Source organism: Pinus tabuliformis, chromosome 7, assembly GCF_031772625.1.
Source record: "Pinus tabuliformis cultivar Carrire ecotype Pingquan chromosome 7, CPIR1, whole genome shotgun sequence".
NCBI classification, from domain to species: domain Eukaryota; kingdom Viridiplantae; phylum Streptophyta; class Pinopsida; order Pinales; family Pinaceae; genus Pinus; species Pinus tabuliformis.
Window position 1 is genome coordinate 433,112,434 of NC_142293.1, and position 72,089 is coordinate 433,184,522.

Genomic DNA, 72,089 nt, shown 5'->3' on the forward strand with positions numbered 1-72,089 from the left:
TTGTGAAGCATGCGCAGGATTTGTTTCGTGATCATTTCATGAAACCCCCACAATTTCCCGAAGGCTCAATCACATGAGTAAAGCACAGAACAGATCAATTACAATCATAGGAAATATTCAGTTATTGATTGTGGCTCCGATACCAAATGTAAAAGTCTTAACTTACAGCCCAAAGATCATCAATACCGAATATTTCACAAACAGAACTTTATATGAGATGACATACCTTGATCAACAGCGAAAGATGTAATGGCTGCCATCTACTTTGATCTGACTCCTAACTGTTCCTCTTCTTCAGAATTCGGTTTCTCTCCTCTTGCCCTCACTTTCTTTATGTGCTTCTTGATGGAGAAGAATGCAACTCTTGTGTGTGGGAGAGAGAGGACCCAATCCTTTATATATTATTTAACTCTAATCTAGTACGTCCATCATATACCAATTCAACGCTTTAATGCTTTAATGCATGCTTTAATGCTTTAATGCTTTTAACGCTTTAATGCTTCAATTATAGAATGATTTATTTATGACTTAATTAATCGGGTCACATTAAGATTTAGAAACTGCAGATTTCTAACATTCTCCCACTTGACCCGACTATTCATAATATTAAGCGTTGAACATCATACTATGATAAATTGCTGAGAGTTATGGCGGTTGTGCACTATTAATTCAGTGCATTCCCTTCCATATACTACAATACCAGCAATCCATCAATTCATATTCATAATTTATATAAAACAGCATAATGGTCCACATAATGTCTTATATCATAATGATTAAACATAATATCTTTATAAGACTCTTTCTTGTTTAAAATTACATAAAATACGTATTACTACATTAAAACAAGAAACACATGATTGTATATCAGAAACACATAAAAGAGCTCAGAATGTCACACATCAATTATCATTAATACAACCAATACCCATTATTTGAACATGTTCCTTAAATTGTCTTGGTTGTAACCCTTTCGTCAAAGGGTCTGTAATCATAAGTTCTGTCTTGATGTGCATGATTGACATTCTTTGTTTCTGAACCTCATCTTTCACAACAAGATGCTTCAGTTCCATATGTTTGGCACCTTTAGAGTACTTGTCGTTCTTTGAGAAAAATACTGCTGCAGAGTTATCACAATAAATTTTCAGCGGCTTGCTAATGGTGTCGACAACCGCAAGTCCTGAAATAAAGTTCTACAACCATAATGCATGAATTGTGGCTTCAAACAAATTCTGCCTCCATAGTGGATGAAGCAACGATAGTCTGTTTCGCACTTTTCCATGATATGGCACCTTGAGCAAACATAAACAGGTAACCAAAAGTCGATTTTCTAGTATCGATGCATCCAGCAAAATCTGAATCGCTATATCCAATCACTTCCGATTCATTGGATGAGCATGTAATCTTTCATTGAGAGAAATTCTTTAGTCTCATGCAATATGCTTAAATTATTTGCAGCAAGCAAGACGTCATCAACATAAAGGACCAGATAAATAAACTTGCTCCCACTGATCTTTCGGTATATACAGTGATCAACCGTATTTTCCTTAAAACCAAAAGATGTAATAATGGTATTGAACTTAATATACCACTGTCGGGATTCTTATTTAAGCCCATACATTGACTTCTTAAGTTTACACACCAATTGTTCTTTACTTTCTACAGAAAAACCCTCAGGTTGATCCATATAAACATCCTCATCAAGATCTCCATTCAGAAAAGTTGTTTTCACATCCATTTGATGCAACTCCAAATCATAATGAGCTACTAATGTCATTATTATTCTTAGTGAGTCCTTTTTTGAAACAGGAGAAAATGTCTCCTTGTAATCAAGACCATCTTTTTCAGTGTAACCCTTAGCAACAAGTCTAGCTTTATACCGTTTGATATTACCACTAGAGTCATGTTTGGTTTTAAAAACCCATTTGCATCTGACTCTTCTACAGCCATGTGGTAACTCAACGAGATCCCAAACTTCATTCCGTTGCATGGATTTTAGTTCTTCTTTCATGGCATTAATCCATTCCTTTGACTCTTTAATTTCTACAGCATGTGAAAACGAAACTGGATCCTTATTGATTCCAATATCATAATCTGATTCTTGCATATGAACCACATAATCATTAGAAATATCTGACCTACGATTTCTTTGAGGTCTTCTTAATGCTACTTGTTGTGGTTCATGCATATCAGCATTATGTAAGTCATTTACTTCAGGAAGTACTTCTTCATTTATATGTTGTTCATTATCATCATGCTGTTATACAACAGCTGGAACAACATTTGGAGTATTAGTAGATGGAGGAACTATTCTAGGTAATGTAACATTTACCCTTGTTTCCTTTATTTCTACTATTTCTCTTCTAGTACTCCCACTGACTTCACCATTCTCAATGAATCTTGCATTACCAGTTTCTAATTGCCTCTCAACTTCATTTACAAACGTCTCAAGGACATTCACAAATATCAGTGTGTATTAGTCCAAGAAGCTGGCTGCTTCTAGTGGCTCCTTTCTTACTATGTTATTATGTTTGGTTTGTTTACCTTTAATACAATCCACACATAATTCTAGATCACTAAAGTCCAAATTTGACAAAATTTCATTACTTACTAATCTCATCATTCTTTCTTTGGATATATGACCTAGTCGTTTATCCCACAAGAAAGCAGAATTTTCATTCAACATGCTACGTTTTCATCCAACATTATTTACTACATTCAACAAGGAATTCGCATAAGTGTCATTCAGTTTCAATTTATATAAACCATCAATTAGAATACCAGAGCCAACATTATCAGCATTCTTATATAAATCGAAACAACCAGATCCAATCATACATCTAAAACCAGAAATATCCAATTTACTTGCGGAAATAAGGTTTCTAGATAATGAAGGTACATAAAGGGTACTCTATAAGTTTAATACATATCCACTTTCTAGAATTAGACGATAAGTCTCTTTTTACAGATACGACATTGAACACTCTTTAGTTCCTTCTTTTCCTCATCCTGCCCATTCTTAGCAGGTGCCTTTTCCTTCTTGAAATGACTTGATTTTCCTTTCTTTTCTTTACCAGCTTTATTACTCACAAAACTTACTAAGTGATTCACTTGATTTTTCAAACGTCCTTCTTCCTGAACAAGTCTACTGGCCAATTCATTAACATTCCACTTATCCTTTATAGTGTTATAGTTAATCTGAAAAGGTCCATATTCAGAAGGTAGCGAGTTCAGGATGAACTGGACAAGAAAGGAATCCTCTACTGTAAGTCCCAGGGAGTTTAACCTTGCTGCAAGATTAGTCATCTCTATAATGTGCTCTTGCATAGTTCGCGACCCATCAAACTTCATGGTCGTGAGTTCTGCCATAAGAGTGCCAGCGAGTGACTTATCAGCTGAACGAAAACGCTCTTCCACAGACTGCATATATTCCTTAACACTTTCTGTTTGTGGAATTGTTGACTTGATGTTGTTAGCAACCGTCATCTTAATAAACATAAGGCTCAATCTATTACTGCGTTCCCATGCTTTATGGTGTGATTTTTCTGCCTCAGTACTATCTTTTGTAAGAGCAGCAGGTTTATCCTCAAGGAGTGCCAAGTCAAGATCCTAAGCACCTAAATGGAAATTGACTTGTTCACTCCATTCAGAAAAATTAACACCAGTGAACAATGTAACAGATGAAGCATGTGTATTCATGGTAACTCCTGCAAATTAAAATTGAAATCACTATAAGCTCATAACTAACGCGATTCAGATGTAGGCATAATAGTATAATATAGCACTCCTTTGGGTAGATACTATCTTATACTTAACATAATTAAATACCAAACATAAGTAGGTAATAAATATATTCAATTAAATAGAACTGACATCTTTGGATGATCAATATTTATTTAATCAAAATATCTATTAAACCTCATCATGTCAACTAGTTATAGAACAAGACTTTCCTTTGGGTAAGTTCTCAGGTTCTATCATTAGTGACGCCAGTTCTTAATTGGTATTGAAACCATGCATGCACAGACAATTAAAGAATGCACACTTTCAAATATTTGTCCCTGCTACGCGTCACATTATTTTTCCCTTCATTAATTTGTAAACACTGCAGAACTATAATGCAAGCATACACTTTCGTGTAAAGTCAACGTTTCATCATCAAAACTCTTCAAATATTTAATCCTTCATGATCAAAATAAATGTGTCAATAATTTCAATCTGGATTGAAGGGAAGACGCCCATATGAATAGTAACAAGGAATTCAAACCAAATATCTCTGTCCATAGTTACGTGGTCTCCGAGGATCATACATTTTATTTTCATTTTACTACGGACCCCTTTAAGTGTTTTCACATTATTGTTCACGCATGCATGTAAATGAGACAAGCAATTGTTCGGGAATAGGGATGTGGTCTTTAAATGCAATATTACAGCATAATACTCATTTGAACATGAATGTAAATTCCGAACAAGCAACGAAGAGTATGCATGTCCTACGTGCAAATAAAAGTCTCCAGCTAATAATTCAAATGCGTCCATAGGAGTCAAGGGAGGAAGATATCCTTTGAAATGGTATTAACAAGCTCCTACGAATACCACGATGATGGGAAGAGTACCATGACATGAACACATATCTAGTTAAACAATGTAAACAACAGATAATGCCTAGACCACAAGCGCCAAAGCCCTTTGGAAGCTCCGTTCAGAATGCGAAAGGGCAAAAAGAAATTTGTCTTTAGGGTAGAGACTATGATTGATATTGACTGTCTCTACGAAGGTCTGGATTTTCACATGAACAGTTCATTCAAACAACAGATTGGATTTCCAATTTGATTGGGCGTCATATCACACTTTTAAATTTATAGGATAAAATAAATAAATCACCCTGTAATGTGTGTTTAACAAGCTAATCTAGGTTCGAGATCCAATTACTGAGAAACGTAGTCGTGTTATGATCCATGCTTCAAAACATTGATTTCGCACAACAACGTTATGTCTAATGATTCCACGGATCAAAACTCATCCCTGATGCATGCTTCAGATACTGGAATGAAGTCCGACTCAAATTGCCCCAAGTACACAAAACTCAGGAAGCAATGATCACTTAAAATACCCATTATTCCCAGAACTCTGTTAGTGACGCCAAATGGGAATGTCGTAGATGAGAAATATGAGCTCTTGATTAAAAGATTAATCTCGATCAGTAGAAAACAATCCAACAAAGCATGATTATATAGCCAGCAAGAGGTATTTAATCTTGAAACCAAAGTATAAGCAAAGGGCAATCACTCTTAACCCACGATGGGGGTTGTGAAGCATGCGCAGGATTTGTTTCGTGATCATTTCATGAAACCCCCACAATTTCCCGAAGGCTCAATCACATGAGTAAAGCACAGAACAGATCAATTACAATCATAGGAAATATTCAGTTATTGATTGTGGCTCTGATACCAAATGTAAAGGTCTTAACTTACAGCCCAAAGATCATCAATACTGAATATTTCACAAACGGAACTTTATATGAGATGACATACCTTGATCAACAGCGGAAGATGTAATGGCTGCCATCTACTTTGATCTAACTCCTGACTATTCCTCTTCTTCAGAATTCGGTTTCTCTCCTCTTGCCCTCACTTTCTTTATGTGCTTCTTGATGGAGAAGAATGCAACTCTTGTGTGTGGGAGAGAGAGGACCTAATCCTTTATATATTATTTAACTCTAATCTGGTACGTCCATCATATACCAATTCAACGCTTTAATGCTTTAATGCATGCTTTAATGCTTTAATGCTTTTAACGCTTTAATGCTTCAATTATAGAATGATTTATTTATGACTTAATTAATCGGGTCACATTAAGATTTAGAAACTGCAGATTTCTAACATTCTCCCACTTGACCCGACTATTCATAATATTAAGCGTTGAACATCATACTATGATAACTTGCTGAGAGTTATGGCGGTTGTGCACTATTAATTCAGTGCATTCCCTTCCATATACTACAATACCAGCAATCCATCAATTCATATTCATAATTTATATAAAACAGCATAATGGTCCACATAATGTCTTATATCATAATGATTAAACATAATATCTTTATAAGACTCTTTCTTGTTTAAAATTACATAAAATACGTACTACTTCATTAAAACAAGAGACACATAATTTTATATCAGAAACAGATAAAAGAGCTCAGAATGTCACACATCAATTATTATTAATACAACCAAGACCCATTCTTTGAACATGTTCCTTAAATTGTCTTGGTTGTAACCCTTTCGTCAAAGGGTCTGCAATCATAAGTTCTGTCCTGATGTGCATGATTGACACTCTTTGTTTCTGAACCTCATATTTCACAACAAGATACTTCAGATCTATGTGTTTGGCACCTTTAGAGTACTTGTCGTTCTTTGAGAAAAATACTGCTGCAGAGTTATCACAATAAATTTTCAGCAGCTTGCTAATGGTGTCGACAACCGCAAGTCCTGAAATAAAGTTCCGCAACCATAACGCATGAATTGTGGCTTCAAAATATGCCACAAATTCTGCCTCCATAGTGGATGAAGCAACGATAGTCTGTTTCGCACTTTTCCATGATATGGCACCTTGAGCAAACATAAACAGGTAACCAAAAGTCGATTTCCTAGTATCGATGCATCCAGCAAAATCTGAATCGCTATATCCAATCACCTCTGATTCATTGGATCTTCTATACATGAGCATGTAATCTTTCATGCCTTGTAAGTACCTCAAAACTTTCTTTGCAGCTTGCCAATGTTCCCTTCCTGGATTACTTTGATACCTCCCTAACATACCGACCGCAAAGCTGATATCCGGTCTAGTACAGGTTTGAGCATACATCAGGCTACCAACAACAGATGCATATGGAATTGATCCATTTCCTTTCGTTCAACATCATTCTTAGGACATTGCATGACACTGAATTTATCACCATTCTGTATAGGAACTATCCCAGGTGAACACTTACTCATTCCAAATCTCTCTAGAATCCTTTCGACATATCCTTTCTGAGACAATCCCAATATTCCTTGTGATCGATCACGGAATATTTCTATTCCAATCACATAGGATGCCTCTCCCATGTCTTTCATTTCAAAGTTCGTTGAGAGAAATTCCTTAGTCTCACGCAATATACTTAAATTATTTGCAGCAAGCAAGATGTCATCAACATAAAGGAACAGAAAAATAAACTTGCTCCCACTGATCTTTAGGTATATACAGTGATCAACCGTATTTTCCTTAAAACCAAAAGATGTAATAATGGTATTGAACTTAATATACCATTGTCGGGATTCTTGTTTAAGCCCATATATTGATTTCTTAAGTTTACACACCAATTGTTCTTTACCTTCTACAGAAAAACCCTCAGGTTGATCCATATAAACATCCTCGTCAAGATCTCCATTCAGAAAGGCAGTTTTCACATCCATTTGATGCAACTCCAAATCATAATGAGCTACTAATGCCATTATTATTCTTAGTGAGTCCTTTTTCGAAACAAGAGAAAATGTCTCCTTGTAATCAACACCATCTTTCTGAGTGTAACCCTTAGCAACAAGTCTAGCTTTATACTGTTCGATATTACCACTAGAGTCGTGTTTGGTTTTAAAAACCCATTTACATCCGACTCTTTTACAGCCATGTGGTAACTCAACGAGATCCCAAACTTCATTCTGTTGCATGGATTTCATTTCTTCTTTCATGGCATTAATCCATTCCTTTGACTATTTACTTTCTACAGCATGTGAAAACAAAACTGGATCCTTATTGATTCCAATATCATAATCTGATTCTTGCATATAAACCACATAATCATTAGAAATAGCTGACCTACGATTTCTTTGAGGTCTTCTTAATGCTACTTGTTGTGGTTCATGCATATCAGTATTATGTAAGTCATTTCCTTCAGGAAGTACTTCTTCATTTATATGTTGTTCATTATCATCATGCTGTTCTACAACAGCTGGAACAACATTTGGAGTAATAGTAGATGGAGGAACTATTCTAGGCAATGTAACATTTACCCTTGTTTCCTTTATTTCTACTATTTCTCTTCTAGTACTCCCACTGACTTCACCATTCTCAATGAATCTTGCATTACCATCTTCTACAATTCTTGGACTATGATTAGGACAGTAAAACACATATCCTTTAGATTTCTCAGGGTAACCTAAAAAATACCCACTGATCGTTCGAGAATCTAATTTCTTTTCAGGTGGATTATAAATTCTCGCTTCCGCTGGACAACCCCAAACATGCAGGTGTCTTAAGCTAGGTTTCCTGTTAGTCCATAACTCAAAAGGAGTCTTTTGAACAGCTTTACTAGGAACCCTATTCAACAAATAATTAGCGGTTTTGAGAGCATACGACCACAAATTCTTAGGTAGTGTAGAATCTGACATCATACTCCTAATCATATCTATTAACGTCCTATTGCGCCTTTCTGCTACACCATTTTGCTGTGGTGTACCTGGCATTGTCTATTGCGCACATATGCCATGACTTTTGAGGAATTTTGCAAATGGACCTGGACACTGGCCTGACTCATCATATTTACCATAATATTCACCACCTCTATTAGACCTTATGATTTTCACCTTTTTATCTAATTGCCTCTCAACTTCCTTTACAAATGTCTCAAGGACTTTCACAGATTGAGATTTTTCATGAAGCAAATAGACATAACCATAACGGGAAAAATCGTCAATGAAAGTGATGAAATACTTTTCTCCATTAAAGGCTAGAGTGTCCATAGGTCCGCAAATATCAGTGTGTATTATTTCAAGAAGCTGGCTGCTTCTAGTGGCTCCTTTCTTATTATGTTTGGTTTGTTTGCCTTTAATACAATCCACACATAATTCTAGATCACTAAAGTCCAAATTTGACACAATTTCATTACTTACTAATCTCATCATTCTTTCTTTGGATATATGACCTAGTCGTTTATTCCACAAGAAAGCAGAATTTGCATTCAACCTGCTACGTTTACATCCAACATTATTTACTACATTCAACAAGGAATTCGCATAAGTGTCATTCAGTTTCAATTTATATAAACCATCAATTAGAATACCAGAACCAACATTATCAGTATTCTTATATAAATCAAAACAACCAGATCCAATCATACATCTAAAACCAGAAATATCCAATTTACTTGCGGAAATAAGGTTTCTAGATAATGAAGGTACATAAAGGGTACTCTATAAGTCTAATACATATCCACTTTCTAGAATTAGACGATAAGTCCCAATGCCTTCAATTGAAGATTTCATTCTGTTTCCCATAAAAAGAAAATGATATTCATTTGGATTTATGGTTCGGATCGTAAGAAATCCCTGCATATTGTTGGAAACATGAGTTGTAGCACCAGTATCAAGCCACCATGTATTAATAGGAACTTCAACTAAATTTGATTCAAAACATACGAAAGATAGACAACCTGCAAATCAAAAATGAAATAACTATAAGCTCATAACTAACGCGATTCAGATGTAGACATAATAGTATAATATAGCACTCCTTTGGGTAGATACTATCTTATACTTAACATAATTAAATACCAAAACATAAGTAGGTAATAAATATATTCAATTAAATAGAACTGACATCTTTGGATGATCAATATTTATTTAATCAAAATATCTATCAAACCTCATCATGTCAACTAGTTATAGAACAAGACTTTCCTTTGGGTAAGTTCTCAGGTTCTATCATTAGTGACGCCAGTTTTTAATTGGTATTATTATAACTAGCAATTTCTATCAATAAACATTATGTCACTTATGCACTAAATGATTATTCTGATTTTGACCACTTTGGTGATTAACAAAATCATAAATCTCATGTGCATAAATAATTTATAACACATACCTTATGCAAAACAATCAGTCATAGAGCAATTACTTTTATGCCCAAATTTCAGACAATTATTTTGCACCAGTAAACTTTACCAAAACAGTAAATGATGCACGAAAAGACCCAATTGAAACCCCTTTATTTCATACTTCAAATATTCAGATCATGCATTTCTAAACACCCAATATTGGCGGCCTCAATCTGGTCCCATGTGACCAAGCTCCCAAACACCGAATCCGCAATGCCGCGTACTCAATAAAATCTTAAGGCCCAATCGTCTACCGCATGTAATGTTTTCAATAAAACCTCCAGATCCAATGGCCCATCGGGAAACCCCATCGCGTCTTACTATTTATTGGCCAGCAAAGTACAGGTTTCTTTCATTATAGCGAGCCAAGAAATATATACACATTACATATATAATAAACCTTAAGTTGGTGGGAGTTCAGCATCACACATTTAATGAGAGGAACAGCTAACGCAAGTGGAGATGTGAATGTTTATGGAATTGGGTATCCGTGAAGCAGACGAAAATTTTAATTTCTTGGTCGGTTTTTTAGTTGGATTTCAGAGGTCAAAGGATTGAATCCATTGGCTTTGCAGTTGTTTTATGAAATGCAAAGAGCAGGCGTCAAACCAAATCAGTTCACCTTGACCAGCGTGAAAATCTTGCTTTAATACATCTCCGCGCCATCAATTATACTTACTACTTGCAAATACTTGAAAATTAATGCATAAATATGACATCACGTGCATAATGGGAGAAACAAGTTTGTACATCACTTCAGAAACTCGAAAAAGAGTACACAGTTCAGTCAATGGAATTCGGATCCGCCTGAGAGGTAAAGTGAAGGACGACCCTGTTCTCATTTCAAATGGCCATACCTACGAGAGGGAAGCGATCTCGCACGAGTTTGCCAAAGGCGGATTGAAGGATCCCATTACAGGCGAAGGCCTAAAGGATGGCGTTTTGACACCGGCAGCGCAATTACATGGCTCGGATTTTGAAGGCAAGAATTGAGCTTGAAAATCGAAACGATGCTGAGCGAGTAAGGGCGCTTACGGATTTGATTAACATCATGAGTAAAGCTCAATTGCAATCATAGGAAATATTCAGTTATTGATTGGCTCCGATACCAAATGTAAAATATAACTACTAACAGCCCAAAGATCATCAACACCAAATATTTCACATTCAGAACTTAATATGTTGTTTAAGATGACATACCTTGACTAACAGCGGAAGATGTAATGGCTGCCATCTTCTGTCTTTTGTCTTCTGTCTTCTTCTCAGAATTCGGTTTCTCTCCTCTTGCCCTCACTTCCTTATGTGTTTCTTGATGGAGAAGAATACAACTCTTGTGTGGGAGAGAGAGGACCCAATCCTTTATATATTTAACTTTAAGTCTGGTACGTCCATCATATACCAATTCAACGCTTTAATGCTTTAATGCTTTTAATTATAGAATGACTTAATTAGTTGGGTCACATTAAGATTTAGAAACTTCCATTTAATTTCTAACATTCTCCCACTTGACCCGACTATTCATAATATTAAGTGTTGAACATCATACCATGATAAATTGCTGAGAGTTATGGAGGTTGTGCACTATTAATTCAATGCATTCCCTTCCATATACTACAATACCAGCAATCCATCAATTCATACTCATAATTTATATAAAACAGCATAATGGTCCACATAATGTCTTATTTGGTATCGGAGCCACAATCAATAACTGAATATTTCCTATAATTGCAATTGATCTGTTCTGTGCTTTACTCATGTGATTGAGCCTTCGGGAAATTGTGGGGGTTTCATGAAATGATCACGAAACAAATCCACCGCAAGCAAATTCTGCATAACGTCTGGTTTTGTCCTCCATTAATCGAAGTCTTAAGCCAACAGGAATTAATTGGAATCCGTCCTCCCCTTCTCGTGTCGTATATTCGCCTTAAATTTCAGCCGGTATGGGGTACGTTTAAATTTTTTGGCTGAACATATACTCAAAACATTTGTCATATATTTGGATGCAGTCCCTTGATAAACCCCAATCTGACTTAGGAATATCTCCTCAATTGGATAAGAGGTTGACTCCTATTGTGGGATCTCAACATCACGCCATGCATGCAGTGGACGGGCATAAATTTTCCTTACCACGCATGATCCACATCTAGCTTTTGTGAGTTGTGCACAGTAAGATCACTAGCGTGATATTATGATTGCTTTCCATAGTTTTGAGATTGGGATTTGAGTTTCCGGAGGGGTGAGGCACTGTTTCTTTTGAGTTCCAGTTGTAAAACAACTATATCATTGCCCTCATTAACTACACCTGGATTTCTGTTAATCAAGATTCGTGATCCGACCGTCGGATACAGAGTCATCATGAATTCTCTTTTGTTTAAACGTTGTGGCGCTTGTATAGTTATGATTATGACATTGCTGCCTGCAATGGGTTATAGTAGCTGTGAATATCCAGCCGTTTTTAACTTTGGGGACTCCACCTCTGATACGGGCACAATACATTACATTTTCCCTTACAATATGCTCGCGGAGAATCCTCTTTATGGCCGAACTTTGTTTGGAAGACCTGTAATTTGGGTATTAGTTTCCAAGGGTCACATTTGCTGGTTGGAAATATGGACCCTAATTACTTATATTCAATATAATTTGGATTGAAGTTTAGAAGGGTATTTTCGTGCATCATTTACTGTTTTGGCTTTGCACGATTAAAGTTTACTGGTACAAAATAATTGTTTGAAATTTGGGCATAAAAGTAATTGCTCTATGACTGATTGTTTTGCATAAGGTATGTGTTATAAATTTTTTATGCACATGAGATTTATGATTTTGTTAATCACCAAAGAGGTCAAAATCAGAATGTTGTTTTGCATAAGGTATGTGTTACAAATTATTTATGCACATGAGATTTATGATTTTGTTAATCACCAAAGTGGTCAAAATCAGAATAATCATTTAGTGCATAAGTGACATAATGATTATTGATAGAAATTGCCAGTTATAATAATACCAATTAGGAACTGGCATCACTAATGATAGAACCTGAGAACCTACCCAAAGGAAAGTCTTGTTCTATAACTAGTTGACATGATGAGGTTTGATAGATATTTTGATTAAATAAATATTGATCATCCAAAGATGTCAATTCTATTTAATTGAATATATTTAATACCTACTTATGTTTTGGTATTTAATTATGTTAAGTATAAGATAGTATCTACCCAAAGGAGTGCTATATTATACTATTATGTCTACATCTGAATCGCGTTAGTTATGAGCTTACAGTTATTTCATTTTTTTTTTTTTTAATTTGCAGGAGTTCCCATGAATACGCATGCTTCATCTGTTACATTGTTCACTGGTGTTAATTTTTCTGAATGGAGAGAACAAGTCAATTTCCATTTAGGTGTTCAGGATCTTGACTTGGCACTCCTTGAGGATAAACCTGCTGCTCTTACAAAAGATAGTACTGAGGCAGAAAAATCACACCATAAAGCATGGGAACGCAGTAACAGATTGAGCCTTATGTTTATTAAGATGATTGTTGCTAACAACATCAAGTCAACAATTCCACAAACAGAAAGTGCTAAGGAATATATGCAGTATGTGGAAGAGCGTTTTCGTTCAGCTGATAAGTCACTCGCTGGTACTCTTATGGCAGAACTCACGACCATGAAGTTTAATGGGTCGCGAACTATGCAAGAGCACATTATAGAGATGACTAATCTTGCAGCAAGGTTAAACTCCCTGGGACTTACAGTAGAGGATTCTTTTCTTGTCCAGTTCATCCTGAACTCGCTACCTTCTGAATATGGACCTTTTCAGATTAACTATAACACTATAAAGGATAAGTGGAATGTTAATGAATTGGCCAGTAGACTTGTTCAGGAAGAAGGACGTTTGAAAAATCAATTGAATCACTCAGTAAGTTTTGTGAGTAATAAAGCTGGTAAAGAAAAGAAAGGAAAATCAAGTCATTTCAAGAAGAAAAAGGCACCTGCTAAGAATGGGCAGGATAAGGAAAAGAAGGAACTAAAGGATGTTCAATGTCATTTCTGTAAAAAGAAAGGACATTATCAAAGTGACTGTCCGAAAAGGAAAGCTTGGTTCGAAAAGAAAGGTAATTATCTATCTTTCGTATGTTTTGAATCAAATTTAGTTGAAGTTCCCATTAATACATGGTGGCTTGATACTGGTGCTACAACTCATGTTTCCAATAATATGCAGGGATTTCTTATGATCCGAACCATAAATCCAAATGAAGATCGTTTTCTCTTTATGGGAAACGGAATGAAATCTTCAATTGAAGGCATTGGGACTTATCGTCTAATTCTAGAAAGTGGATATGTATTAGACTTATACAGTACCCTTTATGTACCTTCATTATCTAGAAACCTTATTTCCGTAAGTAAATTGGATATTTCTGGTTTTAGATGTATGATTGGATCTGGTTGTTTTGATTTATATAAGAATACTGATAATGTTGGTTCTGGTATTCTAATTGATGGTTTATATAAATTGAAACTGAATGACACTTATGCGAATTCCTTGTTGAATGTAGTAAATAATGTTGGATGTAAACGTAGCAGGTTGAATGAAAATTCTGCTTTCTTGTGGCATAAAAGACTAGGTCATATATCCAAAGAAAGAATGATGAGATTAGTAAGTAATGAAATTTTGTCAAATTTGGACTTTAGTGATCTAGAATTATGTGTGGATTGTATTAAAGGTAAACAAACCAAACATAATAAGAAAGAAGCCACTAGAAGCAGCCAGCTTCTTGAAATAATACACACTGATATTTGCGGACCTATGGACACTCCAGCCTTTAATGGAGAAAAGTATTTCATCACTTTCATTGACGATTTTTCCCGTTATGGTTATGTTTATTTGCTTCATGAAAAATCTCAATTTGTGAATGTCCTTGAGACGTTTGTAAAGGAAGTTGAGAGGCAATTAGATAAAAAGGTGAAAATCATAAGGTCTGATAGAGGTGGTGAATATTATGGTAAATATAATGAGTCAGGCCAGTGTCCAGGTCCATTTGCAAAATTCCTCGAAAGTCATGGCATATGTGCGCAATACACAATGCCAGGTACACCACATCAAAATGGTGTAGCAGAAAGGCACAATAGGACGTTAATAGATATGATAAAGAGTATGATGTCAGATTCTACACTACCTAAGAATTTGTGGTCGTATTCTCTCAAAACCGCTAATTATTTGTTGAATAGGGTTCCTAGTAAAGCTGTTCAAAAGACTCCTTTTGAGTTATGGACTAACACGAAACCTAGCTTAAGACACCTGCATGTTTGGGGTTGTCCAGCGGAAGCGAGAATTTATAATCCACATGAAAAGAAATTAGATTCTCGAACGATCAGTGGGTATTTTTTAGGATACCCTGAGAAATCTAAAGGGTACGTGTTTTACTGTCCTAATCATAGTCCAAGAATTGTAGAAACTGGTAATGCAAGATTCATTGAGAATGGTGAAGTCAGTGGGAGTACTCGAAGAGAAATAGTAGAAATAAAGGAAACAAGGGTAAATGTTACATTGCCTAGAATAGTTCCTCCATCTACTATTACTCCAAATGTTGTTCCAGCTGTTGTAGAACAGCATGATGATAATGAACAACATATAAATGAAGAAGTACTTCCTGAAGGAAATGACTTACATAATGCTGATATACATGAACCACAACAAGAAGCATTAAGAAGACCTCAAAGAAATCGTAGGTCAGCTATTTCTGATGATTATGTGGTTTATATGCAAGAATCAGATTATGATATTGGAATCAATAAGGATCCAGTTTCGTTTTCACATGCTGTAGAAAGTAAAGAGTCAAAGGAATGGATTAATGCCATGAAAGAAGAAATGAAATCCATGCAACATAATGAAGTTTGGGATCTCGTTGAATTACCACATGGTTGTAAAAGAGTCGGATGCAAATGGGTTTTTAAAACCAAACACGACTCTAGTGGTAATATCGAACGATATAAAGCTAGACTTGTTGCTAAGGGTTACACTCAGAAAGATGGTGTTGATTACAAGGAGACATTTTCTCCTGTTTCGAAAAAGGACTCACTAAGAATAATAATGGCATTAGTAGCTCATTATGATTTGGAGTTGCATCAAATGGATGTGAAAACAACCTTTCTGAATGGAGATCTTGATGAGGATGTTTATATGGATCAACCTGAGGGTTTTTCTGTAGAAGGTAAAGAACAATTGGTGTGTAAACTTAAGAAGTCAATATATGGGCTTAAACAAGCATCCCGGCAATGGTATATTAAGTTCAATACCATTATTACATCTTTTGGTTTTAAGGAAAATACGGTTGATCACTGTATATACCTAAAGATCAGTGGGAGCAAGTTTATTTTTCTGGTCCTTTATGTTGATGACATCTTGCTTGCTGCAAATAATTTAAGTATATTGCATGAGACTAAGGAATTTCTCTCAACGAACTTTGAAATGAAAGATATGGGAGAGGCATCCTATGTGATTGGAATAGAAATATTCCGTGATCGATCACAAGGAATATTGGGATTGTCTCAGAAAGGATATGTCGAAAGGGTTCTAGAGAGATTTGGAATGAGTAAGTGTTCACCTGGAATAGTTCTTGTACAGAAAGGTGATAAATTCAATCTCATGCAATGTCCTAAGAATGATGTTGAACGAAAGGAAATGGAATCAATTCCATATGCATCTGTTGTTGGTAGCCTAATCTATGCTCAAACCTGTACTAGACCGGATATCAGCTTTGCGGTCGGTATGTTAGGGAGGTATCAAAGTAATCGAGGAAGGGAACATTGGAAAGCTGAAAAGAAAGTTTTGAGGTACTTACAAGGCACGAAAGATTACATGCTCATGTATAGAAGATCCAATGAATCAGAGGTGATTGGATATAGTGATTCAGATTTTGCTGGATGCATCGATACTAGAAAATCGACTTTTGGTTACCTGTTTATGTTTGCTCAAGGTGCCATATCATGGAAAAGTGCGAAACAGACTATCGTTGCTTCATCTACTATGGAGGCAGAATTTGTGGCATGTTTTGAAGCCACAATTCATGCATTATGGTTGCGGAACTTTATTTCAGGACTTGCGGTTCTCGACACCATTAGCAAGCCGCTGAAAATCTATTGTGATAACTCTACAGCAGTTTTTTTCTCAAAGAACGACAAGTACTCTAAAGGTGCCAAACACATAGATCTGAAGTATCTTGTTGTGAAAGATGAGGTTCAGAAACAAAGAGTGTCAATCATGCACATCAGGACAGAACTTATGATTGCAGACCCTTTGACGAAAGGGTTACAACCAAGACAATTTAAGGAACATGTTCAAAGAATGGGTCTTGGTTGTATTAATAATAATTGATGTGTGACATTCTGAGCTCTTTTATGTGTTTCTGATATACAATTATGTGTCTCTTGTTTTAATGAAGTAGTACGTATTTGATGTAATTTTAAACAAGAAAGAGTCTTATAAAGATATTATGTTTAATCATTATGATATAAGACATTATGTGGACCATTATGCTGTTTTATATAAATTATGAGTATGAATTGATGGATTGCTGGTATTGTAGTATATGTAAGGGAATGCATTGAATTAATAGTGCACAACCGCCATAACTCTCAGCAATTTATCATAGTATGATGTTCAACACTTAATATTATGAATAATCGGGTCAAGTGGGAGAATGTTAGAAATCTGCAGTTTCTAAATCTTAATGTGACCCGGTTAAAGGCATTAAAGCATTAAAGCACTAAAGCAGTTTCTAATCTAAAGCATTAGATCTTAAGCGTTGAATTGGTATATGATGGACATACCAGATTAGAGTTAAATAATATATAAAGAATTGGGTCCTCTCTCTCCCACACAAGAGTTGCATTCTTCTCCATCAAGAAGCACATAAAGGAAGTGAGGGCAAGAGGAGAGAAACCGAATTCTGAGAAGAAGACAGAAGACAGAAGCCAGAAGATGGCAGCCATTACATCTTCCGCTGTTAGTCAAGGTATGTCATCTTAAACAACATATTAAGTTCTGAATGTGAAATATTTGGTATTGATAATCTTTGGGCTGTTAGTAGTTATATTTTACATTTGGTATCAGAGCAATCCAGGAAGGGAACATTGGCAAGTTGCAAAGAAAGTTTTGAGGTACTTACAAGGCACGAAAGATTACATGCTCATGTATAGAAGATCCAATGAATCAGAGGTGATTGGATATAGCGATTCAGATTTTGCTGGATGCATCAATACTAGGAAATCGACTTTTGGTTACCTGTTTATGTTTGCTCAAGGTGCCATATCATGGAAAAGTGCGAAACAGACTATCGTTGCTTCATCCACTATGGAGGCAGAATTTGTGGCATGTTTTGAAGCCACAATTCATGCGTTATGGTTGCGGAACTTTATTTTAGGACTTGCGGTTGTCGACACCATTAGCAAGCCGCTGAAAATTTATTGTGATAACTCTGCAGCAGTATTTTTCTCAAAGAACGACAAGTACTCTAAAGGTGCCAAACACATAGATCTGAAGTATCTTGTTGTGAAAGATGAGGTTCAGAAACAAAGAGTGTCAATCATGCACATCAGGACAGAACTTATGATTGCAGACCCTTTGACGAAAGGGTTACAACCAAGACAATTTAAGGAACATGTTCAAAGAATGGGTCTTGGTTGTATTAATAATAATTGATGTGTGACATTCTGAGCTCTTTTATGTGTTTCTGATATACAATTATGTGTCTCTTGTTTTAATGTAGTAGTACGTATTTTATGTAATTTTAAACAAGAAAGAGTCTTATAAAGATATTATGTTTAATCATTATGATATAAGACATTATGTGGACCATTATGCTGTTTTATATAAATTATGAGTATGAATTGATGGATTGCTGGTATTGTAGTATATGGAAGGGAATGCATTGAATTAATAGTGCACAACTGCCATAACTCTCAGCAATTTATCATGGTATGATGTTCAACACTTAATATTATGAATAGTCGGGTCAAGTGGGAGAATGTTAGAAATTAAATGGAAGTTTCTAAATCTTAATGTGACCCAACTAATTAAGTCATTCTATAATTAAAAGCATTAAAGCATTAAAGCATTAAAGCATTAAAGCATTAAATGTTGGAAATAATACTGAGAGGGGGGGTGAATCAGTATTATCAGATCAGATAAAAACTTTTCAATTTCATACTCAGAAACATATACGCGACTTCAGATAAGTGAACCTGCGTATACACGCGACTGTGTCTAATGCAACTAGCGTATACCCAGAGATCTTATAATTCAGTTAGCTTAATCTTCAGTAAATGCATCAGAACATTATTAAGCAATTTAACAGTAAACAGGCGCAGTATAACAGAACAGAACATCACACAAGAGCCACACACATGAACACCATGATATAAGGTGGAAACCCAATGTGGGTGAAAACCACCTGCTGCAAGTTGTCTCTATCTTTCTTTAATATGAAACTTCAGTTTACAATATTTTGTACTGGTGCAGCCTTATACCAGTACGCAGGCTACAACCTGCAGAAGGCTACAACCTTCTCTCGTTCTCCAAACTTCCTTGGAAGGGAGCTCCAACCCCCTTTGCTCTTGTACTAGCCAAGATACTAGTACGTAGGTGCTGACCTACAATCTTCTTTCTTTCAGGTATCACTTTTCATACATTTTCAGACTTGGATATTCCTGAAGCACAACATTACAATCTGAAGACCACAATTCATTCAATTTCCACAATAGATCATTGAAGCATAAAACAACCAAACTTTGAATCACTGAAACACTGAAACACTGAGCCCTGTCAATCACCAGTTACCAGAACACAGAGCAGACTACAGAACTCTGCAATAACAGTCAGACCCCACTGTAAACCCAAAATCAAGCTTCAAAAGATATACGCTACTTCAATGAGCAAAACCCGCGTATATACGCGCTTTTACCGAAGCCAACCTGCGTACAGATCTAAAAATAAACTTTCTCAATTTGCAGCTGTACCAGACATTAGTTAGACCCAGAACATAGCATTGCGACAATATGCAGATCTAGAAATACGCATAATCAACCATATCATGATAGTGCATTTCAAACCATTAGATCCCGATCTATCCTTAGATCTAGTCTTCCATCAACCGATGTGATCTCTCCTTGGCTTAGATCAAGCAACCCAGAACCTGCATATCAGATCTCTTTCTCTCTTAGATATTCAAGCCTTGTCGAAAAGATGATCTTGCCTAATGATCTTCTTCTCCATATATAGTCTTAGGCCTAGCTCAATACCAAGAGCCAAAACCATAGTAACACAATACCATCAACTTCAAAACTAGGGATCGACACGCCCGTCGAGACACAATGGTCCGAAATCATAGGCACAACTTCCAAGGTCTAACCACCATGGACCAAAGATACTTTTCCACATACACGCGCTTTTTCTGAATCCAACTTGCGTGTACACGCAACTTGGGCTTAACTAACTTGCGTATATGAACTTCCTTGGCATGCTGTACTAAGATCTGTCTTCTGATTAAGTTGCCATCACCTGTACCAACCTCTGAGCACCTGTACCATCCTCTGAGTGAGTTGCCATCAAGGACAACACTTGAATCATAATGCCAACAATCTCCCCCTTTGGACTTGATGGCAACCACCACACCAAGTCACTCTCCCCCTTTGACATCAAGGGCAAAGGGCTGTGCTCCCCCTGAGGACATGCTGATACCTCTACTTGGCTGTGCTGACTCGTCCTCCCCCTGACAGTAGGCCAGATCTGCAAAAGGTGTTCTTCAACAAGAACCAAGACTTATACACCATAAGGGACCTTCCTATCACCAAAAAGACTCAATACATACATCCATACTCCCTACCAAGAGGGGACATATCAGAAACAACCAATTATATTACAGCATTCATCCCAGGCATAGTGGGGAAACCAACATAGGCCGTTACATGACCTTGACATTATAAAAGAGATATGAAAAGAGAGATACATGACATAGAGACAACAGATCTAGACCAAGACTTAGGAAAGGCACCAGCAGCATCTTGTTAGATCAGCAACCAGGATTTCTTTCTGAGCTCCTTCTCCTGAAACCAACAACCAAAAACTCCTGAATGAGACTTTTAAGCTGCTCCCCCTGAACCTGTGCCTGTTGCACTCCCTGAAACTGTGCCTGAAGAATTCTGACATTCCCATTGTTGTTCAGAACTTCAGAGTTTTCCCTTGCTGTTCAGAACTTCATATACGCGATTTCTCCTGTATAAAACAGCGTATGTACGCGGATATTATTTCTGCAACAAGCGTCCAACATACACGCGACTTACCCAGCATGAATCCGCGTATATACGCGCATATCCCTTCCGTAACCTGCGTATACCAACTTTTCTGTAGAACAAACAAACTTCAACAACAGGATGAAGCATCAACTACTCCCAGCTTTTGTCTGAGATATTCAAAAGTTTCCCTGGGCAGTGGTTTTGTGAGAATATCAGCAACTTGCTCCTTAGAAGGAACATACTCCAACTTGACCTTCTGCTCAAGCACTTGTTCCCGAAGAAAATGGTACTTGATTGGTATGTGCTTGGTCTTTGAGTGCATGACTGGATTCTTTGAAATGCTGATTGCACTTGTATTATCACATAAGATAGAGACAGGTGGAGTGCAAGTGATTTGAAAGTCCTGCAAGGTCTGTATCATCCAAAGAAGTTGTGTGCAACAAGATGCTGCAGCCACATATTCTGCTTCAGCTGTAGATAAGGCAATCGAACTTTGTTTCTTGCTGAACCAAGATACTAATCTGGAACCCATGAAGAAAGCACCTCCACTTGTGCTTTTCCTATCATCCACACTTCCAGCCCAATCTGCATCTGTGTAAGCATGAAGAGTGAGATCTGTATTTCTAGGATACCATAAGCCATAGTTTTGGGTCCCTTGAAGATATTTGAAGATTCTTTTGACTGCTTGAAGATGAGTTTCCTTTGGGTTGGCTTGAAATCTTCCAACCATTCCTACTGCATGTGTAATATCTGGTCGAGTACCTGTCAAATAAAGCAAACTCCCAATCATGGATCTATAAGTGGGTTGGTGAACTGCTGCTGATTCATCATTTGCACTGAGGCTGCATCCTGTAACCATGGGTGTACATACTGGCTTTGACTCTTCCATGCCATACTTCTTCAAGATCTGCTTGAGGTATTTGGTTTGAGACAAGAAGATACCTCCTTCATTTTGTTGGATTTGCAATCCAAGAAAATATGTCAATTCTCCAAGAAGTGACATTTCGAATTCTTTCTGCATAACCAAGGCAAAGTTTTGACTCATAGTCTCTTCATTGCTGCCAAAAATAATATCATCTACATAAACAACAAGAATTAGCAATTTGTTATTTTCAACTTTTATATAGAGATTGCTATCTGCTGATCCTTTTGAAAAGCCTTGTTGGTGAAGATATTTGTCCAACCGATAGTACCAAGCCCTTGGAGCTTGTTTGAGCCCATAGAGTGCCTTTTTCAATCTGCATACAAGGTTTGGATCATTCCCAAGAATGAAACCATCTGGCTGCTCAATATATACTTCTTCTTCTAAGTCTCCATTCAGGAAGGCTGATTTCACGTCCATTTGAAATACCTTGAAGTTTTGAAAGCTTGAGAGAGCAAGGAACATTCGGATGGCCTCTAGTCTTGCCACAGGAGCAAAGGTCTCTTCAAAATCTATTCCTTCTTGCTGTGCATACCCTTTACAAACAAGTCTGGCCTTGTTTCTAATTACTTCTCCATTTTCATTTAATTTATTCTTGAAGACCCATTTTGTTCCTATTACATTCTTATCTTTTGGTCTAGGAACTAATTCCCAAGTGTTGTTCTTTTCGATTTGCTCAAGTTCTTCATCCATTGCTTTGACCCAACATTCATCTTTGCATGCCTCTTTCACATTTTGTGGTTCAATGGAGGAGAGTAGTGCCAAGTAGCTTGAAGCTTCTGCAAGTGTCCTTCTTGTTTGTACTCCTGCTTCTTTCTGCCCCACAATCTGAGTTTCTGGATGATTCTTTTGAACATATCTGGATGGAGTCTTCTCTTCTATTCTTGTCTGCTCCTCTGGTTCTTCTTGAGATTCTTCTTCTTCTTGAGGTTCTTCTTCTTCATCATTTCGCCTTTGAGAGTAACCTTCATCTTCTTCAATGTCTTCATGATGAACTTGCCTAGGAATATATCCCTTCTCATCAACCACTATATCAATACTGTCAACAATTCTGCCAAGTCTTTTATTGTAGCACTTGTATGCTTTGCTATGTGGAGAATAACCAAGAAGAATGCCCTCATCTGCTCTTGGTTCAAGTTTGCCAAGTTGCTCATCAGTATTCTTAATATAACATTTGCTCCCAAAGATTTTGAAGTGCTTCACGGAAGGAGTTTTACCACTCCAAAGCTCATGAGGTGTTTGAGTGCTGTTTACTCGGACATTTGTTTTGTTAAGAATAATAACAGCAGCATGTGCAGCTTCACCCCAGAAGGTTGCAGGAGTACCTGATTCATCGAGCATAGCACGAGCCATTTGTTGGATAGTTCTGTTCATTCTTTCCACAACCCCATTTTGCTGAGGAGTTCTAGCTGTAGAGAATTCTCTTCTTATCCCATGTTCATCGCAGAAATCGAAAAATTCATTTGATGTGAACTCCCCACCTCTGTCAGATCTGAGGCACTTAATTTTGTGTCCTGATTCATTTTCAGCCAATGCTTTGAAGGATTTGAATTTTTCGAATGCTTCATCTTTGTGCTTCATAAGCCCTAACCAAACAAACCTTGAGAAATCATCAATGAATAATATCAGATATTCTTCTCCTCGAGGTGTCCTTTTCCTAAATGGACACATACATCTGTATGGACTAGCTCAAGAGGCAAGCTAGCTGATCCTTCCTTCTCTGGAAAGTTAGTTCTGGTTTGCTTTCCAAACTGACAAGATTTGCATATGGTGTTGTCTGGAATTTTGATATCTGGAAGATCGCGAACTGCCTGATATTTGCATGCTTTCCTTATTTGTGAGAAGCTTAGATGTCCCAACCTTCGATGCCATAACCAGTGCTCTTCATCCTTGCTAAGATAGCATTGTTGTTGTCCTTCTTCAAATATGTACAGATTATTTGGAGTTCTTTTGCCTTTGAGAACTGTTTTACCTGTATCAAGATCACGAACAAGACATCCATTCGATCTGAAAATAACCTCGGTTTTTTGATCACACATTTGGCTGACACTTAGAAGATTATGCTTCAATCCATCAACATACAAAACATTTCCAGCCTTGACCTTTTCTTTCAAAGGAGCAATACCTTTTCCTTTTATAGTTGCAGGAGTATCATTTCCAAAAGAAACTTTCTTTCCCTTTTCTAAAGTAGAATAAGATTCAAGTTTTTCTTTATCACCTGTCATATGTTTCGAACATCCACTGTCAATGTACCATAGATTTTCCTGTCCTTCTGCATAAAATGCTATCCCACATCTTTCTGTTTGAGGTTCCTTTATTCTCCATGTTTTGGTGCTCGTGGCTTGTTCCTTTTTCTCCTGAAACCTGCTCCTGCATTCAGAGTCTTTATGACCAAAATTATTGCAAATAGAACATTCAACTTCATTTTCAAGAACCGAAAAGTTGTTATAGGTCCTCTTTGTAATCCCTGTCATACTTCTTTGTTTTTGAGCTTCCCTAGTCATGATTGTTTTATATGCAACACATTGAGCTGCTTTGTGACCAAAGTTATGGCAAGAAAAGCATTGTCCATTGAAGAAGCTTCTGCGGTTATTGAATCTACCAGCCAACTGATTGTAATTTCTATTTTCATCTAATCTTGTGCCAAACTGAGAAGATTTTACCTGTGGTTGGTTGTAGCTTTTGTTCACCCTTAAGAAGGATTGTCCCTGATAGTTTCTGTTTGTAATTCGTCCCTGCTTTACCTGATTATCTTCATTGTTCTTCTGCTCATTTCTTCTTGCTGCATCAAGATAACTTTTTGAGGTGGATGCTTGAGAGGTTTCTCCATTATAGCCCAAACCTGTCTTGTTTAGAGGAGACCGCTGCACATTGATAATCTCATCCAAAGTTTCAGATCCTTTGACAAACTTAAGATTAATAGCTTTTGTTTTCTCAATTTCTTTTCTGAGACCAACAATTTCACCTTCTAGTTTTTCAAGATGTTTTTCCTTTTCATCAATTTGAAATTGCAGAGTATCAATGATCACACTCTTTTCTTCTATGCATCTCTTGAGTCTAGTAATTTCATTATAGAGATTATCCACATCTATAGCATCCTCATAATCATCATCTTCAAATGCCATTAACAACTTATATTTATTACCTTGTTCATCTTCATCACTGTTTGATAAGCCATCACTATCTTCATGGATGTAGTAGCTTTTCTTATTTGCACTTTGTTTCTTGTTCCATCTAGCAGGTTCTTTTCCTTTATCCTTATAAGGACATTTTGCAGCATAATGACCTACTCTTCCACAAGCAAAGCATTTGAAAGGTAGCTTACCTCTGAACCTTCCAGCACCCCTTTGAAGATTTCTGACAAAATTTGATTCTTCTTCCTCTTCTTCTGGAACATGGCTTGCTTCATAGTAATCTTCTTTTCCTGATGCCTTAAAAGCAGCTTCCCTTCTGTCTGATGGACCTCCCTTTCTCATTTCATAAGCAGTTAGAATTCCATGTAGCTGAGACATAGTGAGAACTTTGAGATTTTCCTTTTCTTCTATTGCAGATACTTTAGATTCAAACTTGGGGGATAATGATCTTAGAATCTTTTGAACTACTATAGTCTCTTTTATTTCTTCACCCAAATTTTTCATACAATTAACAATCTCATCTACCTGAAGAAAATAATTAGCCACACTTTCATCATTATACATCTTGAGAGTCTCATATTGAATCCTGAGAGTTTGAAGTTTAGCTTCCTTTACCTGTTCATCTCCTTCATAGCTAGTGATCATTTTGTCCCATATCTCTTTTGCTGATTTGAAGTGCATGACCTTCATGAATTCTGTTTGGGATATACTTCCTAATAAAGTACTGACTGCTTTTGCATTTGTTTCATATGTCTTTTTCTCAGCTGGATCTGTAGGAGTAGCTGAAGGAAAAGCATAGCCTGTTTCTACAATGTTCCAAACTTCTGTACCAAGAGATTGAAGATATGCAGTAACTCTTACCTTCCAATAATTGAAATTTGTTCCATCAAAAACCGGTGGCCTGATTGATGCTTCTTTCTCGTAGTTGCTCATGATGAATGATCTACCTTCAAGCGATCAAGCTTCTCTGAAGGACCTGCTCTGATACCAATTGTTGGAAATAATACTGAGAGGGGGGGTGAATCAGTATTATCAGATCAGATAAAAACTTTTCAATTTCATACTCAGAAACATATACGCGACTTCAGATAAGTGAACCTGCGTATACACGCGACTGTGTCTAATGCAACTAGCGTATACCCAGAGATCTTATAATTCAGTTAGCTTAATCTTCAGTAAATGCATCAGAACATTATTAAGCAATTTAACAGTAAACAGGCGCAGTATAACAGAACAGAACATCACACAAGAGCCACACACATGAACACCATGATATAAGGTGGAAACCCAATGTGGGTGAAAACCACCTGCTGCAAGTTGTCTCTATCTTTCTTTAATATGAAACTTCAGTTTATAATATTTTGTACTGGTGCAGCCTTATACCAGAACGCAGGCTACAACCTGCAGAAGGCTACAACCTTCTCTCGTTCTCCAAACTTCCTTGGAAGGGAGCTCCAACCCCCTTTTCTCTTGTACTAGCCAAGATACTAGTACGTAGGTGCTGACCTACAATCTTCTTTCTTTCAGGTATCACTTTTCATACATTTTCAGACTTGGATATTCCTGAAGCACAACATTACAATCTGAAGACCACAATTCATTCAATTTCCACAATAGATCATTGAAGCATAAACAACCAAACTTTGAATCACTGAAACACTGAAACACTGAGCCCTGTCAATCACCAGTTACCAGAACACAGAGCAGACTACAGAACTCTGCAATAACAGTCAGACCCCACTGTAAACCCAAAATCAAGCTTCAAAAGATATACGCTACTTCAATGAGCAAAACCCGCGTATATACGCGCTTTTACCGAAGCCAACCTGCGTACAGATCTAAAAATAAACTTTCTCAATTTGCAGCTGTACCAGACATTAGTTAGACCCAGAACATAGCATTGCGACAATATGCAGATCTAGAAATACGCATAATCAACCATATCATGATAGTGCATTTCAAACCATTAGATCCCAATCTATCCTTAGATCTAGTCTTCCATCAACCGATGTGATCTCTCCTTGGCTTAGATCAAGCAACCCAGAACCTGCATATCAGATCTCTTTCTCTCTTAGATATTCAAACCTTGTCGAAAAGATGATCTTGCCTAATGATCTTCTTCTCCTTATATAGTCTTAGGCCTAGCTCAATACCAAGAGCCAAAACCATAGTAACACAATACCATCAACTTCAAAACTAGGGATCGACACGCCCGTCGAGACACAATGGTCCGAAATCATAGGCACAACTTCCAAGGTCTAACCACCATGGACCAAAGATACTTTTCCACATACACGCGCTTTTTCTGAATCCAACTTGCGTGTACACGCGACTTGGGCTTAACTAACTTACGTATATGAACTTCCTTGGCATGCTGTACTAAGATCTGTCTTCTGATTAAGTTGCCATCACCTGTACCAACCTCTGAGCACCTGTACCATCCTCTGAGTGAGTTGCCATCAAGGACAACACTTGAATCATAATGCCAACATTAAAGGATTAAAGCATTAAAGCGTTGAATTGGTATATGATGGACGTACCAGACTTAAAGTTAAATATATAAAGGATTGGGTCCTCTCTCTCCCACACAAGAGTTGTATTCTTCTCCATCAAGAAACACATAAGGAAGTGAGGGCAAGAGGAGAGAAACTGAATTCTGAGAAGAAGACAGAAGACAGAAGACAGAAGATGGCAGCCATTACATCTTCCGTTGTTAGTCAAGGTATGTCATCTTAAACAACATATTAAGTTCTGAATGTGAAATATTTGGTGTTGATGACCTTTGGGCTGTTAGTAGTTATATTTTACATTCCATTGGGAAACCCCACCGCGTCTTACTATTTATTGGCTAGCAAAGTGAGAATTTATAATCCACATGAAAAGAAATTAGATTCTCGAACGATCAGTGGGTATTTTTTAGGTTACCCTGAGAAATCTAAAGGGTATGTGTTTTACTGTCCTAATCATAGTCCAAGAATTGTAGAAACTGGTAATGCAAGATTCATTGAGAATGGTGAAGTCAGTGGGAGTACTAGAAGAGAAATAGTAGAAATAAAGGAAACAAGGGTAAATGTTACATTGCCTAGAATAGTTCCTCCATCTACTATTACTCCAAATGTTGTTCCAGCTGTTGTAGAACAGCATGATGATAATGAACACCATATAAATGAAGAAGTACTTCCTGAAGGAAATGACTTACATAATACTGATATGCATGAACCACAACAAGTAGCATTAAGAAGACCTCAAAGAAATCGTAGGTCAGCTATTTCTGATGATTATGTGGTTTATATGCAAGAATCAGATTATGATATTGGAATCAATAAGGATCCAGTTTCGTTTTCACATGCTGTAGAAAGTAAAGAGGCAAAGGAATGGATTAATGCCATGAAAGAAGAAATGAAATCCATGCAACAGAATGATGTTTGGGATCTCGTTGAGTTACCACATGGCTGTAAAAGAGTCGGATGTAAATGGGTTTTTAAAACCAAACACGACTCTAGTGGTAATATTGAACGGTATAAAGCTAGACTTGTTGCTAAGGGTTACACTCAGATAGATGGTGTTGATTACAAGGAGACATTTTCTCCTGTTTCGAAAAAGGACTCACTAAAAATAATAATGGCATTAGTAGCTCATTATGATTTGGAGTTGTATCAAATGGATGTGAAAACAGCCTTTCTGAATGGAGATCTTCACGAGGATGTTTATATGGATCAACCTGAGGGTTTTTCTGTAGAAGGTAAAGAACAATTGGTGTATAAACTTAAGAAATCAATATATGGGCTTAAACAAGCATCCCGGCAATGGTATATTAAGTTCAATACCATTATTACATCTTTTGGTTTTAAGGAAATGTTGTGGTAAAAACACAACACCCCCCATTATTGATGCATCCGCTTCGAATAATGGGGACCCTTTCTATAAAAATTTTGGCTAAGAACCTTTTTGATTTTTATTTTAATTAATTACCCTACGCTTTCATTAATTTTTAGTTTTCTTTGGATTCTTGTTTTGATTGCTTTGTTAGAATCGATTTTTTATAAACTTCCCATTGACGCTTGTTTCGCCTCATTTGATCAACTGGTTTGAAAATGACACTCTTTTGAAGTCTCATCATTTATCTAGCCTGGGTTAAAAAATGTATGAAATGTACAATATCGCATTTTGTAAATAAATTTGTCCAATAACGCATTCAGTTTAAATATTAACTCGTAGAGGGTTTTATTAACATTTTTCATTATGCAGCCAAATAATTAAGCATCGAGACTTAAGAAATTCACTCCAATTTTCTAATCAAAATCTTAATCTCGAAAAACCAAACATTCAAGTGGCTGTAGTTTATTTTTATTATGTTTCATTTATTTTCTAAGTGGCTGTAGTTTTTTAGCTATAGTTTAAAAACTTATGTTCATAAAAAACAAAACAAAAAAATGAAAATTTAAGTTTAAAATTAAATTTTAAATTAATTAATATATTATATAATTAATTTAATTAAATTAAAATTTAAAACAAAAAACAAAAATATAAAAATAATTGCATCGGGAATTCTATTTCGCAACCAATTTTAAAAGAGCCCCGATATGCTCCTTAGGCTGCACCCGATGCGAATTGCCGATATTTCATTTCCCTCCCGATGCGATATTGGGTCGGAGGTTTTATTCGCACCAAATTCTAAAAAGCCCCGATGAACCCATTAACCAACCCCCGATGCGATTTGCGGATGGCTTCATAACTCAATGGGGGCGTTAACCAAAGTTTTCCCATCCGATATGTCAAAGCATTGACTTTTATGCCAAAATCTCCATACGTTGTTTCAAAGTGGTTTATATGTTAACATATGGTGATAATGGTTATGTTTAATGTTTTATATATATAAGGAAGGGTGTAGGTTAGTGTATTTAACATATGCTGTAGGTTAGTGTAGTTTACATATTAGTTTATATATGTGCTGTAGGTTAGTATATTAGTTTATATAGGTAAGGAGTAGGGTTAGTTAATATATATTAATTAGTTTATATTTATTAATAATATGTAATATATTATATTATTTAAATTAATATATATTATTTAATTAATAGTTCAGATTAATTAATTTATAACATGTAAATAATTTATTTAATTTAGATTTAAATATTATTTAGAATTAGTTTTTAATTAGATTTAATTTGTTTATAAATAGTTAATTAGATATTCGTTAGTTAGTTTATAATTAGCAATTAAATTAAAATTAATTAAGGACTAATTCAGGATTTAATTTTTAATTCAAATTCTCATTTTTTTTAGCCCAGCAACAGAATTTCCAGATTTACATCAGATTTGACCCATCAACTTTGGAAGCTCATAAATTGAGTTCTACTTGGCCAAATGAGGCCCAGGACGGCTCATTGGAAAGAGAAAATCAAGGAGAACATTTTGGAGGAGGTTTCACCAACAGAATTGATCATTTATTGGGCCAAAAATCAGGCAGAAGATCAGGCTCCGAATTTTGAAAACAAAATCAATTTTCTGAGTTATTGTTTTCAATTTCATTTGTCCAAAGCCTCTTCTAATTGCAGATCCATTGGCCAATGATATCCTTTGCCAATCAAATCATTCCAAGCATCAATACGTAGCTTATATTTTGTTTTTAATTTATTTAAATAGAATTAGATTAGGTTTGATTTAACTGCCAGAAATGATATTTTGATTGCATTTTTAATTTATTTTGATTTCTTTTGCAGGAAAACAGTGGAAAAGATATGAAGAAAAGATCTCAGTCAATGAGAATGCTCCAGCAATTGAAGATCAGAATTTTGACCAAGTAAAATTGGATTTGGCAGATTTATCTTCACCAATCTTTCCTCTCAAGAATTCCTTCACAGATAGTATAAGTAATAGATTGCAGAATGTAAAAGAGGCTGCTCTCCTCTGCAATTTTAGACTCTATGAAAGCACTATTGTAATTGGAATTTAGAGTTGTAGGAGGGAGGAGTGAAAAATCTCAGATCTGGGGATTATTGAGGATTTTCCCTTTGTATATTGAATTATGTATGAAGAACAAAGCTTGCACTATTGTGGCTCTAGTTTTGAAAGCAGAAGTTCAAGCAATGTAAAGGGCTGTTGGAGACCAAGGACAGAGAAATGGATGCAATAAATTGGTATTTCTAATACTACTGTTTTAAATATCAGTTTCATTTTTATGGTAACAGGAATGTGTCATTTTATTCATGTTTGTGCACTATTGTCAATATGGGTAGTTTGTCTCAATGTTGTTATCATGTATCTCTGTTTTTATGGATTAATTTCTGATTTCTGAGTAACTATTTACTCAGAGATCTGTCTTATTAAAACTGATTTATTGAGTGGTAATATGTTGTGAACTATTTCCACATATTATTGTTTAGTTATTGGATTTGCTGATTTGATAATCAATATCATTTATGTGAACTACTTCCTGAGTGTTGTTGATTTATTATTTCAGTTAAGAGGTCTCAATAGGATGTGTTTTGGTAACCATAATATCAGTTAATTGAACTACTTCATTAACTTGATATTCATTATAAACAAGACATATTTAAATCCCAATATTTTGATTATCTTGCTCTTAGTTGGGTTAGATCTATATCTGCCTAATTAAGATAGGATTTAAATTAGTTTCTTTTGCTTGCATCTTAGAATAAGCTTGCATTTAGAGTAATTTTGCATTCTTTTAAGTCCTCTCCTCAAAGAGGCAAAACTTTAGTTGTGGCTTGGCTGAGCCCAAATCAGCTTAAGGGTCATTCTCTTGTCTGATCAGCAAGGAGAAGTGATCTGATGTCCCTGTCTATTGGTAGTTAAAGATACATTATAAACCAATAGCAATAGGGAGAAGGTAACTGGACCTAGATGAACAGTCGGAGCCACCACACCAAACGGAAAAGGAGCTGCTTTTAAGGTCCGGACCGGGTGGTTATCCCCCAATGTTGTTGCAGCGATTTTCGAGGCCTCAACAGGAAAATACGGTTGATCACTGTATATACCTAAAGATCAGTGGGAGCAAGTTTATTTTTCTGGTCCTTTATGTTGATGACATCTTGCTTGCTGCAAATAATTTAAGTATATTGCGTGAGACTAAGGAATTTCTCTCAACGAACTTTGAAATGAAAGACATGGGAGAGGCATCCTATGTGATTGGAATAGAAATATTCCGTGATCGATCACAAGGAATATTGGGATTGTCTCAGAAAGGATATGTCGAAAGGATTCTAGAGAGATTTGGAATGAGTAAGTGTTCACCTGTGATAGTTCCTGTATAGAAAGGTGATAAATTCAATCTCATGCAATGTCCTAAGAATGATGTTGAACGAAAGGAAATGGAATCAATTCCATATGCATCTGTTGTTGGTAGCCTGATGTATGCTCAAACCTGTACTAGACCGATATCAGCTTTGCGGTCGGTATGTTAGGGAGGTATCAAAGTAATCCAGGAAGGGAACATTGGCAAGCTGCAAAGAAAGTTTTGAGGTACTTACAAGGCACGAAGATTACATGCTCATGTATAGAAGATCCAATGAATCAGAGGTGATTGGATATAGCGATTCAGATTTTGCTGGATGCATCGATACTAGGAAATCGACTTTTGGTTACCTGTTTATGTTTGCTCAAGGTGCCATATCATGGGAAAGTGCGAAACAGACTATCGTTGCTTCATCCACTATAGAGGCAGAATTTGTGGCATGTTTTGAAGCCACAATTCATGCATTATGGTTGCGGAACTTTATTTCAGGACTTGCGGTTGTCGACACCATTAGCAAGCCGCTGAAAATTTATTGTGATAACTCTGCAGCAGTATTTTTCTCAAAGAACGACAAGTACTCTAAAGGTGCCAAACACATAGATCTGAAGTATCTTGTTGTGAAAGATGAGGTTCAGAAACAAAGAGTGTCAATCATGCACATCAGGACAGAACTTATGATTGCAGACACTTTGACGAAAGGGTTACAACCAAGACAATTTAAGGAACATGTTCAAAGAATGGGTCTTGGTTGTATTAATAATAATTGATGTGTGACATTCTAAGCTCTTTTATGTGTTTCTGATATACAATTATGTGTTTCTTGTTTTAATGTAGTAGTACGTATTTTATGTAATTTTAAACAAGAAAGAGTCTTATAAAGATATTATGTTTAATCATTATGATATAAGACATTATGTGGACCATTATGCTGTTTTATATAAATTATGAGTATGAATTGATGGATTGCTGGTATTGTAGTATATGGAAGGGAATGCATTTGAATTAATAGTGCACAACTGCCATAACTCTCAGCAATTTATCATAGTATGATGTTCAACACTTAATATTATGAATAGTCGAGTCAAGTGGGAGAATGTTAGAAACTGCTATTAGAAACAGCAAAAGGCTCATTGCTTTTTAACGTTAAAGCAGTTTCTAATCTTAATGTGACCCGATCTAATCTTAAAGCTTTTAGATCTTATCTTAAAGCAGTTTCTAATCTAAAGCATTAGATCTTAAGCATTGAATTGGTATATGATGGATGTACCAGATTAGAGTTAAATAATATATAAAGGATTGGGTCCTCTCTCTCCCACACACAAGAGTTGTATTCTTCTCCATCAAGAAACGCATAAAGGAAGTGAGGGCAAGAGGAGAGAAACCGAATTCTGAGAAGAAGACAGAAGACAGAAGACAAAAGATGGCGGCCATTACTTCTTCCGCTGTTAATCAAGGTATGTCATCTTAAACAAAGATCATATTAAGTTTGTCAGTGAAATATTTGGTATTGATAATCTTTGGGCTGTGAGTTAAGAAATTTACATTTGGTATCGGAGCCACAATCAATAACTGAATATTTCCTATGATTGTAATTGATCTGTTCTGTGCTTTACTCATGTGATTGAGCCTTCGGGAAATTGTGGGGGTTTCATGAAATGATCACGAAACAAATCCTGCGCATGCTTCACAACCCCCATCGTGGGTTAAGAGTGATTGCCCTTTGCTTATACTCTGGTTTCGAGATTAAATACCTCTTGCTGGCTATATAATCATGCTTTGTTGGATTGTTTTCTACTGATCGAGATTAATCTTTTAATCAAGAGCTCATATTTCTCATCTACGACATTCCCATTTGGCGTCACTAACAGAGTTCTGGGAATAATGGGTATTTTAAGTGATCATTGCTTCCTGAGTTTTGTGTACTTGGGGCAATTTAAGTCGGACTTCATTCCAGTATCTGAAGCATGCATCAGGGATGAGTTTTGATCCGTGGAATCATTAGACATAACGTTGCTGTGTGAAATCAATGTTTTGAAGCATGGATCATAACACGACTACGTTTCTCAGTAATTGGATCTCGAACCTAGATTAGCTTGTTAAACACACATTACAGGGTGATTTATTTATTTTATCCTATAAATTTAAAAGTGTGATATGACGCCCAATCAAATTGGAAATCCAATCTGTTGTTTGAATGAACCGTTCATGTGAAAATCCAGACCTTCGTAGAGACAGTCAATATCAATCATAGTCTCTACCCTAAAGACAAATTTCTTTTTGCCCTTTCGCATTCTGAACGGAGCTTCCAAAGGGCTTTGGCGCTTGTGGTCTAGGCATTATCTGTTGTTTACATTGTTTAACTAGATATGCGTTCGTGTCATGGTACTCTTCCCATCATCGTGGTATTCGTAGGAGCTTGTTAATACCATTTCAAAGGCTATCTTCCTGCCTTGACTCCTATGGACGCATTTGAATTATTAGCTGGAGACTTTTATTTGCACGTAGGACATGCATACTCTTCGTTGCTTGTTCGGAATTTACATTCATGTTCAAATGAGTATTATGCTGTAATATTGCATTTAAAGACCACATCCCTATTCCCGAACAATTGCTTGTCTCATTTACATGCATGCGTGAACAATAATGTGAAAACACTTAAAGGGGTCCGTAGTAAAATGAAAATAAAATGTATGATCCTCAGAGACCACGTAACTATGGACAGAGATATTTGGTTTGAATTCCTTGTTACTATTCATATGGGCGTCTTCCCTTCAATCCAGATTGAAATTATTGACACATTTATTTTGATCATGAAGGATTAAATATTTGAAGAGTTTTGATGATGAAACGTTGACTTTACACGAAAGTGTATGCTTGCATTATAGTTCTGCAGTGTTTACAAATTAATGAAGGAAAAAATAATGTGACGCGTAGCAGGGACAAATATTTGAAAGTGTGCATTCTTTAATTGTCTGTGCATGCATGGTTTCAATACCAATTAAGAACTGGCGTCACTAATGATAGAACCTGAGAACTTACCCAAAGGAAAGTCTTATTCTATAACTAGTTGACATGATGAGGTTTAATAGATATTTTGATTAAATAAATATTGATCATCCAAAGATGTCAGTTCTATTTAATTGAATATATTTATTACCTACTTATGTTTGGTATTTAATTATGTTAAGTATAAGATAGAATCTACCCAAAGGAGTGCTATATTATACTATTATGCCTACATCTGAATCGCGTTAGTTATGAGCTTATAGTGATTTCAATTTTAATTTGCAGGAGTTACCATGAATACACATGCTTCATCTGTTACATTGTTCACTGGTGTTAATTTTTCTGAATGGAGAGAACAAGTCAATTTCCATTTAGGTGCTCAGGATCTTGACTTGGCACTCCTTGAGGATAAACCTGCTGCTCTTACAAAAGATAGTACTGAGGCAGAAAAATCACACCGTAAAGCATGGGAACGCAGTAACAGATTGAGCCTTATGTTTATTAAGATGACTGTTGCTAACAACATCAAGTCAACAATTCCACAAACAGAAAGTGCTAAGGAATATATGCAGTCTGTGGAAGAGCGTTTTCGTTCAGCTGATAAGTCACTCGCTGGCACTCTTATGGTAGAACTCACGACCATGAAGTTTGATGGGTCGCGAACTATTCAAGAGCACATTATAGAGATGACTAATCTTGCAGCAAGGTTAAACTCTCTGGGACTTACAGTAGAGGATTCCTTTCTTGTCCAGTTCATCCTGAACTCGCTACCTTCTGAATATGGACCTTTTCAGATTAACTATAACACTATAAAGGATAAGTGGAATGTTAATGAATTGGCCAGTAGACTTGTTCAGGAAGAAGGACGTTTGAAAAATCAAGTGAATCACTCAGTAAGTTTTGTGAGTAATAAAGCTGGTAAAGAAAAGAAAGGAAAATCAAGTCATTTCAAGAAGGAAAAGGCACCTGCTAAGAATGGGCAGGATGAGGAAAAGAAGGAACTAAAGAGTGTTCAATGTTGTATCTGTAAAAAGAGACTTATCGTCTAATTCTAGAAAGTGGATATGTATTAAACTTATACAGTACCCTTTATGTACCTTCATTATCTAGAAACCTTATTTCCACAAGTAAATTGGATATTTCTGGTTTTAGATGTATGATTGGATCTGGTTGTTTCGATTTATATAAGAATGCTGATAATGTTGGTTCTGGTATTCTAATTGATGGTTTATATAAATTGAAACTGAATGACACTTATGCGAATTCCTTGTTGAATGTAGTAAATAATGTTGGATGAAAACGTAGCATGTTGAATGAAAATTCTGCTTTCTTGTGGCATAAACGACTAGGTCATATATCCAAAGAAAGAATGATGAGATTAGTAAGTAATGAAATTTTGTCAAATTTGGACTTTAGTGATCTAGAATTATGTGTGGATTGTATTAAAGGTAAACAAACCAAACATAATAACATAATAAGAAAGGAGCCACTAGAAGCAGCCAGCTTCTTGAACTAATACACACTGATATTTGTGAATGTCCTTGAGACGTTTGTAAATGAAGTTGAGAGGCAATTTGTGAATGTTAATGCTTAGATAGAAGATGATTTGTTACTAATCCTTTCGTCCAAACAATAAAAACAAGTTTAAGATAAAAACAAAGCACTTTCACTTCGCAAAAAAGGAAATCAAATGAGAAGCAAGTTTAAGAAAGCGAAACTCAAAAACTTTCAAAAGATTTTCTTTCAACCAAACCAAAAAAGTCTTTTTCAAGGTAGAGCTCTCAAAAACCGATAGCAATGATCGATAAACAAGCAACCAAACACTTTTGTGAATTAACTCCTTTCAAATAAGGAAAACTCAACAAAAACAAATTGTGTTCAAAATCGCTTTCGTCAATCAAAAACAGCAATGAAAGTCCAAAATATTGAAAGACAAGTTTCAAGAAAAATGGTAACAAACAAATTTCTCGAAAAGAAGGAGCAAATGGTCTCAAAAATGATTCCGTTAAGCAAACACAAATGTCACGAAAACAAAATGGACACAAAGATTGAAAACAATCTTCTCACTCTGCCGAAACAGAGCAATCAAGATTCTTAGACAGAAATCTTGTGTGTCAAAAATCAATGACGCTTGCAATCAACGAAAAACAAGACTAGAACTCCTTAAAACTAGAGAGAGTTCAGAACAAGATGCCCCCTGTCAAACAGGGAACTGTTACTGGAGAGATAACTGCTTGACACTGACCCAAACTTACCAGAAAAACATTCAGCAAAAAGAAAAATTATAAATCTTGAAAATAATGTGATATACGCGCCTGCAAATATTTGCAGAATGCGTGTATACGCGACTGAAACTAAGGAAACCTGCGTATACGCGGGTTCACTTAGTGCAACTAGCGTATATACGCTTCTGTAATCCAGAAAAAAGGCGTATCTGAAGTCTTTCAAGAAAAATAAAAAAAACACAAACTGAAAACTGGAAAAGCTTGGATTCAAGAAAATATCAAACAGTCAAAACCAATAAACAGAGGGGCTGAGCCTCGATTGGCTTGAGGACTACCCAAACTAGGAACAACAAGAATGTTGTCCCCAGTGGAGTCGCCAATTCTGGTTTAAGGGAAAGTACCCCTAGAGTCCTTTGGGCTAAGACTCTACCAGACTGAAAATTGCTTATTTTAAAGAAACACACGCACAGCCATCATCTTTACTTTTAAGCAAATTCTAAGGTTTAGGGCACTTACCAATGGTCCTACGTTCGAGAAGACCGTTAGGGTGCAAACCCTCCTTGGAGTTCCCTTCTTCTTTCTTTGACCTGCAAGACAAACAAATCAAAGAACACAACAGTACCTGTACAAATACTTATGTATAAATCATCTTCATGCTATAAAGTTAGTTATAAAAGATCTCTAAGTAACCACTTTCACTAGAATTCAACACAAGAATTTCATAAGCATAAAGAAAGATTATTCGGGAACAAAGACGTGTTTCTTTATAAATAAAGGCAAATAAAGTACAGATATCGGAAAGATATCACCTGAAAACCTTCAGCAGGCTCCAAGCAAGCTTCCTCCCGGATTCGTTCCAGCCTCAAGCTTTCGACAAGAGCTCCTTCCAAGTCCTACTCCAATGATGATACCAAGGATGAATGATCACCAATATACATGGAAACAAGGGTTTCCTATGCAAGATGGGGGAAGTGCAGACAGCACCAAGGACTTCAGACCTGATCTAAGGGAAAAATCTCAGCATAATAATCTTGCTCTCTCTTCTCTCTCCCCTTGGCCTTCCCATTGATGTCTTTTTATACCCTCTCCAAAGTAGTTTTTTAGTTAGGAGTTGGTTGGGAACAGTTGGGCCACGGGCACTAACAGGTGATCCAGCAGGTAAACCTGCGATCACCGCCCGAAAAAGAGGAAATTATATATTTTTTAAGTGTTTTAATAGATACACGCGGGTTGGGTATGACAGACCCGCGTGTACACGCGTGTAACTCAGGGCAATGTCGCGTATAGGGAATAAAACACTGTGTTTTTAAATTTTTGGACCAGGTCTGGAAGGAGGGGTTGCCCTAGGCCATGAGTGCAGCATCACAAACCATAAGAGTGGGATTTGGAGCTATAACAGCAAGATCCATTGAGAATGGTGAAGTCAGTGGGAGTACTAGAAGAGAAATAGTAGAAATAAAGGAAACAAGGGTAAATGTTATATTACCTAGAATAGTTCCTCCATCTACTATTACTCCAAATGTTGTTCCAGTTGTTGTATAACAGCATGATGATAATGAACAACATATAAATGAAGAAGTACTTTCTGAAGGAAATGACTTACATAATGCTGATATGCATGAACCACAACAAGTAGCATTAAGAATACCTCAAAGAAATCGTAGGTCAGCTATTTCTAATGATTATGTGGTTTATATGCAAGAATCAGATTATGATATTGGAATCAATAAGGATCCAGTTTCGTTTTCACATGCTGTAGAAAGTAAAGAGTCAAAGGAATGGATTAATGCCATGAAAGAAGAACTGAAATCCATGCAACAGAATGAAGTTTGGGATCTCGTTGAGTTACCACATGGCTGTAAAAGAGTCGGATGCAAATGGGTTTTTAAAACCAAACACGACTCTAGTGGTAATATCAAATGGTATAAAGCTAGACTTGTTGCTAAGGGTTACACTCAGAAAGATGGCGTTGATTACAAGGAGACATTTTCTCCTGTTTCGAAAAAGGACTCACTAAGAATAATAATGACATTAGTAGCTCATTATGATTTGGAGTTGCATCAAATGGATGTGAAAACAGCTTTTCTGAATGGAGATCTTGATGAGGATGTTTATATGGATCAACCTGAGGGTTTTTTTGTAGAAAGTAAAGAACAATTGGTGTGTAAACTTAAGAAGTCAATATATGGGCTTAAACAAGCATCCCGGCAGTGGTATATTAAGTTCAATACCATTATTACATCTTTTGGTTTTAAGGAAAATACGGTTGATCACTGTATATTTAAGAAGTCAATATATGGGCTTAAACAAGCATCTCGGCAGTGGCATATTAAGTTCAATACCATATAAGAGTACTAAAAAGCCATTATATGAGTTCCGCTGTTAGGGTATTCTGGCGTCACTAACAGAGTTCTGGGAATAATGGGTATTTTAAGTGATCATTGCTTCCTGAGTTTTGTGTACTTGGGGCAATTTGAGTCGGACTTCATTCCAGTATCTGAAGCATGCATCAGGGATGAGTTTTGATCCGTGGAATCATTAGACATAACGTTGTTGTTCGAAATCAATGTTTTGAAGCATGGATCATAACACGACTACGTTTCTCAGGAATTGGATCTCGAACCTAGATTAGCTTGTTAAACACACATTATAGAATGATGTATTTATGACTTAACCTATAAATTTAAAAGTGTGATATGACGCCCAATCAAATTGAAAATCCATCTGTTCGCTATAAGACGAATGTAATTAAGGTTTCTTCTTATATGTTCGTTGTTAGTATCACGTGAGTATGGATGTCAATCCTGATTTGACTTCGAATTTTCGCATTTTGTTAATGTTACTCTGTTTAATTTTTCAATTTGGGTAAAATACGGATGGAATTTTACGGTAAAAATATCGATGGAAATACAATCTGTTGTTTGAATGAACCGTTCATGTGAAAATCCAGACCTTCGTAGAGACAGTCAACATCAATCATAGTCTCTACCCTAAAGACAAATTTCTTTTTGCCCTTTCGCATTCTGAACGGAGCTTCCGAAGGGCTTTGGCGCTTGTGGTCTAGGCATTATCTGTTATTTACATTGTTTAACTAGATATGCGTTCATGTCATGGTACTCTTCCCATCATCGTGGTATTCGTAGGAGCTTGTTAATACCATCCCAAAGGCTATCTTCCTGCCTTGACTCCTGTGGAAGCATTTGAATTATTCGTTGGAGACTTTTATTTGCACGTAGGACATGCATACTTTTCGTTGCTTGTTCGGAATTCACATTCATATTCAAATGAGTATTATGCTGTAATGTTGCATTTAAAGACCACATCCCTATTCCCGAACAATTGCTTGTCTCATTTACATGCATGCGTGAACAATAATGTAAAGGGGTCCGTAGTAAAATGAAAATAAAATGTATGATCCTCGGAGACCACGTAACTATGGACAGAGATATTTGTTTTGAATTCCTTGTTACTATTCATATGGGCATCTTCCCTTCAATCCAGATTGAAATTATTGACACATTTATTTTGATCATGAAGGATTAAATATTTGAAGAGTTTTGATGATGAAACGTTGACTTTACATGAAAGTGTATGCTTGCATTATAGTTTTGCAGTGTTTACAAATTAATGAAGGAAAAAATAATGTGACGTGTAGCAGGGACAAATATTTGAAAGTGTGCATTCTTTAATTGTCTGTGCATGCATGGTTTCAATGCCAAAAAGAATTAATGGTAAGCGTAAGTTTTAGAAATGCATGATCTGAATATTTGAAGTATGAAATAAAGGGGTTTCAATTGGGTTAAGTTTCGTGCATCATTTACTGTTTTGGCTTTGCACGATTAAAGTTTATTGGTACAAAATAATCGTTTGAAATTTGGGCATAAAAGTAATTGCTCTATGACTGATTGTTTTGCATAAGGTATGTGTTATAAATTATTTATGCACATGAGATTTATGATTTTGTTAATCACCAAAGTGGTCAAAATCAGAATGTTGTTTTGCATAAGGTATGTGTTTATGCACATGAGATTTATGATTTTGTTAATCACCAAAGTGGTCAAAATCAGAATAATCATTTAGTGCATAAGTGACATAATGATTATTGATAGAAATTGCCAGTTATAATAATACCAATTAAGAACTGGCGTCACTAATGATAGAACCTGAGAACTTACCCAAAGGAAAGTCTTGTTCTATAACTAGTTGACATGATGAGGTTTAATAGATATTTTGATTAAATAAATATTGATCATCCAAAGATGTCAGTTCTATTTAATTGAATATATTTATTACCTACTTATGTTTGGTATTTAATTATGTTAAGTATAAGATAGTATCTACCCAAAGGAGTGCTATATTATACTATTATGCCTACATCGGAATCGCGTTAGTTATGAGCTAACAGTTATTTCATTTTGCAGGAGTTTCCATGAATACACATGCTTCATCTGTTACATTGTTCAATGGTGTTAATTTTTCTGAATGGAAAGAACAAGTCAATTTCCATTTAGGTATTCAGGATCTTGACTTGGCACTCCTTGTGGATAAGCCTGCTGCTCTTACAAGAGATAGTACTGAGGCAGAAAAATCACACCATAAAGCATGGGAACGCAGTAACAGATTGAGCCTTATGTTTATTAAGATGACTATTGCTAACAACATCAAGTCAACAATTCCACAAACAGAAAGTGCTAAGGAATATATGCAGTCTGTGGAAGAGCGTTTTCGTTCAGCTGATAAGTCACTCGCTGGTACTCTTATGGCAGAACTCACGACCATGAAGTTTGATGGGTCGCGAACTATGCAAAAGCACATTATGGAGATGACTAACATTGCAGCAAGGTTAAACTCCCTGGGACTTACAGTAGAGGATTCTTTTCTTGTCCAGTTCATCCTAAACTCGCTACCTTCTGAATATGGACCTTTTCAGATTAACTATAACACTATAAAGGATAAGTGGAATGTTAATGAATTGGCCAGTAGACTTTTTCAGGAAGAAGGACGTTTGAAAAATCAAGTGAATCACTCAGTAAGTTTTGTGAGTAATAAAGCTGGTAAAGAAAAGAAAGGAAAATCAAGTCATTTCAAGAAGGAAAAGGCACCTGCTAAGAATGGGCAGGATGAGGAAAAGAAGGAATTAAAGGGTGTTCAATGTCGTGTCTGTAAAAAGAGACTTATCGTCTAATTCTAGAAAGTGGATATGTATTAAACTTATATAGTACCCTTTATGTACCTTCATTATCTAGAAACCTTATTTCCGCAAGTAAATTGGATATTTCTGGTTTTAGATGTATGAATGGATCTGGTTGTTTTGATTTATATAAGAATGCTGATAATGTTGGTTCTGGTATTCTAATTGATGGTTTATATAAATTGAAACTGAATGACACTTATGTGAATTCCTTGTTGAATGTAGTAAATAATGTTGGATGTAAACGTAGCATGTTGAATGAAAATTCTGCTTTCTTGTGGCATAAACGACTAGGTCATATATCCAAAGAAAGAATGATGAGATTAGTAAGTAATGAAATTTTGTCAAATTTCGACTTTAGTGATCTAGAATTATGTGTGGATTGTATTAAGGGTAAACAAACCAAACATAATAACATAATAAGAAAGGAGCCACTAGAAGCAGCCAGCTTCTTGAACTAATACACACTGATATTTGTGAATGTCCTTGAGACGTTTGTAAATGAAGTTGAGAGGCAATTAGAAACTGGTAATGCAAGATTCATTGAGAATGGTGAAGTCAGTGGGAGTACTAGAAGAGAAATAGTAGAAATAAAGGAAACAAGGGTAAATGCTACATTACCTAGAATAGTTCCTCCATCTACTATTACTCCAAATGTTGTTCCAGCTGTTGTATAACAGCATGATGATAATGAACAACATATAAATGAAGAAGTACTTCCTGAAGTAAATGACTTACATAATGCTGATATGCATGAACCACAACAAGTAGCATTAAGAAGACCTCAAAGAAATCGTAGGTCAGCTATTTCTAATGATTATGTGGTTTATATGCAAGAATCAGATTATGATATTGGAATCAATAAGGATCCAGTTTTGTTTTCACATGTTGTAGAAAGTAAAGAGTCAAAGGAATGGATTAATGCCATGAAAGAAGAAATGAAATCCATGCAACATAATGAAGTTTGGGATCTCGTTGAATTACCACATGGCTGTAAAAGAGTCGGATGCAAATGGGCTTTTAAAACCAAACACGACTCTAGTGGTAATATCAAACGGTATAAAGCTAGACTTGTTGCTAAGGGTTACACTCAGAAAGATGGTGTTGATTACAAGGAGACATTTTCTCCTGTTTCGAAAAAGGACTCACTAAGAATAATAATGGCATTAGTAGCTCATTATGATTTGGAGTTGCATCAAATGGATGTGAAAACAGCCTTTCTGAATGGAGATCTTGATGAGGATGTTTATATGGATCAACCTGAGGGTTTTTCTGTAGAAGGTAAAGAACAATTGGTGTGTAAACTTAAGAAGTCAATATATGGGCTTAAACAAGCATTCCGGCAATGGTATATTAAGTTCAATACCATTATTACATCTTTTGGTTTTAAGGAAAATACGGTTGATCACTGTATATACCTAAAGATCAGTGGGAGCAAGTTTATTTTTCTGGTCCTTTATGTTGATGACATCTTGCTTGCTGCAAATAATTTAAGTATATTGCATGAGACTAAGGAATTTCTCTCAACGAACTTTGAAATGAAAGATATGGGAGAGGCATCCTATGTGATTGGAATAGAAATATTCCGTGATCGATCACAAGGAATATTGGGATTGTCTCAGAAAGGATATGTCGAAAGGGTTCTAGAGAGATTTGGAATGAGTAAGTGTTCACCTGGAATAGTTCCTGTACAGAAAGGTGATAAATTCAATCTCATGCAATGTCCTAAGAATGATGTTGAACGAAAGGAAATGGAATCAATTCCATATGCATCTGTTGTTGGTAGCCTAATGTATGCTCAAACCTGTACTAGACCGGATATCAGCTTTGCGGTCGGTATGTTAGGGAGGTATCAAAGTAATCTAGGAAGGGAACATTGGCAAGCTGCAAAGAAAGTTTTGAGGTACTTACAAGGCACGAAAGATTACATGCTCATGTATAGAAGATCCAATGAATCAGAGGTGATTGGATATAGCGATTCAGATTTTGCTGGATGCATCGATACTAGAAAATCGACTTTTGGTTACCTGTTTATGTTTGCTCAAGGTGCCATATCATGGAAAAGTGCGAAACAGACTATCGTTGCTTCATCTACTATGGAGGCAGAATTTGTGGCATGTTTTGAAGCCACAATTCATGCATTATGGTTGTAGAACTTTATTTCAGGACTTGCGGTTGTCGACACCATTAGCAAGCCGCTGAAAATCTATTGGGATAACTCTGCAGCAGTATTTTTCTCAAAGAACGACAAGTACTCTAAAGGTGCCAAACACATAGATCTGAAGTATCTTGTTGTGAAAGATGAGGTTTAGAAACAAAGAGTGTCAATCATGCACATCAGGACAAAACTTATGATTGCAGACCCTTTGACGAAAGGGTTACAACCAAGACAATTTAAGGAACATGTTCAAAGAATGGGTCTTGGTTGTATTAATAATAATTGATGTGTGACATTCTGAGCTCTTTTATGTGTTTCTGATCTACAATTATGTGTCTCTTGTTTTAATGAAGTAGTACGTATTTTATGTAATTTTAAACAAGAAAGAGTCTTATAAAGATATTATGTTTAATCATTATGATATAAGACATTATGTGGACCATTATGCTGTTTTATATAAATTATGAGTATGAATTGATGGATTGCTGGTATTGTAGTATATGGAAGGGAATGCATTGAATTAATAGTGCACAACCGCCATAACTCTCAGCAATTTATCATAGTATGATGTTCAACGCTTAATATTATGAATAGTCGGGTCAAGTGGGAGAATGTTAGAAATTAAATGGAAGTTTCTAAATCTTAATGTGACCCAACTAATTAAGTCATTCCATAATTAAAAGCATTAAAGCATTAAAGCATTAAAGGATTAAAGCATTAAAGCGTTGAATTGGTATATGATGGACGTACCAGATTTAAAGTTAAAAATATAAAGGATTGGGTCCTCTCTCTCCCACACAAGAGTTGCATTCTTCTCCATCAAGAAGCACATAAAGAAAGTGAGGGCAAGAGGAGAGAAACCGAATTCTGAAGAAGAGGAACAGTCAGGAGTCAGATCAAAGTAGATGGCAGCCATTACATCTTCCGCTGTTGATCAAGGTATGTCATCTCATATAAAGTTCTGTTTGTGAAATATTCAGTATTGATGATCTTTGGGCTGTAAGTTAAGACTTTTACAGGAATTTCACAGGTCATAGGTTTCTGCAAAGAAAGGCTTAGAAATTTCACAATGGTAGATCAGGCTTAGAAAGGCTTAGAAATTTCACAATAGAATGTTTGCGGAACCCATAATGGAAGTCTTCAGCGTCCCTAGAACAAAATGGTTTTGTTTAGTAGAATTTAAATGTGTGCAGGTGCCACCGCCAACAAAGCTTGCAGATTGTGACTATCTCTACGATAGTGTTGTTGGATTTGCACATGCCAACCTAGATGATTTTCCCTCGACAGAGAGATTGCTCTCTCCCATGGGCAATAAGTATAACTCCAACAACATTATTTTGGAGGTGGGGCAGGGGACTGACAGGAAAATAATAGACATTTTTTGGGAAACCGTAAGTATATTGAATCCAACAAAATTTGTGTTAGTATGCAAACAAATAATAATGATAATTGTATAATTGTAGGAAGATTTGATGCATTTACTTTTTCAGCTGGGGAGTGCAGGGCTAAAGCTCCAGAACCAACATTTTATTTCACTGTGGCCGGGGAGGTCCACACTATTTTCTTACAATGTTTCCATCACCATGGTGTGGCACTTACATTCACTCCGGTCTGTCCTAACAACCCAAGGCACTCTTGAAACACCATTCTTGCAAATATCCAGCAAAGACGCACTATATTCATCATGCAACAGAGGTGTGGACTCTGGAGGGAACCTCTTAAGCCATTATTGCTAAAGCTATGCCCCAAACTGGCTTCTTCCATAAACAGTAATAGATTGTGCTGGTTTTGGTCAAACCCAATCTTTCACTTGCTCTGGATCTGAAATTTGAATCTGGAAAATTGTGAATTATCCTGCTTTAACAGTACTACATTGATAAACTTCATAAGCCCTTCCTATCTATTAGATATTAAGCTAACAATATACTTTTCACTACAAAATCTCAAACAATTTCAAGTATGATTGCTGAAACAACAAATTGAAATTGCAATGGTAGTTTAAGGTTCCATTGAGAACTGTAAAAGATAAAATGGGTCTTGTTTTTCTGAAACAAATCATGGGTATGAAAACTCAAATACAGAGTTTTAAATGCCAGGTTGAAGCATAATTATTCAGCCAAATGTTTGATAAAAATAAAATGCCTGAAACTACTCCCATTGCTTATCAACCATGAGAATTCATGTTTTAGAAATCAATTCTTCAAAAAAAAATCAAAATGTCGAGAGTGGGCAAGATTACTGCATTCATTGGGGTAACATATGCATCTTAGTGTGATCCCACAGTCCCCATCAGGCCTCTGGCATTCATCACAGAGTTTGAGGTCCAGCCCATGATCCAGAACAGAGAAGGAGAGCTGAATTCCATATGCCCCAACAGCGTCATTGTCCTCTTTCCTATACACACTCGTATAATGCGAACATTGCAAATCCTTCAAACTCCATTTCCCCAGCCTCTGGAAATCCGTGGCGCAGCAAACCAGCGAGGACGAGGAGCTTCGAACCTGCTCCCTAAGCCCATCAAATGCAGGGCAACTCCCGTACAGAGCCTGGCAATCCACAGAAGAAGTGTTCTTACACAGCTCAGAATACTTCTGAGAGCAATTGAGAAGAAGAATGGTGTTGTGGGCTGTAGGCGGAAGGAGGGAATCTGGCGAGAAAGATCGATGATCTGAGATGGGATTGAGAGTAGAGCAATTGAGAAGAAGAATGGTGTTGTGGGCTGTAGGCGGAAGGAGGGAATCTGGCGAGAAAGATCGATGATCTGAGATGGGATTGAGAGTAGAGCAAGTAGACATGGCGGGATCTGAGATTGCCATGGTTTTAGCTTTGTAGTTTATTTCCTGCCATAAACTCCATGAACTCTCCCGCACGAACTCTCCCGGAAGCTCCGCGCACAAATGTCAAGTCGAAAGTGAAACGTTTTTTAAGGTTTTTTTAATGTTTTTTTAATGTTTTAAAACATTTTTTATTAAATCAGACAGTTGATTTTTGTTCAATCGTCTAACAAAAGATCTAATGGCTACGATTAGGACAGAAAGGCATTTGGGGGAGTTCATTTCAGAGGGAAACGCCTTACGGCGTAAATATCTCAATTCTATATATATATGGTGAATTTAAAAAAAAAATTAACAATTTTTAATATTGCAAATCCATACAACTTTAACTTTGACATTAATTTGGAGAATATCATTTTACGTTCATTTTTCACAAAATTAGTCAAAGTTGGTGGTAAAAAAATATTTAACAATTTGTAAATCCATACCAACCTTGACTTTGGCATTAATTTGGAATTTATCATTTGGAATTTATTTTTCACAAAATTATTCAAAGTTGGTGGTAAAAAAATATTTGACAATGTTAAATGTTGCAAATCCATACCAACCTTAACTTTGACATTGATTTGGAATTTCTCATTTTAAGTTCATTTTTCACAAAATTAATCAAAAATTGGTTGTAAAAAAATATTTAACATTTTTAAATGTTGCAAATCCATACCAACCTCAACCTTAAATTTGAAATGATTTGGAATTTATCATTTTAAGTTCATTTTTCACAAAATTAGTCAAAGTTGGTGATAGGTGCAAACGACGCCATCTACGAAAATTAGAACTGTAACACATTTTAATGACGGAAAGAGCCCTTGAGAGGTTGTTTCGCTCTTGAGGTTTATTTATTACCATTACTCCTTTGATGGAGTCGTTGTCACAAATATTCATTAAAGAGGCAATTAGGTCGAGGTTACTGGGCGAACAACATAAGGGTCCCGGTCGGAGATCTTCATCGGTTGGTCGCTTGAAAGGTTGGATGGATGGTCGCATGGCGATTGTGTACGGTCAGTTTTTATAGGGCATTAAATAATCGCTTGCTTGGTAAATAAAGCTTGTTAATTTTGTTTAGTTATGTTAGACTGATGTGATTAGTTATATATGACTATTTATATTAATAATAATAATAATAAGCGATTTAACAGAAGTTAAAAATATTAGCTATAAAACATAGTTGAACATAGTCTATTATATTACTAAACCAATATATTTTAAAACATATTAATATTAGTATTATTAAATATTATTAAATATTAAGCATAGATGAACATGATTTAACCATGAGTAAACATGGCAATAGAGTTGAAAATCACACAAATAATTGTCATTCTCCTCCCGAACCGCTACAAGGAGTCTTGTCCCTAGATACGTGTGGGTAACTGATGATCAACTAACCATGGCATTAAGTTAATTAATTTAAATATGAAAAGTTATTTTATTAGACGATGTAATCGCGTTCATGGAGTATATGCTTGACAATTTTTTTGCCGAGGTTGACATGGACAATAAATTATCAAATATGAGTATACCAATTTGTTGCAGGGGCTTCAGAGGCGAAGCTTGCTCTCGTTGAGTCTCTTCTCTGTGATCAATACACGAACACGTACACGAACCTTTGGACTTTCACACTCTAGCATCTGACACATGGCTTCCTACCTTTAACGGACTGGTGTTCCTCAGACCTCGACGAACCTCCGACGAACCTCAAGCAAACCTCTTGTCTCACAGATACTACCTCAACAGATAGTTTTAACACATGCAGAAATGAAAAAATGTACTCAAGCGGAATGTATCATGCTCAGAAAATGGATACTCATATATTTATGCAGAAGTTTCTTTACAAATTCAGAGAGAAATTCTGAAGCTCCTTTCCAGAGATAGACTGTTTAGGCATTTATCAGATGTTGTGACTTGTCAAGCAAGAAGCTATCTGAAGGCTTCCTGGCCTTTCACAGACTCTGTCTTAGAACTTGAATTCTTATGAAAACATACAGACTTCAAAAACCTAAGAATCTGGCCACTTTAGGTTCTCACCAGAGCTCTCACTCTCATGCGCAAGCTTCTTAGATCCGACTCTAAAGAGATGGAAGCAAGAACTTCCTCCTTGGACTCAAAAACTCAAAAACATAACCAAAATCACACTCACACCCCGAATGCCCAGAATGAGCCTTACTCCTTCCTTATATAGGAAAATGAGGGGACAAACATCTGACAGTCAGGCAGACAGATTCAGTACTATCTTTCGTCAGTCGAAGAGATGTGGCTCAAAGCTCACCAAAAGTCGGAGAAGTGTTCCGAGCCTCGTGACTGAAGAATCTTCGTATTAAGTTACACTGTGAAAGATTTGAAAAAATCCCACAGAAAACATTGTACTATAAATAACTTTTACATAGTGGATGCTTTTAAACAGAAAAGCCCACAAGAAGACTAGTCACATTCAGTCTTGTGACTATACATCATTATTACACTATGGAAGCTTTAAGGACAAGCCCACGAGAACCATTAGTCCCCCAAGGGGTGGCCCCTGGAAATCTTATCTAAGAATATCTACAAGAATCACATTCATATCGAAAGTCACGCTGGAAGAAAATAGGATCCATAGCAATCTTTTTGAGGCCGAAATCGTTCCACCATTGTTGAAGCCATTCACCTTGCCATTGTCTTTGTGTGGTCCCTGTGGCCCCAAATTTTACTCTTATGTAGTGATTTTCATTTTTTCCATCTACATTCAAATGTCCCACAACAACTTTTTGTAGTATGAAAGTTGTAAATGGTATCAGGGAAGATAATGCTTGGATTGCCCTGTGGCCACATTTCTGGCATGTCGTACCATCTCGGCCATCTGGTCTGATTTATGGCAAGATATTTGTGGAAGATTCTCCTCTGGTTGCTTCCTTCTGTCCAGATCACAGTGATATCTCTAAAATTTATCCTTAGGGATTCTTCAGCCAAATGTGCGGCTATCATACTCCTCTGATACACCATGTCGTGTATCCATTTGCTACCTTTGGGGTAGACTTTTAGGTACTAAGTGCTGAATATCTGAATGAGGTTGCAAATTTGCATCGAGCACTTTTTTGTTTCTTCGCTACCATGTTGGTTTCCATTTGGAACATATTCTTCCTAGTTCTATGTTTTAGAAATACTTCTCAGAGTCTCTGTATGTTGGGAAGGGTCCCATTCTATTACTATCACCATGGCAGTGTCATGGTTAGTGTAGTATTCATCATACGCATCCTCAATTTTCTTCCCTTTTCTAACTTAGAGACCTGTGCTTTTAAAGAGATAGACTCTTCTTTGAGATGATGAATCTCTTGGCTGACTTCTCCTAATGTGAGGGCTCTGGTCTTAGAGTTATGTTGGCTTCTTTGGAAAGATCTTGTATTTCTTTCAAATGAGGCATCAATGAATAATGCCTTTGGTTCAGTTTTAGAGGCAATATTGCTACTACTCCACTGATTTTTGTGCATTGTGCTTAGAAACGTTTCTAGTAGCTTTTCCTTCATTTCTCCTTCTCCCAATGTTATGATATGGGCAAGTAGCTTTGTTTCTGCATCGTCCATGGTTTGTACCATGAGAACCTTCTCCTTTGGCCAAGAAACATGGTCTTCTTCAGATGAGATTTCTGATTCAGTGCTTGATTCACACTAATAGTTGTCTGAATCAGTGTAGTCACATTCATTCATGTGCATGTTTAATTCTTCATCAAAGCATTTTGAAGAAGAAATTTCAGAGGATTCATATGTTGAACAGAGTTATCATTGTTGTATTTGTTCTCTAAATGAGATATTTGGACAATTTTGAGATTTGTGATTCTTAGAACCACATTTATAACATAGGGTTGGCACCATGCCTTCTGTTTTTACTATCCTTTTCTTCTTTGTAGCTTCAAAGGATTTCTTTCCTCTATTTCTCCTAGATTCTTTTGATAAAGGACAGTGAATGGAGGTATGTCCAAGTTGGCCACAGAGCCAACAAATCAATTTATTCCACTGATCTTTCTTATGTGTGTGTAGATGAATATCCTTGGGTTCATAGTAATGTGTTTTTGGCACATATCTATAGTATCCTTTCTGTAACAAGTATGGTCTTTCTATAGATGACACAAAATCCACCTGTAACAAGTATGGTCTTGCTATAGATGACCCCATAGTAAAAAGAAGAAAAGCTAAAAAGAAGGCCAAGAAAGAAAAAAGACAAGAATATATAAAATATCCACAGAGGAAAAGAAAAGGGACCAAGAAAGGATACTATAGATATGTGCCAAAAACACATTACTATGAACCCAAGGATATTCATCTGCAGACACATAAGAAAGATCAGTGGAATAAATTGATTTGTTGGCTCTGTTGCCAACCTGGACATACCTCTAGCCGTTGTCCTTTATCAGAAGAATCTAATATACACAGAGGAAAGAAATCCTTTAAAGCTGCAAAGAAGAAAAGGACAGTAAAAACAAAAGGCATGGTGCCAACCTGTTGTGGTCACCAACAACCCCCCTCTTTGATTGGTATTAGCAATAACACCAAGCAAATGGGGACCCTTAACAAAAATCCAAAAACATTTTATCAAATTTTTTGTATTTTAACTCCCTAAAAGCTATATCGCATCGCGAGAAGAGAGCGAGACGTTTTCCTATGCGCATAATGAGCTGCGAAGAAGCGACGCAAAATTCATCGCATCGCTTATATTGTGAAGCGCTCTTAAATGAAAAACTTAAGGAATCGCTGACGGCCGATATGCGACGTCGCATATCGCAACATCGCATAAGCAGCACATAATGATTATAATTAAGCGCGATCTGCGATATTGTGATCTGCGATATCTGCGATCTGCGATATTGCGACCATCAAATCCTGCGATAACACATCTTAAATGACGCAATCCTCGACACTGCGATGCGAGTCGCAGAAATCACTCATCGCAAAGGTTCCTCGGCACAGCGTTCAAGGAAAGCTGTCTGCAGACCAAATTGGGCGCGCACCTAAAAAGAAATTAATGATTGTATGCCAAAGTATCCGAGAAGGATTGTGTTGTGTTTTTCGAAGAGTCAGCTCATTATGAGTGTCATGATTATGCATTCATTAGAGTTTTAAGCTTTCATGTCAATCTTTTCGTTTGCGTAAACTATAAGACATCAACTAATATAAATCAATGTGCAGGAAACATCTAAGGAAAAGGGGAAAGCGTCAATACTCGGAGAACAGAGAAGAAATGCCTTCGCAAATGGATGCCGCATGCAGCAGGACCGCGGATTCCAGAGTATCACTCAACAGAGACTGATGGAAATAGACTATCCAAGACTCAGAGTCAAAGGCGCACAAAAGCAACATGTTTTCAAAAGATCCTGAAGCTTAGACTGGGTAAAGCAAAAAGAAAAACGCTAAAGGAGGAAAACTCACCAGAAAAGCCTGGAACAAAGAATAGAAACAGTTTTCATTTCATAAAATTGTTCAGAGAGCAAAGTCCCTAACTTGCCCAGTCATTCGCCAGGCCGGAAACCGAAATAGCAACGGCACAATCAGTTTGAGAGAAATTTGGGATATTACCAAATATATACACAGCGAATACGCCAAGCCAGAGGAAAATATCTTCCAGTTTGCCAGAAAGCGGTGCCAGCTCTTGTTGTTTCTATTTTCGTAACTCAAACGAAAGGAGAAGACAACCAAGCCGACTCTTCCCAGGCGAATGTTGCATTACTTACAGCACTAAGGAGCAAATACAGAAACGGTTAGAAATTAGATTCAAATTTTAGAAATAATTTGCTTTAGTAGAAGGGCGGTCATTTGAAACCGTGTCCTAAAATTATGTAATTAAGATTAATTAGTTAGCAGTATTTAAACCCTTCTTAGGCATTTGGAGAAGGGTCCGGAAATTTGTCAAAAAACTTGTCCTCAGAACATGCACTTTTGCACCCTCGGAGGGGGTTTTTGGTGAATGGACGGATCGAGATTTATCAATGTTTGCATTTAATGTCTGCTACTGATGTTGCACTTTTGTACTCTTAGTAGATGTTAGAACAAGTAGAGATAAATCGTTATTGCTTGAAGCTTATGAGTGGAACCAGTCATAAATGGTACTTTTATCTCTTGACCTATTTCTGTTCATATTCTTAAAGTGATATGCAGTTTTCAGTTGTTTATATGTTAATGCATGAATGTGTGGGTTACCATTTGGCACTTCTGTACGGTGGAGTCATTTATTTGTGCTTGATATATGAATAACTTATTATGCGATATGCTGTTCACAACTGTTTTGCCTAACTTTTTATGCAGAATGGTTTATCTTAATTGATTTCTATTCTTATGATAGCTGAATGATCTTTATTACCAGTTATTGTTTGAAATCTTTTTAGATCGCATAATAGAAGAAATACACCCCGGGTTAGTGTAGATTAGATGTGTTGTTTTCCCTTTATTAGATTACAATAGCATAGAGTTAGCTTAGAAGTTTGAATTAAATTAGCTTAAAATACTCCTAGATCAGCATCCAACTCTACACACACACACACACCCCTTAGATTGGGAAACTGGTCCCATTATCCCCAGTCGGACCCGCTATACCAAACGGATAAGGAGCTGCCAACCAAGGTCCGGACCGGGTGGGTATCCCCCTTGTTGTCGACCCGATTTTCGGGCCTTCAACATATTTGGCGCTAGAAGGAGGGCCCGAACTATGAATGGCATCTAAATCAAAATCTAAATACCATTCTGAGAGTAAATTGCCCTCACCAACTCCCCCGACTTCTCCAGTACGATTAAATCCAGAGTCAGAAGTCGCTCGGGTATCAACCGCTGCTACATACCCTAATATTTTAGACCAATCTATCATTGAACCCCCTGAAGTTCAAACTCTGATTCGCAAACTCCAGGGATTTTCTATTTTTACTCAGAGGTTTGAAAAATCTCAAAGCAGCGTGACTTCGCAGTACAATCCTGCTCATCCTCTGACCAGATTAAAGAGTGAAAAATTTGGCATCTAGCCAACTGAATTCCCTCTTCCCACTAGGAAAAGAGCAAGGAAAACACCACCAGAGTCTGACAGTGAGACTCTTTCATCTATGTCATCCATCTCAACTCCCTCACTGCGAAGTCAGGCACCCACGTCTTCATTTCAAACCATTCATCCATCTTCCACAACCCCTCCTCTTCAATCATCAAAGATCATAATACCTTCATCTTCCCAGCATCAGGGATCATCCTCTGCACTTGCATTCACTAGCAGCTCAACGATGGCCCAGTCTCCATGGAACAATCCTGGGGCAGTTTTAATGCCTCCACCTCTGAGCCCAATACCGGCCCATCCTGAGAAATGGCTACCCAAATTCAATCTAGAAGCAGGCATGCTAGCTGAAGAACATATCAATAATTTCATGCTTTCTGTTAATCTCAACGGAGTTACCAACGAGGATGCTGTCGTCCGGCTTTTTCCCTACACAATGCAAGGAACAGCCGGGTCATGGTACTTTTCATTACCTTCCGGGTCTATCACAAGTTGGGACATTTTTCAAAGTCAATTCCTTACCAAATTTGGCGATGATAGATCAACGGCGACGTTAATAAATGACCTATCCAATCTTAAAGCCGAGGCTAGAGAACCCATCAAAGACTTTAACTTACGGTTCAATAAAATCCTCAACAAAATTCCTGCTGCTTCCTAGCCCAGCGAAGAAGTGAGATGTGAATGGTATATTACGGCCTTACCATCGAACTTGGCAATCTTCGTGGATAGGGCAAATAAGACAACCTTAGTTGAAAACTTAACAGAGGCGATAGCAGTAGAAAAACGCGTAGTGGCCCTAGAAAAAAGATCTGCGATAGAGGAATGCAAATCTAAGAAAGTCTCCTACAAGGAAGACCCCAAGAAGAAACAATCGAAAGATCCTTTCGATTTGGAAGGATTACAAAAAGTGTTAAAAACCATGTCCAACAAGATGATTGGCATAAAAAAACAAGTAGCAGAAACTTCTTCGAGAAAGCCCTACAGAGCTTTTAAAAGAAATCCTTCAATGGAGGTGAAACCGCCCAATGCTATCTCAAACGTCGAATCCGAAGAAGAAAAAGAAGAAGAGAATACCACTGAAGGGCAGACCGATGACGAAGAAGTTGTGGAACTACAAGGAATGTGGGATTTCATCCTCCCACAAGAAGAAGATCAAGAAGCATTTCCGGTTAGTACACGAAGCAAGAATCAACTTGATCCTCCCCAAACTACCCCTAAGCAGAAGGGCGCAAGCCCTGCAGCAAAAGATAAAGTCGCAACAAAGAAAACAACCGCTAAGGCGACTCAATCTAGCCCAGTCCAACCAGATCAAACACCTCCATCAAGAACACTGATTGTGTCGGATGAAATGGAGTATAACATTATTGATGACATGAAAAAGACTAGGGCTAATATCACTCTTTATGAGTTGAGCAAATTGAAACATCAACAGAAGATAATGATGAAAGAATTACATGCCGTGCCTACTACATCTCTGCTTACAGCTGTGGCTTCCCACAACACGGGAAGACCTCCAACCAACACGATCAATAAGATTGACCCAAATGACATCGCCTTGATTGGAGGGAGATCAAGGTCTCACACTCCCCCTTTTCTTCTCACTTATGAAATTTTCAACAAAAACGTGCACAATTGTTTGGTAGATTCTGGTGCTTCAACGAATATTTTACCCAGATCAATATGTGCCAAGTTGAATGTTCAACCGCAAAAATCCGCAGTGCGCATAGTTCAGCTTGATCGATCCCAAGTCGAAGTGATTGGTGAACTTAATCAAGTGACCATAAGATTGTCATCTAACCCAAAGGTGTGTCAGGTTATTGACATTCTAGTAGCTGATATCCCTGAATTCTATGGCTTAATTCTTAGTAGGGATTGGTCCGAAAAACTCCATGGATAATTTTCAACCGACTGGTCGCACATGTGGTTACCCTACAATGATAAACCGAATCAAATAAAGGTTGAACGAGAGTTACACCAGAAGTACATAGTGACAGAATTGGAGGGAGAAAATGAAGCAATAGCATACAACAGCAGTATCATAGGAAACTACTCGGTAGATTCTTTCCTCGACAATTTTAATGCTCATACCTCACCTTACTTAGAAAATTCAGTTTTGTCCCAAGTAGAAAATTTTTCCCAAACTGATGATTCGAAGTGTGTTAATTTTTTAGATAACTCTGTAAATACATCTTTCTTTTGGAAATTATATTTTGATGGCTCCAAATCTAACGAGGGAGCAGGAGCAGGATGTGTTCTGATTAGCCCAGACGGAAATAAGACCATGCTTACGTGCAGACTTGAATTCGATTGCACAAACAATATAGCGTAATACGAGGCCTTGGTGCAAGGCCTATACAAAGCAATCGGGTTAAACGTTAAGTACCTTCAAGTCTTCGGAGACTCTGAGATTGTCGTCAAATAGGTACGTAACACCATACATTGCCTATCAGGTCATTTGAAGCACTATCAATCTTTAGTTCAAGATCTGACTACACATTTCATAGCATTCAATATTTCGTCAATCCCAAGACTCCAAAATGTGAGCACAAACCTGTTAGCTAACGTAGCCTCTAGACTTATTCCCTCCGAAGATTTTAGTCTAGATAGATTCTCAATAGAATTAATTTTTAGACCGTCCATCCCTGATACATTACAAACTGGAGAGTATTTAATGACGATCCAGACATTGTAAATTTCCTCACTTCTGAAGGATCCTACTCAAATCAAATAATTGACGAAGACCATCACGATCACCAAATACAACAGCATAGCACTGATAATGCTATACCTAGGTTAGTGGTTAAGTTAGAAGACTTATATGATTTGAAAAATCGGTTTAAAATGTCTACCAATGCTAAACTTTACAGTTCGACTCTGAACTACGATTTAGTAAACCTAGGAACCGATGAGAAACCACAAAACGTTAATCTAGGCCACAGCCTAGCACCTGAAGAGAAATTAGCATACATCCGTCTTTTGAGACAATACATACATGTTTTTTCCTGGAACTACGATGAGTTGAAAACGTACGACACTTCTATCATTCAACACACTATCCCGATGATTGACAATGAAAAACCTGTCCAATAGAAGCTCAGAAAAATCCACCCCAATTTAGAAAATCAGATAAAAACTGAGCTAAATAAGCTGTTGAGAGCCAGAATAATCTTCCCCGTCAGACTTTCCAAATGGGTCTCTAATATGGTACCCGTTAGAAAGAAAAACGGAGATATTCGAATTTGTATTGATTTCTGAAATCTCAACAAAGCCTGTCAAAAAGACAATTTTCCCCTCCCACCTATGGAGCAGATATTACAGGCAGTAGCAGGCTCAGAATTAATGTCTTTTTTGGATGGATTTTCAGGATACAACCAAGTGTTGGTGCATCTCGATGATCAGCTAAAAACCACATTCCGAACTAAATGGGGCACATATGCATATCGGAAGATGCCATTTGGTTTGATCAATGCCGGCGCTACATTTCAGAGAGCCATGGACATCGCATTCAAAGGCTTAGTCAATAAATCTGTAGTGATTTACTTGGATGATATAACAGTGTACTCCAAGAAGCGAAGCGACCATCTCAAAGACTTGAAACAAATCTTTCAACGATGTTTAAGGTATGGGATTTCACTTAACCCGAAGAAATCTTTTTTCGCATTAAGTGAAGGTAAACTTCTAGGATTCATAGTGTCAAAATCTGGCATTCACATTGAACCTGACAGAATCAAAGAAATTTCCGAAATATCCATGCCTCATAACAAAAAAGCCATGCAATCTTTCCTTGGTCAAATTAATTTTGTGAAGAGATTTGTCCCAGATTTCTCACGTATTGTTTCTCCTTTGCAAAATATGATAAAAAAGGATTCAAATTTTAAATGGGGTCAAGATGAGCATGAAGCATTCAACTTGATAAAACAAGCCATCATTACCGCTCCATCTTTAGCAACCCCGAATTTTTCAGAATCTTTTATCTTATACACATTTTCCTTAGAGAAATCTTATGCCACGATTCTAACTCAAACAAATCAAGAGAAAGCGGAAGCTCCAATTGCATTTTTTAGCTCGAATTTACAAGGTGCTGAACTCAACTATTCCGACGTAGAGAAATAGGCGTACGCTGTTTTCAAAGCAATCAAGTATTTCAGGCCTTTCTTACTCAAAGCCCATACTAAAGTCATAGTATCGTTTCCAGCGGTAAGAAACCTTCTGATACAGAAGGATGTGGGCAAAAAAAGAGCAAATTGGATCACCGCTTTACAAGAATACGATCTTGAGATCAAACCAGCAAACATTGTAAGAGGCCAAGGCTTCTGCAAAATGTTGGCTGGAGCATCGCAAATTCCTGAGAATTCATCTGACGAGGTACATATGTATGAGGGAACCCTAAACGATGCAGAATCATTATATGCTGACACCATTTATTATCTTAAGAATGGGTATGCTCCATCACACCTGGATCACACCAAGAAAAGAGCTCTGAGGTTGAAAACTAAACAATACCAGCTCATAAATGATGTTCTGTTTAAAAGAAATTACGATTCTGTGCTTCTTAGGTGTCTTGAGAAAAATGAATCCGAAAAGGTTTTGCAGGAACTCCACGATAGGCCAGCAGGCAGACACTATGCTAGAGATGCTACTGCACATAAAATCTTACGTGCAGGATATTATTGGCCCACACTGTTCAAAGACTCACACAGTTACGTGAGGAAATGCCAAGTCTGCCAGACTGCTGCAGGGAAACAAAAGAAACCGTCCATGCCACTACAGTTGGTAAACATCGAGCAACCATTCAACCAGTGGGGCTTGGACATAATAGGTGAGATCGTTCCTCACTCTTCTAAGTAGCATAGGTACATCCTCACGGCAACAGATTATTTTACTAAATGGGTAGAAGCAGTTCCTCTCAAGACAGCTAATTCTGAAAACATTATTGAATTCATAGATCAATTTATAATCACTAGGTTTGGATTGCCAACGGCCTTAATATTTGATAATGCTTCATACTTTTCTGGAAATACAATGACTGAGTTTGCACTTAAAAGAGGGTTTAAACTGAAATATTCGGCCAACTACTATCCGCAAGGTAATGGATTGGCTGAATCAACAAACAAAAACCTGATTAGAATTATTAAAAGAACAGTTGACCAAAACCAAAAGAATTGGCACAAAGCATTGGTAAATGCTTTATGGGCAGATAGAATAACGAAGAAAGCTTCAATCGGCACTTCTCCCTTTAATTTAGTTTATGGAAAAGAAGTGGTTCTTCCGACCCACCTAGTCATTCCCTCTTTGTCTTTAGTACAACACATCGATGAGGTATCCACCTCCTCCATACAACTAAGACAAATGGAAATAATTAAATTAGAAGAACGACGAGAACAAGCTAAGAAAACCCATGCTCATCACCAATCGCTGATAAAATCCTCTTTTGACTCAAGCATAATGACCAGAAAAAATTTTCAGATGGGAGATTTAGTTTTGAAATGGGATAAGGCTCATGAAGAAAAGGGCAAACATACGAAATTTCAGAAACTGTGGCTTGGCCCTTTTCAGATTATAGAAGTCATAGGCCCATCGACGTTTGTGTTGCAGGATTTAGCAGGTAGAAGAGATTCTTTGCCTGTTAATGGACAGATTCTTAAAAAATATTTTCCATAGAAGATCACTCTTCTATTTTTGTAGGATAGTTTTAGTTTTTATTTGTTTTCTCTTTCTTATGAATAAAACCAGTTGTAGATGGTCACTAAAAGGGTTCATGAAAAAGACACCAATTCTCTATCAGATTTTGAGCTTTTCGCTTGTACAAGTAGCAAAAATTTTCGAAAGATCTGATTTTTATTATTGACAGGTAGAGTTAACTTTAGCCTAGACATGATGCTAGTTTCAACTTCAAAAAATTTGATGAAAACAACCTTTGGTAAAAAATTGTTTTATAACAGCACAATGAAAGGTATCAATAATAAAATAAATATTCTCTGTAAAGCTGCTATTTTCAAACTCTATTATTGTCGTCCAGAGCTTTCTTAAGGAAAAACAATGAATTCCTCCCTGCTAAAGGAAATCGCAGCATTCAGAAGAACAATCCGAGAAAACACTATGTCTCAAAGAATAAGAGGTCTCATCACGAGCCGGCTTATCATGATCACAGATATTATAACTTGCTGACTTTGCCAATACTGTCTACCAAAATAGGGCAACGACTCAAGATTGTTGTAATCAAAAGACAAGGGGTCTCATCACGAGCCAGCTTGTTCAGCAAAAGTGTAAATCAAGTGAATGACTGTGTCATAATTTGGCCACCAAACCAAGACATTGTTCTTTAGAGAATTAAAAAAAAAAAAAAAAAGTGTCAAGAAGGAGTTTTCCTCTGAAATGTTGTAAATAACCTCAAGCAGGATAAAGGATCATTGCTGGGTAACAAGTAACCCTGTCGAGGCTATGGACGCTTGCAGGCAGCAGAGGCTCTACCTACGACAAATGAGCATATTTTAAAAGGCCAGCACGCAGAGAAGACCTTATTTTATCTTTAAAAGACCAAGTAGTGTCTGGTGTGAATACAAGAACTAAGCCTGAGGAAACAAACGATTGGAATATGAAAAGGTTGAGACGAAGTATCAATGCTAGGATAAGGCATAATATACTCTATCTGTCCATAACAAAATTTAGACATATGAAAATTTTTCTGCTTCGGAAGTTAGAATTCAATAGAAAAACAGAGATAACTGGTTCTTCACAGTGAATCGCCATTGTTGTGGTCACCAACAACCCCCCTCTTTGATTGGTATTAGCAATAACACCAAGCAAATGGGGACCCTTAACAAAAATCCAAAAAAATTTTATCAAATTTTTTGTATTTTAACTCCCTAAAAGCTATATCGCATCGCGAGAAGAGAGCGAGACATTTCCCTATGCGCATAATGAGCTGCGAAGAAGCAACGCGAAATTCATCGCATCGCTTATATTGTGAAGCGCTCTTAAATGAAAAACTTAAGGAATTGCCGACGGCCGATATGCGACGTCGCATATCGCAACATCGCATAAGCAGCACACAATGATTATAATTAAGCGCGATCTGCGATATTGCGATCTGCGATCTGCGATATTGCGATCATCAAATCCTGCGATAACACATCTTAAACGATGCAATCCTCGACACTGCGATGTTTGTCGCAGAAATCACTCATCGCAAAGGTTCCTCGGCACAGCATTCAAGGAAAGATGTTTGCAGACCAAATTGGGCGCGCACCTAAAAAGAAATTAATGATTGTACGCCAAAGTATCCGAGAAGGATTGTGTTGTGTTTTTCGAAGAGTCAGTTCATTATGAGTGTCATGATTATGCATTCATTAGAGTTTTAAGCTTTCATGTCAATCTTTTCGTTTGCGTAAACTGTAAGACAGCAACTAATATAAATCAATGTGCAGGAAACATCTAAGGAAAAGGGGAAAGCGTCAATACTCGGAGAATAGAGAAGAAATGCCTTCGCAAACGGATGCCGCATGCAACAGGACCGCGGATTCCAGAGTATCACTCAACAGAGACTGATGGAAATAGACTATCCAAGACTCAGAGTCAAAGGCGCACAAAAGCAGCATGTTTTCAAAAGATCCTGAAGCTTAGACTGGGTAAAGCAAAAAGAAAAACGCTAAAGGAGGAAAACTCACCAGAAAAGCTTGGAACAAAGAACGAAAACAGTTTTCATTTCAAAAAATTGTTCAGAGAGAAAAGTCCCTAACTTGCCCAGTCATTCGCCAGGCTGGAAACCGAAATAGCAACAACACAATCAGTTTGAGAGAAATTTGGGATATTACCAAATATATACACAGCGAATACACCAAGCCAGAGGAAAATATCTTCCAGTTTGCCAGAAAGCGGTGCCAGCTCTTGTTGTTTCTATTTTCATAACTCAAACGAAAGGAGAAGACAACCAGCCGACTCTTCCTAGGCGAATGTTGCATTGCTTACAGCACTAAGGAGCAAATACAGAAATGGTTAGAAATTAGATTCAAATTTTAGAAATAATTTTCTTTAGTAGAAGGGTGGTCATTTGAAACCGTGTCCTAAAATTATGTAATTAAGATTAATTAGTTAGCAGTATTTAAACCCTTCTCAGGCATTTGGAGAAGGGTCCGGAAATTTGTCAAAAAACTTGTCCTCAGAACATGCACTTTTGCACCCTCGAAGGGGGTTTTTGGTGAATGGACGGATCGAGATTTATCAATGTTTGCATTTAATGTCTGCTACTGATGTTGCACTTTTGTACTCTTAGTAGATGTTAGAACAAGTAGAGATAAATCGTTATTGCTTGAAGCTTATGAGTGGAACCAGTCATAAATGGTACTTTTATCTCTTGACCTGTTTCTGTTCATATTCTTAAAGTGATATGCAGTTTTCAGTTGTTTATATGTTAATGCATGAATGTGTGGGTTACCATTTGGCACTTCTGTACGGTGGAGTCATTTATTTGTGCTTGATATATGAATAACTTATTATGTGATATGCTGTTCACAACTGTTTTGCCTAACTTTTTATGCAGAATGGTTTATCTTAATTGATTTCTATTCTTATGATAGCTGAATGATCTTTATTACCAGTTATTGTTTGAAATCTTTTTAGATCGCATAATAGAAGAAATACACCTCGGGTTAGTGTAGATTAGATGTGTTGTTTTCCCTTTATTAGATTACAATAGCATAGAGTTAGCTTAGAAGTTTGAATTAAATTAGCTTAAAATACTCCTAGATCAGCATCCAACTCTACACACACACACACACACCCCTTAGATTGGGAAACTGGTCCCATTATCCCCAGTCGAACCCACTATACCAAACGGATAAGGAGCTGCCAACCAAGGTCCGGACCGGGTGGGTATCCCCCTTGTTGTCGACCCGATTTTCGGGCCTTCAACACAACCTTATAAATGTGGTTCTAAGAATCACAAATCTGAAAATTGTCCAAACATCTCATTTAAAGAACAGATACAACAATGAAAACTCTGTTCAACATTTGAATCCTTTGAAAGTTCTTCTTCATAATGATCTGATGAAGAATTAAACATGTACATGAATGAATGTGATTGCACTGACTCAGACAATTGTCAGTGTGAATCAAGAACTGAATCATAAATCTCATCTGATGAAGACCATGTTTCTCAGCCAAAGGAGAAGGTTCTCATGGCACAAACCATGGATGATGCAGAAACAAAGCTACTTGCCCAAATTAGAACATTGGGAGAAGGAGAAATGAAGGAAAAGTTACTAGAAGCTTTTCTAAGCACAATGCACAAAAATCAGGGGAGTAGTAGCAAGATTGCCTCTAAAACTGAACCAAAGGAATTATTCATTGATGCCTCATTTGAAAGAAATACAAGATCTTTCCAAAGAAGCCAACATAACTCTAAGACCAGAGCCCTCACATTAGGAGAAGTCAGCCAAGAGATTCATCATCTCAAAGAAGAGTCTGTCTCTTTAAAAGCACAGGTCTCTAAGTTAGAAAAAGGGAAGAAAATTGAGGATGCGTATGATGAATACTACACTAACCCAAATATTGAAATATTTGAAGGAAAAAAGGATGATACTATAGGATTCATCGACATGAGAGTAATGGCTATCCAGTATCAGTGACATCATCTTATGCTAGATATCTGTATAAATGGTGAAATGTTTTCCCTAAGAACAATTATTGACTCTGGGGCAGATGTCAATATTCTGGATTCAAAAATAGTACCTGCAAAGTACTGGGTAAAATCCTTTGGACAAGTGATTGGGTTAGGAAACAAAGATCTATTTTATGAAGTCCCTCAGGCATCTATTTGCTTTAAAGAGCATTGCATCAAATTAAAATTTGTTGTTGCAGACATTCCTATTGATTGTATTTTGGGAAATGTATTTTTAGTAGCTGTGGAGCCACATGGATCAGCCAAACTGAAAAATGGAAAGGCTGGTTATTTTATATCTGTACCAAGCTCAGATGGAAAATTACAAACAATCAAGTTACCCTTTGTCTCTACTCCTAGAGTGTCTACTATGGTACAAGCAATGCAATAGATCAAAAAGGCAAAAAATAAAATTGAAGAGCTCAAGGAGCTAAAGACCACCATAAAGATAGGAGACTATCTTTAGACTCCTATAATTAAACAAAGGATCTCAACTCTGAGATCATAGATAGAAAAAGAATGATGTGCTGAAGAACCAAATGCGTTTTGGCATAGAAAACAACACTGTGTAGAATTGCCCTACAAAGATAAGTATGAAGGGAAACCCTGCAAGAGCAGAGCAATCCCTATGAACAAAGAATATAGAGATCTCTGTCAAAAAGAGATAGAAAGCCTCCTGGAAAGAATATTGATTAGAGAATCCAGCAGTCCTTGGAACTGCTATGGTTTTTATGTTAATAAACATTCAGAATAGTTAAGAGGTATCCCAAGACTGGTCATAAACTATAAACCTCTAAATACTATCCTCTCAAATGATACTTACCCCATTCCTCACAAAGGAAATATTTTAGAAAGAATAGCAGGGGCTAAAGTATTTTCTAAATTTGATATGAAATCAAGATTTTGGCAGGTGGAAATTAATGAAGATGATAAGTTTAAGACTGCTTTCAGTGTCCCAACAGGACACTATAAATGGAACTTCATGCCTTTCGGACTAAAGCATGCCCTCTCCAAATTCTAGAAGGTTATGGATAATATTTTCAAGCCATATTTTGATTGGTTACTAGTATACATTGATGATATATTTTCTAAAAACGTCCATGATCACTTTAAACATATACAGAAATTTGTACAACTTGTCAAAACCAATGGATTGGTTCTTAGCAAGAAAAAAATTGAGTTATTTCAGACAAGTATCAAGTTTCTTGGCCATATAATTAAAAATGGGCAGATCAGTCTGCAAAAACATGGTCTGGAATTTGCTGATAAATTTCCAGATATTATCACTGACAAAACTCAATTACAGAGATTCTTGGGATGTTTAAACTATGTAAGCAACTTTTACAAATATTGCGCCAAAGATAGATTATTTCTCAACAGAAGACTGCAAAAATATCCAGAACCTTGGTCTGAGGCCCACATTGAAGCTGTCAGAAGAATTAAAATGAAGGTAAAAACTCTTCCTATTCTTCATATCGCTGATGAAGATTCTTTCAAAATTGTTGAAATAGATGCCATCAATGAAAGGTGGGGAGGAATTTTGAAGCAATAGAAAGAAGGAAAAGAACAAATAGTTCAGTTTGTCTCGAGGACTTGGAGCCCACCTGAGAAAAATTATTCTATGATAGAAAAAGAGGTCAAAGCAGCATGGAACAGCATGGAACTGCATTGATAAATTTGATATCCACTTGCTACACAAAAAGTTTCTCTTAAGAACAGATGCCTCTGCACTAAAGCAAGTCCTTAGTAAATCTATAAAGAAAGTAGGAGAAGCTAAGTTCGCAAGGTGGTAGGCTCTATTTGCAAATTTCGACTTTGAAGTCGAACACATCAAAGGTGAAAATAATTGTTTGCCTGACTTCCTAAGCAGAGAATATTTAAATCAGAAAGACACTGCCATGGTGATAGTAACAGAATGGGACCCTTCCCAACATACAAAGACTCTGAGAAGTATTTCTGAAACACAGAACTAGGAAGAATACTGTTCCAAATGGAAACCAACATGGCAGCTAAGAAACACAAAAGTGCTCGATGCAAATTTGCAACCTCATTCAGATATTCAGCACTTAGTACCTGAAAGGAAAGTCTACCCCAAAGGTAGCAAATGGATACACGACATGGTGTATCAGAGGAGTATGATGGCCGCACATTTGGCTGAAGAATCCCTAAGCCAAAATTTTAGAGATATCACTGTGATCTGGACAGAAGGAAGCAACCAGAGGAGAATCTTCCACAAATATCTTGCCATAAATCGGACCAGATGGCCGGGATGGTACGACATGCCAGAAATGTGGCCACAGGGTAATCCAAGCATTATCTTCCCGGATACCATTTACAACTTTTCAGACTACAAAAAGTTGTGGTGGGACATCATGAATGTAGATGGAAAAAATGAAACTCACTACACAAGAGTAAAATTTGGGGCCACAGGGACCACACAAAGACAATGACAAGGTGAATGGCTTCAACAATGGTGGAACAATTTCGGCCTCAACAAGACTGCTATGGATCCTCTTTTCTTCCAGCGTGACTTTCGATATGAATGTGACACTTGTGGATTTTTAACTGAACGCTGGCATTCTCCATGTAAAACTGTTGGAGATGTCAATAATTATCAAGTCAGTCCAATTCTTGGTTATTTTATGAAAAGACACCATGAATGGTTAGTCATGACTAAGATTAAACACCAAATCATCTTAAGAAAGCCTATGATTTTACGAAGAATTTATACAAAGACTTGGGATTCTTGTAGATATTCTCAGATAAGATTTCCAGGGGCCACACCCTTGGGGGACTAATGGTTCTCGTGGTCATGTCCTTAAAGATTCCACATTGTAATAATGATGTCTAGTCACAAGACTGAATGTGACCAATTTTCTCATGGGCTTTTCTGTTTAAAAGCATCCACTATGTAAAAGTTATTTACAGTACAATTTTTTTCCGTGGGATTTGTTCAAATCTTCCATAGTGTAACTTAGTACGAAGATTCTTCAGTCACGAGACTCGGAGCACTTCTCCGACTTTTGGTGAGCTTTGAGCCACATCTCTTCGACTAACGAAAGATAGTACTGAATCTATCTGCCTGACTGTCAGATGTTTGTCCCCTCATTTTCCTATATAAGGAAGGAGTAAGGCTCATTCTGGGCATTTGGGGTGTGAGTGTGATTTTGGTTATGTTTTTGAGTTTTTGAGTCTGAGGAGGAAGTTCTTGCTTCCATCTCTTTAGAGTCGGATCTGAGAAGCCTGCACATCAGAGTGAGAGCTCTGGTGAGAACCTAAAGTGGCCAGATTCTTAGGTTTTTGAAGTCTGTATGTTTTCGTAAGAATTTAAGTTCTAAGACAGAGTCTGTGAAAGGTTAGGAAGCCTCCAGATAACTTCTTGCTTGACAAGTCGCAACATTTGATAAATGCCTAAACAGCCTATCTCTAGAAAGGAGCTTCATAATTTCTCTCCAAATTTGTAATGAAACTTTGCATAAATATATGAGTATCCATTTTCTGAGCATTATACATTCTGCTTGAGTACATTTTTTCATTTCTGCATGTGTTAAAACTGTCTGTTGAGGTAGTATCTGTGAGATAAGAGGTTCGCTTGATGTTCACCGAGGTCTGAGGAACACCAATCTATTAAAGGCAAGAAGTCATGTGTCAGACGCTAGAGTGTGAAAGTCCAAAGGTTCGTGTACGGGTTCGTGTAAAGGTTCATGTATTGATCACAGAGAAGAGACTCAACGAGAGCAAGCTTCGCGTCTGAAGCCCCTGCAACAAATTGGTATCAGAGCCAGTAATGTCTAGTTCATTACGGTTAGTACTCAAAATCTATAAGTCTCTAAAATGGATAATTCTAGAAGATCAGTCTCTTTCAGAGAGCTTGAAGCTGAAGAACAAGCTGAAGAAAACCCATTAAGAGATATGTTTTCTTCATCATCTAAAAAGGTTATAAATTCTGCAGAACTTGAATATTTTGAAAGTTAGTTTGCACCTAAGTGGTGTCTGCCTAGTATCTCCTCGTCCGAAGTATATGCTGACTCATCTATGTTCCATCTTAACGCTATAACTAGAATATCTATCAAAGAAAGTATTAGTCAAATATAAGGGAACTTAGATTCTGTACAAACACTTTCTCTTCTTGACACTAAGAAACTTCAAACTGAAGCCAAAAGACTGGGAACCAAATATTTGCAGCTGGGGTGCATAAGGGTAGGGATCAATCCCTTAGTCCATAGAGGATTGAATACTTTTGTTCTTGTCACAATCAGAGATCTGACACATAACAAGTATTCAGATTCATTGATAGGAGGAATGGTTGCTCCATTATCAAATGGACCAGTATACTTTGATTGCTATCCCAACTTTTCTATATATACATTTGATGAGCACATCAAGGATATTTTACAACTATAGATTCAAACAACAGGGTTTTATATGAAGAAAAAGAGAAATAATATTGCCATTCAAACTTGTGGTTGTTTTAGACACACAAATACCCTCTATCCTGCAGTTCTCCATGCTCCCAACAAAGAATCCAAATCTAGTGTGGTTGTTCTAACAAATACCCAGAATCAAAAGATAGAACATCAAATTATTAAATGGGAGGACCTAAGTTTCCCAGAATATTGGGTTGTTGATAACCCAAAACCTCCAACGTTGCAAAAGACTACTTCTGCTGATATACAAGAAGGACCATCATCTGCTATAGTATCCTTTCCTAGAAGATCTACAATAGATTGCAGAAGAATCGATTTAGCTTGCAAAGCATCATCCATATATATTGATCCACAAGTAGTAGATATTTCCAGTTCTTTTACACCATCTGTAAATTTGCCTCATATAGATCTATTTAAATATGCCGAGATTGTAAATTTTTCATCCCTGCAAGTCATTTGCCCAAGCTGCAATCAAAATATAAATCTCAGTAGCCTTGTTGATTCTGTCATACATCAGAACCACCATCCAAGGACAGGAGTATATCCTCCTACAACTTCTGTCACTTCGTGTCCAAATCCTAAGTGTTTTGAAATACCTTTCCCTCATGATATTGATCATGTATTAATGATTCATGAGCTTCCATCTTTGGAAAATGAAGACCCCCACCTCAAAGACATGTTTAGCAAAATGCGTCCTACTGGTATGCCTCACTATGGTCTAGGATATCTGGAACAACTTGATGAAATAATCCCTCAATCCAGATTTGACAACTTTGTGCCTTCTGATTGTAAGAAGTCGTCAAAACCAGAAATGCACAAGTTCTTTTCGGTTATGGAAGGATGTAGGAAGCATACAATTGATCATCAATGGATGAAAAATATGCTTAATTGGGATTTATACACTCATCTTGAGGCTGAAAGTTTTGACCTTACCACTCCATACTCAGAAAAAATCAGATTATCCCATGAATGGAAAACATACATGCAAAAGAACAATGTCTGGTTGTCTTTTTATGAATGGAAGAGGAAGCAAGAAAATACAGATGTACAAATGGCAGATGTTGAATCATCCTCAACAAAACATTCTTGGATTGCCATAGATGGCAGTAAAATTGAAACTCCTACCACCTTCCCTCCTTACAAAGGGATTGTATTAGGAGAAGCACAGAACAATGCTAAAGCCATTCCGCTGGTCATAAAAGATGACAGTGCCCTTGGCATTGATGGTAGGATACAAAAAGTGAATGAACAGATAAACTAGACAAATACAAAAGTTAAAGGGCTAGAAATGAATTGTGCAAAGTCTATTGAAGTTAACAAAGATTTTGACAGTATATAAGTCTCTGTAAATAGTATTAACAGAACTCCAAATGATGTGAACTATTCCACTATTGTATTGAAAGGTTTTGTTAAAGAATACTTAACAAGGATTGAAGATGTTGAAAGGAAAGTAGATATGGGAAAACAATCTATTCAGGAATCTATTGAAGAACTATTTGAAAATTTTGATAAACTTCATATAGCCCCCAAAGACAAACCGATTCTTGTTTTTTCTCTATTCAAGAGATCTGTAAATATTCAGCATCATGTTAAGCCTGTTGATAGATCCTTCTCTCTTTCCTAAAGGAACGACCAAAGAAAAATATGAGCCAATGACTATCTCCTCACTGCTTAAAGAAGTAGAGCAACCTGAAAGCTCATAACCACATCTATTCCCTATCTATGAGCCTCTCCAAAGTCAATATACCAGGTATCCAACACCTGATCTTAGTGGAAAAGGGAAACTTCCAGAAACACATAACTTCCATCTTGAATCACACAGAGAATGGAATATTGACAATCTGAGTTTTGCTCAGATTTGAACAATGATAGATCTTATGTTTACAGAATACAAGCTCATGTGCCTAAGGGAAAAATATGAAATAGAAGCTTGTAAATCTATTATTCAGTGATTTACTGGAACTTTGTTGAGATGGTGGAAACAGAATCATCACCAACAATAATGGCAAAAATGGAAAATGAAATCTTGAAAGATGAATCTTTTTATTTATTTTTAGGCCAATAGTCCTTTCTTTTAAATCAGCACACCTAACTCTTTGACTCTTTCGTCTACCCTTCTTCTTTGGTAGTGACACTTGTCTTGTTCATTAAACAAAAGAAAATATGATCTCTGCCAATAGCAATATCGGCGATAGCGCCTCCATATGATCCGCGTTTGCCTCCATATGATCTGCGTTTGTTCTCTATATGCGATGTGAGCACCTAATGAGAGCAAAAAATATGTGCACCTTCTGGTTCTTTGTCGAGAAAAGATGCAGTCCATAGGCTACCAGTTTGGAATACAATTTTTTTTCCTCTTCCACTAATTCAGATACCATCTTTCCTGGCAGACTCTAGTGACAACATTTCACATGGTTCATGGACCTCATATCCAGAAAACCGAGATTATCATATTGATTGACCACACAAACGATTCTGCAATCTTCCATGGTCACGGTGTCAACCACCACTTTGTTGTCCAATCGAGGGCAGTCTGTCCACGACAAGGCCGTGCTATTCTTTTCCTGAAAATCCATCAAGTTGATGTTAGCATGATCACTTCGAGGATATAGAGTCGCCCCCAGGAGGAGATTGCTCTTGGGAAGCCACTGTAGCTTCCCTGCATCTCCGAGGGGCCAATTGTATACGAAATCCACTTGCTCACCTGTACTCTGATCCCACACCCCTACTCTGTATTTGAGTCCTTTGTATTAACTCTTCACTGTTTTATTGAACTATATATTTACCGTTCTCTTTCAATTTAAAAAGGTGTTGTACAATATAATCTACCAAGAATGTTGAATAACGAAAGTGTCATATCACGCTTTGTGTGCCAACATGGAGTGACAAGTTTTGTTCTGATTATATCTATCATGTGCGGTTCCCGAATATCTATACATAAAATGGTCGGCATGCAAATAGTGTTGTTGCTTGAAATACTTTCGTCTAACTGTACAATGTTGTAGTTGAAAGAAGCACATTCATTGCAAGTGAAGTTACTAACAATCCCTGTGGTCGTGGGAAACGATACAACTCTACTCCA